Source organism: Podarcis erhardii, assembly GCF_964252035.2.
Source record: "Podarcis erhardii genome assembly, chromosome: 8".
In the NCBI taxonomy this organism is placed as follows: domain Eukaryota; kingdom Metazoa; phylum Chordata; class Lepidosauria; order Squamata; family Lacertidae; genus Podarcis; species Podarcis erhardii.
Genome location: NC_138499.1, coordinates 29,061,406 through 29,133,494, shown reverse-complemented (window position 1 = coordinate 29,133,494; position 72,089 = coordinate 29,061,406). Strand labels below are relative to the sequence as shown.

The window sequence follows — 72,089 nt, the reverse complement described above, 5'->3', positions numbered from 1 at the left end:
ATCAGTGGATCTTGTTGGGCTTAATTGGCAAATGCAAAAGCCGTGCTCCAGGAAGCTGGGTTTAGCTGCCATTTTATTTTTTCACCATGCCCACAATGTAGCGTTGCTTCAGGGCTTTGCAGGAAATTTAAATGGTGGCTAGCCCCTGGTCGATCCCCTGTCATCCAGTGCTGATTGAAGTGTTGGCGATAGGCCATGCCAGCATGGCTCCAGGGTGCCAGGTGATAGAAGATGAGATGCCCTCTCTGACTTCAGCCATATTTGCAAGAGGTGCTCATCAACCCTAAAAGAAAAGGCCCATGCAGTACATGGTTGTCCATTTTTGTTCCAGCCCAGAAAAGCCTTCTTTTAATCGAGACCTATTTGTTGCAGTGCTCAGGGGAGGGCCACTTCAGGGTACTTACCGGCTGCGTCAGCTTCTCATCCACTGGGGTTCAACAGATGACAAAGGCTCAGAGCATGTGATTGACGCAACGAGGCATGCAGGAGAGGTGAGTCTTTGTGCACTAGAGAATGCACCATGGAGGATAAAGCTACCAATGGCTGCTAACCATGTCGACTATACTCTTCCTCCATGGTCATAGGCCTTATTCTTCTGAATGCCAGTTTCTGGAAACCTCAGGTGGGGAGAGAGCTCTCTGCTCGTGGGTCTCTCACAGCCACCTGGTTGGCCCCCCGTGAAAACAGGATGCTGTGAAAGTTGGGTGTGCAAAAAAAAAAAAAAGGAAGAGAATAGGAGGCACACTTATGGGGTTGAAAAGGAGGGGTGTGAAAGTATCTGAAGAATAGGAGGGGATTGTGACTTCATAGCTGGGAAGAAGGTGAAAAGGGTGCTTAGTAGTTGCAATGTGTGGTAGCAGGAAGATGCAGGAACTTACAATCGGGGTGTTCTGTGTGCAATGGGGCAGCTGCACCCCCATCATCCAGCCCAGACACTGAGGTCCAGCTCCAAGGGCCTTCTGGCGATTCCCTCTCTGCGTGAAGTGAAGTTACAGGGAACCAGGCAGAGGGCCTTCTCGGTAGTGGTACCCGCCCTATAGAACACCCTCCCATAAACAACTATCTGACTTTTAGAATAGGGTTACCAGATGTCCCCAGTTCCCGGGACAGTCCCCGGATTTGCAAATCTGTCCCTGGACAAATTCCGTCCTCGGAATGTCCCCAGATATGCAAATCTGTCCCCGGGAAATGTGGCAGCCTCAGCAGCCTGGAGCCAGCCTGGTAGCGCAGTTGGTTCTGGCTGGCTTCAGGAGCTGCTCGCTGCCGTGGCGCTCACCATTTTTCCTCACTGGAAGTCCCCATATGATGTGCGCATTTGACTGCCGCTGCCGACGCCACTGCCAAAGGGGAACTGGGGATGTCTGGCAGTGCAGGTCTCCTGCCCCGTTCCCCCTTTTGTTTTGACTGCTCGGGGGAGGCTTGGGAGTTGTGGGTGGGCGGCCATTGCCCAGTTTTTTTAAAAAACTCTGCATTTATGTTTCACAGGGTGTGAAAGAAGGGCTTTGCACCTTTATACAATATGCATGTGTGCTTGGGCCCAGGGTCTTTTGCCTCACCATCCCCACTACTGACTCCCTGTTGCTACTCAGCTTAAAAAAAAAAAGGAACCCTGTATCGGGAAATGTCTAATGTTTTACAGTTTTTTAATGTGCTATAAGATACCCAAGGTGGCTGGGGAAACAGCCATATGGGTGGGGTATAAATAATAAAATTATTATTATTATTATTATTATTATTATTATTACTACTACTACTACTACTACTACACCAAAGATGGAGGGTGAAAGTGCAACCAGGTTCAGTGCAGGACTGCAGAATAGAAGAGAGAAGTGGCTTCAGGATGACTCACACCCCAGCCATCACCTCTTTAATATTCTACCCTTGGGCAGGAGATATAAAAGTATAATCAGCCGTACCAACAGGCTAAAAAATAGCTTCTATCCGTGGGCTGTTAGGCTGTTGAACGGAAAATAACATAGCGAAATTGAGTTGTAAGGTGGTGTGTTGTTTGATAAGAGATTGAATGTTTGGGTGGGTGGGGGGAGGGAGGCTTGTTTAATTTCATTGTACACAGGTTGTACAATGACAATAAAGGTATTATTATTATTATTATTCAGTAATGGGGTTCGGAAGGTGAAAGTTTAGTATTTTCGTGGGGGTGGGAATGGGAGGCTCTAGGGGGTTAATGTGGGGGGTGAGCAAGCATGGGCAGAGTCCCTAGTATAATCAATTTTCCTTGTTTCCAGATTCATTTGGTGCACTGGTATCCTAAGTATAGCAATTATGCAGATTCTCTGAGAAAAACTGATGGTGTGGCTATCTTGGCTATTCTTCTGAAAGTAAGCTCTATCTTTCCTTGCACATATTATCTTGCTGTCTAAGTAGCTCAGTCGGTAGAGCGTGAGACTCTTAATTTCAGGGTCATGGGTTTGAGTGCCACATTGGGCAAAAGATTCCTGCATTGCAGGGGGTTGGACTAGGTGATCCTTGTGGTCCCTGCCAACTCTACAATTCTATGTCTATCTGAAACAATGTCCTTTTATATCACTCACACTACCGCAGTATTGCATGAATGTGCAAGTGTGATTCTGCTATGTCTGGACTGCCTTGTTACCAGTGAGGTCTCAGCAAAGAAGTGCAGGAGTTCATCATGACAGTCCCCCAGCCACACCCTTAAGGAGAGTCCAAAAATTCAGACAGCTAAACTGATCCTTTGTGTGTGTGTTTGCACGAGGGAGCAGCAGTCCATAGCATAATTAGAATTTTATGTACAATTTCCTGGCAGGATTGCTAGTGGGGCTTACATATGACAGTATAGGTTCTGCTTGTAATACACACTGAGCTTCAGCCAGATGAAATGCAAAGATTTTGCAAATAAATGTTGCCGTTGAAACTGTTTGCTCCATAACAGAAAAGAGAAGTAAATTATTTTTCTCATTCTCTGACTGCCACCATGTGACTCGGTCACAAATATACTTGAAAGCCCCATTATCTCCGCATTTGTTTGCCTGAGAATCTGTTTAATTACCCTGGCACTGTGGCAGATGACATTGGTGATCCTGCTCTGAAAAAAAGTCCTGGAGCTATCTTCGCCTGAGCTCCTCTTCCACCACAGCACAGTTTATTATGCCAACAGAACACAATTAATACACATGTCAAACAGACAATATGTCAAGCAAATCATTTAAATCATCCCCACTGTGCTCTTCTTCTTATCACATAAGAATTAGAAAACCACAGCTTTTTTCTGTTATGAAGGAACCTCTGCGCATGCTTCCTTGGAAGTAAATTCACCTGAATTCAACAAGACCTTTTAGGAAATGAGTTTAGGGTTACAGTCCTAGATGATTAATGGAGCTGATCAACTGATGAAAACTCTTTTGAAGGACTAGGAGTGCTCTAAATAATCAGGCTACATATTTTCAAAACAAACAAAAACCCAACAGTGACCCCAGACGGATTATTTTCAATGCAGGAACTTGCAAAAACCATGAGTGGCAGGTGCCACTCTTACTAGAGATGAACCTACTATTTTTGCATTTTGCTATCACAGCAAGAAATAACAGTGGATATAGTTATGTAAATAACAGCTGGTTTATAAGTGGCTTAACAACAGAAAGGGTACTACGCCCTTCCTTCGAATTTCCAAGGAAAATCTGTACAGATAATCCTTAACTTGCCTCAGAGGGTAGAAAGTTGGATGAGCAAGAGATTGCTGCATTCATGTTACCATAATTCAGTGACAGCAAACCAAGTAAAATGAACAATCAAGCAAACACATTGTTCCAAATGTTGTTCTCTGTTGTTTTTAAACCCAAAAGGCATGGTTTTTGCTGTTTTTCTGTGCAAGATGTTCTCAGAAATAAACAGACAGATGGGGTGGTTAAAGATCAATTCTGCATGTTGTTGTGATTTATAAGCTTCCATGCTATTCATCTTGTACTTTCTCTGTCACAGGTAGGGAAAGATCCCAAGCCAGAGATGAAGAGAATTCTTGAAGAAATGGAAGCCATCAAGACCAAGGTAACTTGAGGGTACAATTGAATCACACTTGCAAAACAGCAACCATCTATAATCTGTCAAGGAAACAAGGAGGGGGCCTGTCAAACCAGTAACAGGGACCACACACAGGAGAGGCAGGTGGAAGTTAAAATATAAATAAGAGAAGGGTTTACTGAAGAAGTGGATCTGTAGAAGGGGCATAAGGGAAGCAAGATAAATCTTTTGGCTCTTGAAGATTAGAAGCAGGGTGGCTTTTCCAAGAAGTGGGTTCAGCCGCTATCAGATGAGTGTACACACAGTTAAAGGAATGGGTGCATTCTTCCTACATTTAGAAACTGGAGTGGAGTATCACTTTTTATCTTTCCCACCCCATTTGTGTGTGTGTGTGAGAGAGAGAGAGAGAGAGAGAGAGAAAAAAAAAATCGTCACAAAAAGTGTGTGTGTTAGTTGTTGTTTTTTAAAATAAATTTTACTGGCTTTACAAAACAAATTTAACATTTACCACATTTAAATTTCAAAATCAATCTTCCAAATCTTAGGACTTTTCTCCTCCCCTTTGTAGGTTCTTTATATATATATATATATATATATATATATCAACCAACTGCATAGTATAATTCTTCCATATTATGGTCCTCCAAAATATCCAAAGTCTTTGCTTGCCAAAGAACTGAAATGATTACAGTGTTCTTTTAAATACATCTACATTTGTCCCATTCCTTACTGAAGCTTTCTTCCTCCTGCTTTCTGATTTTCCCTGTCAATCTTGCCATTTCTGCATACTCTAATAATTTTGTCTGCCAGTCCACTTTTGTCGGCATTTTCTCCTCTTTCCACCGCTGGGCAAGCAGCAGTCTTGCAGCTGCAGTTGCATACATGAATAGTCTTTTCAAATCTTTCGGTATACCTGCACCTATAATTCCTAGGAAAAAGGCTTCTGGTCTTTTAACAAATGTTATTTTAAACATTTTTTAAAGTTCATTACATATCATTTCCCAGAATTCCTTTATCTTTTTACAATTCCACCACATATGATAAAAGGTGCCCTTTTTTCCCTTACTTTTCCAACATACATTTGAGTTAGTCCTATACATTTTTGCTAACTTACTGGGTGTTAAGTACCAACAAGAACATCATCTTCATATAATTTTCCTTCAGTGTATAACATGCTGTAAATGTTATCTTTCCATAATTTCCCCCATGCTGCCAACTGTATATTATATCCAAAATCTCTTGCCCTTGTATGTGTGTGTGTATGTATTAGTTATGCCTATCCCTAACCTCAACTAGACGTTCAACTGGATTTAATAGTATTGCTTCTCTTTTTATTTATTTAAGGGGAAAGAGGTTCCTTTTCAAAACTTTGATCCATCCATCCTTTTCCCTCAAAATCGGAGCTACTTCACCTACCAAGGCTCCTTCACTACACCTCCTTGTGACGAGTGCGTTACCTGGATTATTCTGAAAGAGCCGATCACTGTCAGTGTGGACCAGGTAAGCTTTCCTTATGCAAGTACTTCATGTGACTACATCCACATACAGTTTGCTGAAAGCCTTGCTCTGTTAATCAGGAATAACATGCATGAATTCAGTGCTGACAACAGCCATGAGAAATGCTGGGACATTTCTAAAGCTGAGGAATCAGAACTATGAGAAAAGGCTGAAAATCATCTTGGGTTTCAGTTCAGTTTTTGCATTTGCTCACCCAACCACAGAACCAAACAAGCCAATATTCTTTATAATGCACCTCAAAGAACTTCTGACAATGTAACAGGGGAATTAACCCCAAACTAAGACCTGATTTACACAACACAATAAGACAAACTACAGCTTACTGGGACATTGTGAATATGCTGACTCCTAGAGAGGAGCTTGCAACCATTTTGGTCCTCTCTAGTCCTTTATATTCCTGTATGTACCATGCGGAGCTCAGCCAAAGTTTGGCTTGTGGTTAGGTTCTCTTCTCACAATCTGCTGTAGTCATGAACAAACCTGTCTATCTCAATTTTATTGACAAAAGAAAACATTCAGGGAGGGGAGAGACTCACCAAAGAGCATCTGATTCATATTTCCATCCCCATTTTTCCTAGCTTCTTCTCAGCAGCATCCCACACAGGGCGCCAAGCCAAGAGGGCACAAAATCGAGAAGATCCATAATTGAGAAGATCCATTTGGGTGTGCCAAATTTTGGGCTCACTCAGGGTGCCATATTGCCAAAGATTACCAAAATCCACCCCCGCTCTCGGTTAAATATTGCATTGGTGCACAAAACGCAAATGAACTTTGGCGGGGTTGGTGGGTTTGACAACGTAAATCATACTTGAAGCCCCTCCCTCAGCCTTAATTATGTCATTTACATGGAAGCAGGTTCTGCTGGCTTTACCCCTTCATGTTTGGTTGCAAGTACATCCCAAACGGTCTCTGGTAGTTTTCTGAAGAAACTGTGTTTGCTCAGTGCTTAACACATCTCATTTTTAGCCAGGCTCCAGGTTGGTCCTCACATCTCTTTACTTCTCTGTAGATGGAAAAGCTTCGTAGCCTGTCTAGCAATGCTGCAGGTGACCCCTATTGTGCTTTGGTGGACAACTGGCGGCCGCTTCAGCCTCTGAATAACAGGATGGTAAGATCTCCATGCCAATAGAATCTTTGCTGAAGCCCATGATCTTCGGTTGTGAAGACCCAGGATTCCACACTCATGTTGTGTTCAACCTGCTGTTCTCCCTCGAGATCTGTACTGTTGAGCTAGAAATTCTGAGCGATGAAACAGGACAATTTAGATAAAATTAATCAACATTATAGAGGGGGGAAATCACTGGGGAAATATTTACTATATTAGAATGGGGGATCTCTCTCGATAATCTTTGTGAACACTACCATTTTTATGGAAAATTCTGTGGGTGGGTGGGAAAGTCTTCAAGGATTTCTTTCTTTCTTTCTTTCTTTCTTTCTTTCTTTCTTTCTTTCTTTCTTTCTCTCTCTCTCTCTCTCTCTCTCTCTCTCTCTCTCTCTCTCTCTCACACACACACACACACACACCTGTAAATGGAAAATGCTAGAGGAGCACAGCAGGAGTTGAATGCATTTCTGTATCATATCTATGTATAAAGTGTCATTAAAAATCAAAATTGTGAAGAAAATCAGCCTGGAAGTCTAACCCTGCATCCTTCTCATTGTCGACGGTGAAATTAAAGACATCCATTCAAACAGAATATAGTATGGGATGAAGCATTCTTATTTAATTGCACAAATTCATTTCCTTTTGATTTGTTTGAAATGATAATCTTTTGAACAGCCAGGATTTTGTTTAATATATAGGTAATCTTGGTGACTCTAAATTAGGGTGGGTTTTTTGGGGGGGTGGTTTCCAGAAAACATTATGAGTTATTTAATTTTTAGGGTTTCTTGTATCATTTCTCTGATGTGTCAAAAAGGTCACTTTCTGAACTTCTGATTTTATTATTTTGCAGTTAATTTTTATGCCATTGAAGTTAGCGTAATGAAATATTGGTCAAAAACCCATTTCACTTGTGAAATGCTCAGATGAATTTTGCAATGGGAAATATCTCAAAGTTTCAAACTACTAAAGAAATTTGTATGTACTGTTTCAATACACTGCAATCAGTAGTTTACGGATGTCAGAATACTAACTTTGAATCTGACTTATTGAAATAAATGGACTTATTTGTCATTAACTTGCATACATTGATTCCAGTGGAACTACTCTGTGTATGACTAGTTGGCTCCTATCCTGTTAAGAAAGGGGCTGCTTTTTTCTCCTCAAATCTCCAAAACAATAAAAATATAAGAACTTGAATCTATTGAGTGTTTAAGTTGTAGCACTTACATTTGTAAACATAGGGGGGTACCTAGTTAAATCATTCTCAGAACAGACCATTGAAATCAACATAGTATGATTGGGTGCCACCCATAATTTGTTGCTTCAAATCTGCAAAACATTTTCAAAAAAATTAATGAAAATAACAGCCAGGGCGTTGTTGTTTTTTAACCTCTTCAAGTTGTTAAGAAGGTATTTTCTGGGGTTTTTTTTCTTCTTGCTTTGAGCTGGTGCTTTCTAGAAAAAGCAATTCAGATAGTATTGCATGATAGGTGATTTTGTATATAAAACAACAACAACAACAATAAATCTGTTTATCTCAGAAACAAAGTTTTCAGTACTTCTTAGGTGATTGTAATATGATCCCATGAGAGGGCTTTGTGCACTTGAATCATTTTGATAGGGATTATTGTTGTTTTTTTAATTCCTGAGGGATATTCATGTTACTCAACTGTATAAGAAGCCAAAACTGGCAGAGCAGTCTTAACCCAACCTAAGGAATATTGGAGGGGTAGAGCCAACAACACACCTGGAGCTCTGTCAGCTGATGCTAGCTGCTGAACTGGCTTCCTCTCTTTGAAACATGCTGGATTTAGATCCAGTGGTTCCATTGTTGGCCCAGCATTGTCCAGGGAGCACCCTATTCTGCAGCCCTACATAGGGTACCACTAGTGGAAGGAGCGCTGCTCACTACATCCTGCTGCCCTCTCAGGCAGAAGGTGGGCTTCTGCTGCAGGACTGCAATACCTCAAGGACCGCCTCTTCCCGTATGAACTTACCTGGACCCTGAGATCATCTTCTGATGCCCTCCTTCATGTGCCTCCTCAAGAGGTCAGGAGGGTGGCAACATGAGAACGGACCTTCTCTCCAGTGGCTCCCCATCTGTGGAATGCTCTCCCCAGGGAAGTTCGCCTTGCACCTTCATTATACACCTTTAGGTGCCAGGCGAAAACATTCCATTTTAACCAGGCCTTTGGTTGATTTGATTTACATCCTATGCCCTTTTAAAATGTTTTTTTTGGGGGGGGGGCTATTGGGTTGCTGTTTTTATTTTTATAAGGTATTTTGTGGTTTTATATCTTGATTTTATTCTGTGAACCACTCTGAGACCCCTGGGTATAGGGCGGTATACAAATTCAATCAATTGATCAATCACCATCATCATCACCCCCCCAACCCCACCCCCCAAGTCAGCCGTACTACTCGGTGATGAGCAAGAGATCTGTGCTTGATCCTCCTAACCTCTATCCTCAGCCATCAAGATATTGGGCAGGTTAGGATTATATACTTGCAGATATATTAGCATGCAAGCCTTTGTGGTACAGAGCAAAATTTGTCAGATGTGTGGCATCCCAAATAGGTAAGCACATGGGTGCACATGTTGAGAGGTGGACGGTGCTTACTAAGGAAAGCCAAGAGATAGCAGAGTATTTGTTGGTCTTTACATATGGTGCTGTGGTCTAAACCACTGAGCCTAGGGCTTGCCGATCAGAAGGTCAGCGGTTCGAATCCCTACGAAGGGGTGAGTTCCCGTTGCTCGGTCCCAGCTCCTGCTAACCTAGCAGTTCGAAAGCACCTCAAAGTGCATGTAGATTAATAGGTACCGCTCCGGCGGGAAGGTAAATGGCGTTTCCGTGCGCTGCTCTGGTTTCTCCAGAAGCGGCTTAGTCATGCTGGCCACATGACCCGGAAAAACTGTCTGCGGACAAACGCCGGCTCCCTCGGCCAGTAAAGCGAGATGAGCGCCGCAACCCCAGAGTCATTCACGACTGGACTTAACTGTCAGGGGTCCTTTACCTTTACCTTACATAAACATAACGGAAGACCTTACTGGTTCAGACCGAAGGCCCAGCATGCTGTTCTCATGATGGGAGTCTGCAAGCAGAACCGTGATCTCAACAGTCTTTTCCCCACCTCCAGTTCCATAGCCACCGTTACTAGTAGCAATTTTAAATAACCATCACTGTTTGTGGTTTGCCTGCAAGGTAAAAAATTATGAGACACGTCAGAAACTTCCTTCCAGCTAGAAAACTGAACAATGCCTAATGACGAAAGCATTTATTTCTTTTCAATTGTTCCTTGGCTGGGAATAAGATGATTAACAAACACAAGCATATTCTTGACAAAATGCCAACGGATTGGTTCTCTGAAAACCACTAGGAGGCAGATGTCTTTGCTTCCACATTTCTATCTCATTCAAATAGACAATTGAACATATGTTTTACTACAAACCCCCAGTGCATTTTTCTTTGGAAATTAAGCACTGAGAATATGCCAATAAATAAAATTCTTTGCCTATATAACCTTTAGTAATTTGACTTCTCTGACTCATTTCTAAATCATTATAGAATTCAACTTGCAAATTTGGGCCCATTTTTACATTTCCTCTTGTCGGCTGCGATTTCTTCTTTTTTTACATTAAAGATGTCGTGATAAACCAGGTTACAGAGATTCCTGATTATCTGAAGCAAAATCAGCTTCATCAATACTAATTATGTAATCAATTATGCAATCCATTGGTTGCAATTTGGGAGGAAGAATAAGGCACAAAAATGCTGATTCTCACCCTTTTTTACTTCACAGTCATACTGTTTTTATTTGGACTTACATTCAAGTAATTATGGTTAGAATTGCACCCATTACCCTGGAGGGCTTAGTGCCATTAATGCATAATCTTGACACTCCGAGAAGGGAGAAATAATTGATCAGCTCAGAATGTTACATTTTCATGCTGTTGGTCTGTAAACAATTCTTGAGTGCATTGCATGCCAAGCGCAAGCTTTCATCAATGTTTGGGAGCAAGCCAACATGCATATGTTTACAGTGCTTTAGTATTTATGTAGTAATGCAAATCTGTCATCTTGTTGGCCTCTGATCATCTTAGTCATAAGTCCCCAGCGTACAACATTAATTACACAAATGTCAATATTATTACAGTACTGTCCTGCAAAGAGAATAGCGCAGCACATTCACTGTGACCTTTCCATATTATAATTCTTTGAGATTAGTCCATCTGCAACAACAGAATGCCTTTTGGATTTGGCAGATGAGATCAGTAAATCTGACTGAACAGTGCAAAGCACAACTGCATTTGTTGAATGCCCTAAAGGACAACTGAAATGCTGGGATAATCGTGTCTGGTAGAAACAAGCGTGCTTTTTATAAAAAACATCCAAGATGAAGCAAGATGAGAGATGTACAGTGGATTCACATCCAGAATTCAGGTCACGGAGTTCAGATAACAGGGCTTTCGACTATCACATGCTATTTCATGCTGTCTCAGAACGAAAAGAAAGTGAGAGATCTTGTTCTCAGATATTATAGGCGGCTCCTTCAAGATGAGATTACAAAATGTTTAGCTGTATCCTCTCTGAATCCAAATTGCTTTTAGAAATTGATCTTCAAAAGAATCATTTTGGGGTGTGACATCTGTGTACTTGGCTTATTCTAGTATGCACAGGAACTTTATCTCCTGCAAGCATGCTAAGGATCTGAGAGTGCAATTCTAGGCATGCTTACCTGGTTGTAAGTTCTTTTAATATAGTGGAATCTACGTCTGAGTAAAGACGCTTTGTTGTTGTTGTTTAGTCATTGTTTAGTCAGGTCCGACTCTTCGTGACCCCATGGACCAGAGCACGCCAGGCACTTCTGTCTTCCACTGCCTCCCGCAGTTTGGTCAAACTCATGCTGGTAGCTTCAAGAACACTGTCTAACCATCTTGTCCTCTGTCATCCCCTTCTCCTTGTGCCCTCCATTTTTCCAAACATCAGGGTCTTTTCCAGGGAGTCTTACACTGGGCTTAAAAAAATTTCTCAGAACGAGCAAACATTTTTACAGCTGCTGCAATCCATTATATACAAAGGATTTTAAATTTGTACAGCTAGGTAAAGGGGGAGTGTGTGTGTAAATTCATGGGAATCCATGTGTATATTCAAGTCTTCAACACACTAAAATAGCAGATATCTGAGAATATACTGGAATGCCCTGTCAATTTTCATCCACCTCGGATTAGGGAGGAAGGTGTTTTGCTTCAGCCATGTTACTTATCAGATGGGCTGGGTGGTTCTTGCCAAAAAGAAGCAAATGAAGTGTGGTATCTGTGGTGGTCAGTGACACCCTACTTCAGCATCAACCCAATAGGCTAGGCTCACTGCCAATGAGTGACCCCTCTCTCTCTCTCTCTCTCTCTCTCTCTCTCTCTCTCTCTCTCTCTCCTTGCCAGTTACAAGTCACCTAGGGCATGGGGGTGCCTTGCAGTGGTCTACTCAGGAGCTAGCTAAATTCTAAGAATGCATACACACTAAACCAGGGGTCCCCAATCTGTGGCCCATGGGCCAGAAGTGGCCCAGGAAGGCCATTTAACTGGCCCCCAAGCCGCCCCTGAACTCAACCGCCCGCTCGGTGAGTCCCCGCGTGCTGCGCTAAACCGGCACAGAATGGCACTGGGACTCTCTTCTGCAGCTCTGGAAATTGCTTCTGGGCATGCCCAGATGCTGAAAATCATTTCTGCGCAGGTGCAATTTTCGGCATCTGGGCATGCGCAGAAGCGATTTCTGGTGCCACAGACATGCGCAGATGCGATTTCTGGTGTCGTGCTGCACCAGCCCAGCCCACAGAGGATCTTGCTGACCCCTGCAATGGAAAATGTGTGAGATCACGATATTGTATTTATTTGTATTACTTAGAGCTTTAGCCACTGATGAAGCCCAGGACGGCGAAACAAGGCCAGTATTCCGGAAATCCTTGTCTTAGACTCTGTGAAAGGATTCTGTGGAACTGTAACAACCTTTCCTGTGGATTGTTTGGACCTTATGAACAGACAGGTGAAATAGACACTATTACATGGATGGACCTTATGCGTGAACTGATTAGAGAATGATCTGATCCACTGGGTCTTCTGCTTTGTTCGTTTGTTGAACTTTATGAGTTACTTCCGTTGAAATTTATGATTTGATACATGAATAGTGCACCTTATTTATCTAAGAACACAGCCGGTTACGTCTCGTATTTATTGACCCCTGCACTAAACCATTTATACCACAGATGTAGTTTTTCCTCAATCTGGAATCGTTCATGCTCATCCTCAACATGCTGCTTTCAATCTAGATTGATTCTAGATCCTGCTGTCCACAAAGATGGCTGTGGTTCCATATACGTGTTCAAAAACCCTCCCCTTGATTGGGATAGCCATACCTTTTTCTCTCTGCACACCCCCATCCCAGGGAAATGAAGGAAGTGGCTATTGTGATCTTGGTAGACCCCAACCCACAATGTCATTGGATAAACCTCTCATCATTACTGGGATGGCCCACATCAGTTTTCAAAGGGACACATTGTGGGGCAATACAAAATCCATCTGCGGTGAGCTTTTATTTTTGGAATGAAAACAGTTTATCAAGAAGTGCCCTCTTCTTGCTGCTGTACTCTAACCCCCCCCCCCCAGCCAGCATGTGCAACAGTCAGGGGTGATGGGAGCTGGAATTCGGTCACATGTAGAAGGTTCCCCATCCCTGCCCTAAACTCAGATATGGATAGCTGAGTTGGTAGAGCCATGAGACTCTTGATCTCAGGGTTGTGGGTTTGAGCCACACATCAGGTGAAGGATTCCTACATTACAGGGGGGTTGGACTAGATGAACCTTGTTGCCCCTTCCAACTTGACAGTTCTGTGATTCTTTGTAGGGACACATTAAGCACTTTACAGACGGCAGTCCAGCTTTAAAAAATGAACACAGGTTATGAGAGCAGTGTCAGGTTCCAGTCCTGACTTGGGCACATTTGTTTCCCTGTGTGAAATAATCCTACACATGTATGGACGATAGTTTTACTTGATGAAAGGCAGGTTGCAGCTAGAGGCTGCTTCACAACACACACACACACACACACACACACACACACCCTCAAAAAAGCATACATTGTTGGTTTGTGTGATTGTTTGCAAAGGGCTACTCTGCTTAGGAGTAAAGGAAAAGTTTTCTGCACATAGAGTTTCCGCCCTTCTCATGATCTGTGCCATTCTCCCTAGTGGGCCTCTGAATGTATGGCCTTCCCGTCTCTGACAGTTCCACTTCTCCGGAATATGCCGACCTGAATGGAACACCAGAAACCGGCGACAGCTTTCCAGATGATCATTTCTTATTCATCATGGGCGCACTCATCAACAGTTCTGATCATCAATATGTTTCTCTTCCTTAATTTATAACTAGTATCTTGTAAACTTTGGCTTGACCTTGCGTTTGGCACTGCCTAGCAAAGTGCTCAGCCCAGCCCAGCTTCATGCAGCCTCACAGTTTAGGGGAGTTAGAACAATAAAACAATGAGATAAAACAATAAATTAAAGCAACAAAATGAAGAACTAAAAGGAGTTAAGAAATAAAATGGAAGAGAGGATAAAAACAAATGTTGAGGGTTGGTTATAGAGCAGAAACTTGCCTTAGAGTTGGCCTTAGAGCTCAAAACCCTCCTTCAAGCATTCGGCAGCCATTCCCTGGTCAATAAACATGACTAAAAAAAGATAGCATTCTAACATTGAGTGGTTACTTGTGTAAGATCTCTTTTTGCACTGAAACAAGTTAAATGTGATGGCACCAGGGAATGCTAATTCCTTTACCTGCACATTCTCCCCAACTGTGTTACTCCTACTGAGGGTTGGTACAGCTTTGAAGATTGCAGCCACTATAAAAAATAGCTCCATGAATACATTACATAGTTGCTAATATTTAATTTAAGGCAGGGCTGCCTTCAGATACTTCGCTGTTTGACATGAAAGACAAGGCAGTTCTTCCCTAGCCCACTCTGTGTTTCACATACAGAAGCCAACTAGGCTGGCAGTTGTGTTTTACATTAACACTGGTGCCAGGACAGCGCCCTCTACTGCAGCTTAGGGGATGCATCTCCTTGCTGCCACTCTCCACCTCCAAGCATCAGTGGTCTGAGGCATCTGCTTCACTCTGCCTAATGGTAGAGCTGGTTCTGAAGTTAGGGTATTTATATATTTTCCTTCATGGTCTTAATTACGACTTAGGAGCTGTATTTTTGTTTGGTGCCTTGAGTAATATTTCTTTTTAGAAAGGAGGGACAGGAGGCCAGGCAGGAATATTGGGTTTCTATTCTAGGGTGATTGCATTTTCTTATTACTCAGAAATAAGACAGCAGAACCAAAGCCCTCTCATTCCCCTGACATGTTTTGCTCCAGGAAAAATCAAGTCTGGGAATGCTGGTACTTGTTTTCCTTCCCATTGACATAAAACAGTTTCTTTGCCAATTTGCAGAGTGTCCACTTTCCTAGACTTCTGAAAAGGAAGTGGTAGTTGCTGGTGAGTCCTTTAGCATTTCAGGATGGTATTAAGAACTGGAGCTGGTCTATAGACATCATCCAGCAGAGAAACTGGCAAAATGTGCATTAGATGGCTCCTGTGTGTTTCCTTCCATGGCCCGTAGATGGCAGCAACATGACAGGTACCTGAACTCTAACCACCAGTTTAACTTAAAAGCAAAGGCTCCCTCTGACGTCAGTGATAAGACAATTATTGCAACACTCTGCATACGAGATAAAGTCCGGCACTGTACAAGCTCTGAATTATGCATGCTTTTTGCTGCCATAGTGATTTATGCAGAACTCCCATTGTATTTATCTTCACAAAATAAACGAATGACATTTCATTACTAAGGATATGTGGGATTTTCCCATAGGCAAGATGAGGAGGAGGCACTCCTAGGAAGAAATTAGTTGATGGATGGCCGGGGAAAGAATTTTGCAGCAGGGAACAGGAGCAGAAGGGACAAGGGTAGTGCAAAGAGTCCCGACGTGGAAAAGTTGCCAAAGAGAGGTAATGTATTGAGAGGACAGGGAGTGGAAGATCTTGGCATGGTCCTTTCTAGAGACAGAAGTTTATATGAATAGCTCTGGGATGGTTGGAGGAAAGGACAGAAGACCAGGAAGATGTCATATACCAACATGTTTTACACTAGCCCAGGGGTCAGCAAACTTCTTCAGCAGGGGGCCGGTCCACTGTCCCTCAGACCTTGTGGGGGGCCGGACTATATTTTGGGGGGAAGATAATGAACGAATTCCTATGCCCCACAAATAACCAAGAGATGCATTTTAAATAAAAGCACACATTCTACTCATGTAAAAACATGCTGATTCCCGGACCATCCACGGGCCGGATTTAGAAGGTGATTGGGCTGAATCCGGCCCCCAGGCCTTAGTTTGCCTACCCATGCACTAGCCCAACACTGATTTCAAAAGCTGTAACTTGGGAGTGCTGCTAAAGAAAGCTATTTATTTTATGAAAAAGCGGTTCAATCCCATCCATCTGTTTCCAAAGTTGAGAAGTGATGGCTGGTGTTCATTGGGACTTCTAGGGCAGAATGCAGGAAAACCACCAGTAGATGGAGTGAGAACCCCAAGGCATGTGGGGCTAATAATTCTAGCTTTGTCCATTTCTTCCTTCCTGTTGAGCTCTACAAGGGCAACACAGATGAAAGAAAAGGGAGCTGACAAGCAGTTCCACTCCCTGGAGTGGTTATAAGTAAGGCAGGCAGTGTGTTGCAGCTATAAAAAGAAAAAGAAAAAAAGCAAATTCCATGCTAGGGATCATTAGGAAACGAACCAAAAGTAAAACCGCATAATACAGCTATACAAAATGCATAATACAGCTATACAAATCTATGGTGCAGCAGCGTTTAGAATCCTGTGTATAGTTCTGGTTGCCTCACCTCAAAATGGATATGGTAGAGTTGGGCAAGTTTTATAAAAGAGCAACCAAAATGATCAGGAGAATTGAGTCATTTTCCTGTTAGCAAAAGTTGCAGCATTCAGGACTTTTTAGTTTAGAAGAAAGGTGAGGAAGGTGGCATGATGGAATTTTGTACTGAAATTGGAATACTATGTATAGTTCTGGTTGCCTCTTCTGGAATTACCGGTAGCTCTGCGAGACTTGAAAGACACACTTAGACAAATCCACAGAGGACAGGTCTATCTACCAGTAGTGGCAAAACCAGAATATTTGCATTCAGAACAAAAGCAACAGACCTTGGAGCACCAGTATTGGGGCAATCAACAAAAGGAAGGAGCATCACTTTAATTCCCTGCTATGAGATGAAATAGGCATTGGTAAAGTTCCACGAGTACAGGATGGTAGGAAGCTGCCTTGAACCAAATCAGACCTCTTGGGTCCATCTAATACACCTGGAGATGCCAGGAATTGAACTTGGGACCTTCAAGGCCGATGCTCCACTGCTGAGCTACAACCAAGCAGGGAAGAGTAGGTAGATGCACAAGCAGAAAGTGCTAGTCTTGAAAACAGCACTACTCTTAAAAATAAAAAGTAGTATAAACACCGACAACTGGGAAACACTGGCCTGAGAGTGCTACAATTGGAGAACAGCCTTTACCAAAGGTGTCATGGGCTTTGGAGATGCTCGAACTCAGGACGAAAGGATGCACTAAGAGGAAGGCGCGCTTTGCAAACCCTCAGTGTGATCAACTCCTGCCCGGAAACCTATGTCCCCAGTGTGGAAGGATGTGTGCATCCACAACTGGCCTCCACAGTCACCTATGGACTCACTCTTAAACCATGTTTATGGAATACAATCTTACTCGGCTACGAGTGATAGAAGAAGAAGAAGAAGAAGAAGAAGAAGAAGAAGAAGTTGTTTCTCTAGATGCAAATGGAGTTCCCTTGGGGCCTTTTACCCAGCTGCAAACATTCTTTAACTTCTGTCTCCTAAATGGGATACATTCCAGCTGCCTATTGTTCATCTCCAGGCTCCAGGTGTGAGGTAACTAGAAGGCACTGTACATCTGAAGGGGGCAAAACAATTTCCTTGCCTTCTACTTTGAAAAATGCAGGGCATGAAACTGTAAATTCTGAAGAGCATACAGCTCTTACTTTTGGAAAAGTGAATTACTGCAAAGCTGTTAAACGAACTGGGTGAAGTTAGCTAGAGCGATGGAAGGAAGGAAGGAAGGAAGGAAGGAAGGAAGGAAGGAAGGAAGGAAGGAGAGTGCAAGATAAAATATCAGTTGCACTAACATTCCTTCTGTAAAATAGCTGCAATGGATCCATCTGGGACCAGAACATCACAAACAACTTATTGCATGCATGTGGTGAAATGTTGACAGTGATCCATCATACAATATCAAAACGCATTCTCAGGATGATCAAACAAAATGTTTTGTTTGTTCTTGAGCTTAATCCTTCTTACGCTTTATTTATGGAAGGATTAAGAATGAATGGTCATTTGCCTTCCGGTATTTGTCTCTGGATTTGCTGCTACTTATCCATGTTAATTGGAATATGGAAATGGGAGGTTGCCTGAAAAAAGCAAATAGTGTCATTTCTTGCCAGCAGCGTAGTCGTAATAGTCTGCCACAGCGAAGACAACAACAGAAAGCATGGTGGCACTTTAAAGACTAACAGATTTATTGTGGCGGCTGCTCTTGTGGACTGGAGCCCACTTCATTGTGATCTCCTTTCTTGGCAGTTACATGAGCAGAGACAGACAAAAACACGGGACCAAAATGGCAATGAAATGCTGAAAGTAAAGTCTCTCACAATCCTATGAAAAGTGATATGCTTTACATGCAATTGTCACAGATTCTGCTTTTTGCATATCATTGCCATTTGTCCCTATTTCTTCCCTCTCTACAGTTTCATGGATAAACATATACCTGCTAGCTGAGGAGTGACACTTCATGCATCTGATGAACTGGGCTCAAGTTCGCAAAAGCTTACACCACAATCAATCTGTTTGTCTTTAAGGCACATAAGACTCTTTAGCTGTTGACCTTTATTTGCGTAATGCTTAACTGTACTTGTGTGGCTCTGATGAGGCCGGCAAAGTGCAGCAGGAAGAACTGATAGAATAAATAGAACATTTCCTCCAAATGCCTTCTTTCAGCCCCAACAATTGTAATATTGTGGTGGCATTCAGTGGTGGAGGAAGGGTGGGTGCGGGGTGTGTGATCTGCCTGAGGGGGGTGACAAAAATATGAGTTTTTTTGTTTTTTTTAAAATGAGCTCACGAAACTTTTTAGTTCAGTCAAGAAATGTAACAAAACGCAGCTGGCACTGGGCACCACACCACAGGGACCGGCACTTACGATGGGGCCTGCAGTGTCCCTGAGCCACACGTCTCTCCTAGACACCTGAGCCACACCGGGCACCCGAGCAGCTAGCCACACTGCTTGTGGCTTTATCGCTATTGAAAGCAGGTGCTGATGCTCTCCCCTCGAGTATGATTTGTAGAGGGCAGTAACGCCAGACAGAAATGTTTCTACAAGAGCTCACTGTGGTCCAAGGGGCTGAAGAGAGAAGAACAAGTAGTCAGGACAAGCTGAGCACCCCAGTATCATCACACAGAAGCTGCTATTTCTCTCAGCGTGCTCCTGTTCTTCACTTTTCCTTTTTAACAGGTCATGGGGGCTACCACATCAGGGCCAGGAGCAAGTTTCCACTGCGCCTCATTCCCAAAGGAAACACGAACACTGGGGAAGGCCTGGAACCCTTGGAAATTCACACTGCTCGGAGATTAGGGTGGTGTGCAACAGTACTTAAGTCTGGGGTGGAAGTGTGGCCACCCGCTGGTCCTACAATCCAGCTCAGAGCTTAAGCCCAGGGAGGGGCACCAGCTACCTAGCCTCCAGAAATGTGTGCACGCATGCTAAATGCACTTCAAGAGCTACTGTAAGGTTGTGCTTTGTCAATACAGAATCAACCTAGCGGCTGCTTGTCCTTCTTGGGTTATGCTCAGGACAACAGTGTAATGTGGGGAATAGGTCTCACATTTTTGTCCACCTACACATTGGTGCCCGGTTTGCGCAGTGAGTTCCGAACAATTGAGAAGCTGTGTTCATAAGCATCTCCTCGATAAGAGAAAGTTCAGCCTGTGCCAAGCAGACACAGATGAATCTCTGGATCAGGACTCTTTTTATAGTCAGTGGAAACAACAGTGGCAGGAATCAACAGCATCTTGCTTTTTCGCTTTCATTCTTGTAGCTTTTTCAACTCCCAATACTATGAGTTGCTGTGCTAGGAAATGGTAAAGAGAAACGGGCATTAGATTCATTTTGCTAGTGTCATGTTGCATTGATGCAACAGTAGGGGGTGCTGCTAGACTGAGAGCGCCCATTGCTGCCAGATTTGTGGGGCAAGCCTATGCATCTTTACTTAGAAGTAAATCCCACTATATTCAATAGACCCTACTCATAGGTGTGTTTGGGGCTGCAGCCTTAAGTCATGCAAGAGGCCTCTCCCAGAGCTATCGGGATATGCCAGGGATTGAACGTGGAACTTTCTTCATGCAAACTTATACTATAACTACATGGTGCTAATATATTGGAATAGAAATGCATGAGATCATACCAGAACAGGACAGGCTGCCCTATTGCACCATGCACAAGATGCTGTGATAGTTTTTCAGCTAAAGCGGTGAAGAGCAGTTGAACTGAGATTCCAGGGACAAAGTAGAGAACATCATAGTCCTGCTGAACGAGGAGACCCAGCACTCTGTTGTCTCAGCCAGATGATCATGGGAAGCCTGCAATTGGAACCTGAACACCACAGCACAGCACAGCACAGCACACTGCCTCTGAAAATGCTGCAGTTATGCATGTGGGCTTTGTGAACATTTAGGGCTTGAGAACTCTTACATCAGTAAATCGCTCGATGCAATACTGCCTCCATATGAATAATTGCAGTAATTTATTATCAAGGAATGAAAGAAAATCTGTTACATGGGGTGAGAGATTGATCAAGATAAATGAGTCCCTAAAGAACAAGCACAGCAGTATTTATCACTATATGGCCCTGTTTATATGGCTATTCCTATGATGCAAAGCTACTGAATTATTTGTTGGATATGAAAAAGCTGTCAAGGGGCCAAAGGAAATATGGAAATAACGAGGGCCAATATTTGTGCTGGGTGTAGGGAGGTAAACAGTCAGCTCAGTAAGGATTCCAAAAAGGCGACTGCACCTTTGTAAGGGAATGAAGTAACTTGAAAGGAGCCTATAGTGGCCAAGCAATGTAATGAGCATATAATGCACTTGTAACCCAAGTCATATGTAGGGTACTAGGGGGCTATGCCCCTGTTCACACCACTCACCAAACCCTTGCCATCCCGTGTCCCCTACACAAGCTTTCCCTTCCCACCCCATGCTTGTTTCTCACCTCTCTCACCCCATTTCAGAAGCCACTTCTCTCATCTGTTCTGCACCCCTGCTTTGCACAATCCTTCACCTTCATCCCCATCTTCACGCCTCCCCCTCCATCTTTGGGGCAAGCCCCCTGCACACAAGCCACTCCCATGGTAACTTACTGCATCCTCCTCCTCCTCCCATACATTGCACCTGCTAAGCACTCTTTTCACCTTCTGCGCAGTTATGAAACCACCAGCTGCTATGTGGTGCTGGTAACATCAAGGTTGCAGGTTCGATCCTGTATGGGACATCTGTATATTGGACTAGATGATCCTCAGGGTCCCTTCCAACTCTACACTTCTATGATATAGGACCCTTTCACAATCCTGCTTTCATATTGAACTCCATTCCCATGCCTCCTACTCCCTTCTTTTTTGCAACCCCCCCCCATTGTCACCTTCTCTTCCTTTCCCCCTCCATTCTCCTCCCCTTTCCTCAACTTTCCCTGGCACACAGATCACCCCCATTTCTATGCCTTGTCACCTCTTCTGTTATGCAGCCCCCTTTTGCTGATGCTTCTATATCTATATGATCAGACTCAAAACTACTGTTAATGTGTTTTCTACCTTTCAGTGTCTCTTCCTTCTTGCTGCGCTTTCCCCTCTTCCATTCCTTAGCTGTCTTGTGCAAGAGACATAGATGAAAAGCCCTCAAATATCATTTTTTAATCAAACCTTTGCATTTTTAAAAAATCTGCCACTTTCTTCTCAGTTCCCTCAATCCTTCCTCAACCTGGTGGTTATTTTACACCACTTTCTCCCTCTCAGTCTCTCTCCCTTCTCACTCCCATTCCATGACCACTGGGATTATGTGACCTGCTTTCTCTTTTGCTCCCTCCCCTGGCTTTGTGCAAATCCAGGATTGTGATGTGCCCCCACAAATCCTTCAGTGGGGGCTGGGTGATGACAGCTGTACATTTTTACGTGCAGTATACAGCGCACATACACTGTGAACAGACTCCTGTCCATAATGCTCATTCATTTATTCCCATTTTAACTGGAACAAAGTCTAGTTCACAGCACTTTGCTTTTACCAACCCCTGCACAATGCATGATGGACCCTCTGGCTGTATTTGTGTTCATGAATATTTACTATGGTAACTCAAAGATGCTATCAAGCCCAAGAATGTTCATGGGCAAAGGCAAAGCCCTTAGATCTCATCTGCACAAAGGTACTAGGAAAGACAAGCACAGAGTAAACCCTTGTGGCTATTTATACTCCTAGAACTCTGTTTGAATGAAAACTATCACCCACCCCCAGGGCAACTACTTCCTGTCCTCAGGTACATTTTCTGAAGGCTGTGCACACATTATTCAGGATATAATGTATCTTCAAGTTGTTCATCTACTCCATTGTAGGGACAGGGTGAAATCAACCAACCTTATCTGCTGAATGAATGCTGTTCCATTCATTTATGTGAAATTTGCTTGTGGGAAGGGTCACAGCTTAGTGTTAGAGCAAATAGAGCAAAAGCATCTCAGGTTCAATCGCCTGCATCTCCAATGTCCCCTCTCTGAAACCCTGGAGAGTAACAGCCAGTCAGTGGATGGTCAGTAAACTAGAAGGACTGACTTGGTACAAGACAGCATTCTGTGTTCCTATGATTCATTCCTGCAAACTGCATTTTAATAAACAGATTGTGCTAAAGCAGTACCTGGTGGTGATTTGCCCTTGAGACAATAGATGGGTTTACCTCTCTCAGTTTGTGAATTATAGTTAGTTCCTGCCAAGAACAACGAGTCTGTATGAATGGGTAATTCATCCCAGCAAAGTTTACATTCATACTTCATTAAAAAGTCAGCATAGCATAAAACAAAAAAAGGTGAATTCTATTTATTACAACAATATGTAACTGTGGAACATAAAGGTGGCAAATGAAAAATAAAATACTAAATCCAGGAGACAGCATGCGAGACACAAACATTAATATAGCTTGTTCAAATCATGCTTCTAATCCACGCCTAAACACACCTCGGTGGAGGTAAATACCACTGAAATTATGAATGAATTGCTGAAACTGAGATAGACCTTGTGCTGATCAGTCTATCAGCTACTTCTGCTAGCAAAAGTATCACATATGGGAATTAGTGGATAATGGATAATGGATAATCAATTGTATATTGATTGATTGATGGAGTGATTGAAGATTTATATCGCAACTACTATCTCTATTGCAGATTACAAAAAAATGCAAATTTAATAGATTTATACGATCTGAAGGGAAACCAGAGTATGAATTTATTAGATTAAATGTAACATACAAATGCAAAAGCAATTCAGAAAAGCAGCAGCATCACAACAGAAAACCATCCATTCTTAAAACATGGCAGTGGCTTCAGTGAGCAGAAGTTTTCGCCTGGCACCTAAAAGATATTATAGGATCTGGCTGAACCTATTTCAGGAGGGCATTGCACAGTCAGGACATCACAATCGCAAAGAGCCTGTCTGAACCACACCAAAGCCCTACTTAGTCTATGATCCTGCTTCCCACAGTGGCCAACCAGAGGCCTATGGGCAGCTCAGGCAGAAGACATGAGACCACACTCTTCCAATTCAGAGGCAAGCTGCTTCTAATGCTGGCGGTAGCAGACGTGCATCATTATGAGTGTATAGCAGTTACTTGATCTCTCAAATATGGCGGAACCTGGAACGCAGTCTCCAAAGATTTTCACATATGGGTATTTAATTTTTGTTAACTTGTTGTGTGCATATTTGTGCTGCAGTTGTGACTTTCCAATTGTGCACTAAGGTCGCTGCTGCATTCTGAATGGAAGCATGGAAGTGTGAGAGAACGCAAGGACTTGGTTAATTAGTAATAATCTTTGAAGCATTTTCTGATAATCCTCAAAGAGCCCTAAGAAGTGCCTCTCTTTCTTCCAAGCAAGTCTCACTTGGCTCGTTTTTTGCTATTAGGAGGGATAAATAAATTATATAATCACACTTTCCTTTCCAGAGACAACGGCCTAATGGCCCTTTATTTCAGTCTGCAGTGCAGATATAAACCATGAGGTTATGCCAACGTTCGGTTTTATTATGTAAGTCTGTCAGGCCCTTTACCAACAAGGACTATTAACTGCATGTCCTTTTCCACATTACTTACATGGAAAAGGATACTGCTAGATTCTTCCAAAGCCCATAAGACTATTCTAAAATTGCTGACATATCAACTGAGTCATGAAAATACACAAGCCCATGACTTACTTAATTTGAAGTAGTCACTAGCTTGGCAACAATTTATACTACTCTCACAGAGTAAATTTCCTCCTGTGAAGAGTTTGCAGAGCCTGTTGTTCACTTATCTTTATTATTTGCGGCAATGAGGTACAAAGGTAAAGGCAAGGTGCTACTCATACACTCATATTCTTTTGTCCTACCATAGTTTTATTTGAATCTTTTCATCTAAACTTTACAGTACTGGAACACTATATGGTTTATTCATTTGGGATGAGGTAGTGGCTCTGTTAAGGGACAAACTACATGATACCTGCAAAGGCGTACTAGGAGGCCTGACAGCCTTTAACTTGAAAAAAGCAGATTCTGGAAGTTGGAGTTTATACAAATGTGTGCTGCATTTCATATGTTGCACTTTTAAAGCTGTTTTTTTAAAAACAAAAACAAAAACAGGGCTTTCTTACACAGTCCTATATATAGTTTGCCTCTAAGTTCACAATCAAATTTAATTGGGATGTGTTTGTTTGTTTTTTAACCCTTTTGTTATAAATTCTAACTTAAGTCCATTAAAAATTCAGATGTGCATGCGAAACTGCACATAAAAGTAAAAAAGATAGTAATGCACACAATGAAAATAGTAAGATTTCTGTGCTAATGGAAAACGTGGCTGGGAAGGGATGAAGCAGCTTTTTGCAACTTCCCGACCTCCAGATGTTTTGGACTACAACTCCCATCAACCCCTGCCAGGACTCAGTAACTTTGTCTACTAGCGGTGGAAGTTCCTGGAGATTTATTCTACTGGCCAACTCTCTACCCACTTTCAAGGAGGCAAACTGCCGTCACCAGGGGGGTGTCAGTGAATAACGCTGGAAGTTTTGTTTCTTTCTTACTTTGTATTGGCATCTCTCTCATGCTCCAGCTAAGAAGTAGGGCATCCTCAGGAGGGCTAGCAATGACACTTGGGAGGACGGGAAGAGGGCAAGCTGCCACCGATTCCCCCCTTCTAACAAGACTCTTTAAAAAAAATTAGTTTAATAATTAAAAAAAAAAGAGTCTCGCTCTTTCAATAAATTTTTGAAAACCCGATTTTTAAAAACGAACGCGAGGCGAAATCGGTGCATCAGGTGGGCCGCCTCTTGCCAGAGGCTTCAGCCACCGACTCCCACTTCTGTACTTCTAAACGTGCAGGCTCCCCTTTTGATCTGCAAGCAGACCGTCGGAAGGCGACGAAGGGGCGGGGGGGGGGGAGCGGGCGGAATCACTGGTTCCTGATCGCGAGTTCCGACAAACAGGGTCGTTGAAGGGCACAAGCGAAGGAAGCGATGCCCCAAAGCGTCCCTGTCTCACCCCGCCCTCCAAGGCAACTTCAGGGCGCCGACTCTCCGCGGGGTCCCTCCGGGGCAGCCCGGCGACCCTGCGCCCCCTCGCCCCGGTCTCGGGACTCGACGCCTCTCCTCACATCTCACAGACCAGGCCGCCTCCTCGCGTCCCCCCCCCTTCCTTCCTTCCTTTCCCGTCCGCCTGGTTCCCTGCAGCGCGCGCGCGAACGCGTCCCAAGGTCAGCCCCGCGAGGGCTCTTGTTTTCCCGCCTCCGGGAGTAATGGAGCTCCAGCGCGTGTGGGACGCGGAGTTGCGTGGCAGGGAGTCGCCGCGGCGGCGGCCCAGAGCCAGGCGGAAGGCCGCGGTCCGAAGGACGCGCGCGAGACCCCGCCACACACACACACACACACATACACCCCGGCACCCTCAAGCCACACACAGCCTTCCTCTTGCCCCGCGAGCGCCCACCCGCTGCTCCTCCACGGCGGGCCTGAGGCGACCCTCGTTTGCGCAGCGCCGGCAGCTCCCGCCTGTGCCAGGCTCCGGCTTGGTGTGACGCGGCGCGGTGGCGGCGCCTGCCGCTACAGTGACGGAACAGGAGCCCCGGCGACCAGAGCGGCAGAGGCGGCGGCGGCGGCGGCTCCTCCCGGGACCGTGTGAGGAGGCAACCGCGCGCGGCGCTTGCCTGGCAGCCGGCCACCTTCTCTCCCCACCTCCCGGCGGCTCTCGGAGTGCGCGCTCCGCTGGGAACCTCCTCCTCCTCCTGCTGCTGCTGCTGCCGCTCGTGCTCCTCCCTCGCTCACCTCAGCGATGTCCGCGAGGGGCATGGAGTTGGCCGGAGCCTATAAAAGCCCCTGACAAGAACCCCAGCGCCACCGCCAGCACCGGCAAGCGAGAGCAAGGCGGCACACAGCGCGCCAGCGGCAGCAGAAGCAGCACGAGCCACAGCAGACGACGACGCGGAGGAGGAACCCGGGCGCCGCTGAGCCACCACCATCACCATGTCTTGGGGTTACGGCAAGGACAACGGTGAGTCCCTCGCCACCAAGGAGGGTCGCCTTCGCCCACCTGACGCGGCGACCCCGCGGCTGCTCCTGCTCGTTCCCCTGCCATTCGGGGCGAGTCCGGCGCGGCACCTGCTGCTGCTCCCGAAGGGGAGCGCACTCCGCAGCCGCTCGGCGCTACCTGAGGCGGCTCTGCGGGGCTGCGGTTCCAGCCCGGGAAGGGGCTTTCAGGACAGAGCCTGTGTTTTGTTTTTTTTCAGGTTTCCCAGGCGAAAAGGAGAGACTCCTTAGTCCGGCTCAGAAAGGGGCGCAACTCAGCGGCTGCGATCCATTAATGGATCCGCAGTTAGAGGTGCGATCTTTGCTCCCATCAAAGGACGGCGCGTCCAAGCAGAGTTGCCAGCAGCAGGACATCTCTGGCTGAGGAAATGGGGAAGGCGAGGACCTCTAGGGGTCCCACCACAGGTGTTTGAGATGGAAGTGATGGGGAGCTCTCGGCAGACTCTTCTGACCTGCACTTCCACAGCCACCTGGCTCTCCCTAGGACTGTCAACCCCGTGTAGTGCGCTTAAGAGAGTGGACACTCTCCCATCTTCCGCGCAGGGAGCCTGCCTGAAACTTCCTGCACACATATGCTTTTTGCAACATGCAAGAGGAACAGGAACCCTTTCCTTTTCCTTCCAATCCCCATCTGATTATTGGGGGCAATTTCACAAGTGTGACATAGGAATTTGGCTCCCCATGAATTAGGAAAGGTGGTAATCTGCATCTTAAGTGTGAGTGGTTGGCATAGGTCTCCCATCTCCCACCTTCCATTCTTCCCCACAATTGGGAAATTGGATTCTCTGAGATGGGACCCTGCCGCAACTGTGTGGTGGGGATTTTGCCAGTCCAGTTCATTGCTTTGCAAATCTGCTGAGGTGCTGCTTGTCATGCCCACGGAGCAGTGTGATTGCCAGGTGCTATAGCCACAAACTCATTTTCTTCAACCTGGAAATACAAAGAGGTTGCTGCATTCCTTTCAGATCCCTCTCTGCCAGTTATTCCCTCCCTCCCACACACCAATTCCTAGATCCAGGCAAGCTTAGATCCAGGCTTACAAAACCTCCCTCATCCCACCAATTGCTCCGCAGCATGATCTGTCTCTGCCTGGTAGCTAAGGCTTCCAATTCCAGCTGGCCAAGAGATCATTTCATTCCTGCATTCAATATTGATGAGGCAAATGTTAAAGCCTCCCAGCTGCACTTAAGGCATTAAAGCCTCCATTGAGTTTTGCTCCTTTAAAAAAAAAAAAAAAATAGCCATGGCTCTGTAGTCTGTGGGTGTTTTACTCTTGTGCTTTCTTGCCTTTCTCTCTCTCTTTCTAGGACCTGCTCACTGGCATGAGAACTTCCCCATTGCCAATGGAGAGCGGCAGTCCCCAATCAACATCCAGCCGAAGTCTGCCAAGTATGATGCCTCCTTGAAGTCCCTGAATATCAGTTATGACCCATCTGCAGCCAAAAACATAGTGAACAATGGGCATTCCTTCAACGTGGAGTTTGATGACTCTGGTGACAAATGCGGTTAGTACTTGGTCACTTTGGGGGGCTTTGTAGACTTGAGGCTTTGCTGGAGAGGCAAGAAATCAAAGGAATGGAAGGGACTCATGTTATCAAAGTTAGTTGATGTTAACTTTGCATAAGGGGGTGTTTTGCTACCTTTGTGATGCAAGTTAGTTTCCCAAATGAGTCTTAACAGTGCAATCCTATACATGTGTATTCAAAAGAAAGTGTAGCTGTGTTCAGCGAGGCTTTACTCCCTAGCAAGCCTGTGTGGAATTGTAGCCTAAAACATCAGAACAAAACCTTACATCATTCAGCAAGAGGAATATCTCTTCTCCCTTTTAGCAGCTATGGAGTATTTAGCATGCATCTGCTTCCTTTTTATCAGTCCCGTTTTTCTTCCTTGCAAGGCAAATAGGAGTTAATTGACAGACACAATTTCAGGGCAGGCGTGTGTGTTCTGATAACAATTTAGATTGGTGTATGCTCACCTCTGTTTCAAACAACATTAATACATAAAGGACCTTTGCAATGCAGCAGCACCCGTCCTGTGGAGTGCTGATGTGCAAAATATTTTCTAGGTACAAATCTTTTGAATTGGAACAATGGGCAGTTCTTTAAGACAAGGGGTATCTGATATTCGGGGCTGGGTGGTGGTATGCCAGAGTTGTCCTAGGGGAGCTGACTGCGAATTACCTCCTAAAAGGGTTTCCCTCTCATTTTAGCATTTTTTTCAATAGAAGCTGCAGTACATTCTTCCCACATCCCCACACAGTTCACTGGGGGCTAGTTAGTCATCCTTTTCAGCACCATCCTCTGTGCAGAGTCACGCCAAATTAAAAAAACACACAGAAAAATCTCATTTTGTAAGTCCCTATTCTAAAGATAATTCCGTGATCATATGGACAATGCTGATGTTCCAAGCTTATGAGTAAGAGTGTGCATGCTTGGTTTTTAGTAATTTCTCCATCAGCTGCCTGTGCAGCAATTTTCACCTGCCCACAGTGACTGTGAATGAGCTTTTAAATGTAGGAAATGGTACTGCTGTAAAGACAGAAGCTGCTTGTTTCACTAGGCACTGGCTCCTTTAACTTGCTTGAGCAAGTGTCCTATTTTTTCCCACGTTGGCAGTGTCATTGAGGGGACAAATTCAAAGAGCCCAGAGCAGCTTTGACTTGTGAGCTTTCCAAACAGTATTGCAAGCAACCATGTCACAGGCTGCAATCCAAGGCCTACTTCCTTTGATTTTTAATAGGACAACTCTGGGGGTAAAATGGCTGGTGGACTAGAGCCAGCACATGTACTTAAATCTGCAATACTCCATTTTACTATCAGTATTTACTAGAGGGGGAAGAAAGAGCCGAAGTAAATGTCAAACGAAATGCAGAATATCTTTCCAATAGCTTTTTAGTTCTGTCACACACCACTTCCTTGGTATCTAGTTTCCCGCAACAGACAGCAGTTGTAGCCAAAAGAAGTTAAAGGCACCCAGCACCTTACACTCGGTGAAGTCCACTGTAAAAGTAAATGACAAACATTTAAAAATAGAGACCTACTAAGTATTTAATTTAATTTTTCCATGGCTCATGCTTTCAATCTTTTTAGACTCATCCAGTTATCTGTCTGTGCACACTAGTTTTGCACACAGAAAGAGGAGTCTTCTTCAAAATCCTATAAGCCAAATTCTGCAATTGTGCAAATTCCATATATTGCTCTGGCTGAAAATCTGGGGTTCTCTAGAATGTTACATCTTTGGTTTCAATTATTTTGCGCGCGCGCACACACACACACACACACAGAGAGAGAGAGAGAGAGAGAGAGAGAGAGAAGGGTACAATGGGCATATGGAGCTGGGTGATCAAATAATGAGGGCAAGGAATTGAGATCTGTGCTCCATACAGTTGCAATATTCAAAACGGCTTTGGTTTCTAAACTTTAACTGTTAAAGTTTAATGGAAAGAGACACCTTTTCCCCACCTAACAGTAGGGTGCATATTAAATTTGTTCCTTAAAGAAAAGAGATACTAAGATTTTCAAAATTCTCACCAGATCTCTTTGCTAGTGGGCATAGTTGGCAACTCATTGCGACAGTGGTGATGCCATTGCCCATCTCCCCCCGTAGTTCCACATTTCAGAATCCTTTGCTAGGAGTTTGTATTATTCATTGCTTAGGAGTTTGTATTATTCATTGGGGTTTAGAGTCCCTTTCAAGCTGGAGCAAGGCAGTGGGGGGGGTGTGAGGACTCACAACACCTCCAAAATCCAATCTTCATACATCTAGCACGATGAAAGGCTTTTTTGTAGCATGTGTTTTGAAGCTGCAAATTGAAGGGATGTGTAGATGTTTTCAGATCCACTGGAAGAGTGGCTTAGCCAGAAAATACGGCACAGACATTGATCATTTTGATTCTGCAGCAGCCAGCAAGCCAGTCTCAGGCAGCTACAGCTTGCAGAGAGTGGGAGGGAGAAGTGGGAGGAGGACAGGGCTAGAGGTGAAATGCTCAAAGCAGCTCATCTGTGGACTGCAAGTACGCGGGTGGCAGGTGGGGGGGGGGGAGCCGCCACAGCTATGTAGATTTAGCAGCAGGTGTCTCAGGTTTTCCTCAGGTTTTCAAAAGGCACAGTGCATAACCAAATGAACCTGCATGCACACATAATTGTATTGATTATCTAAATTGAGTCTAAAGCTCAGAAGGGAATCCTTGCATATTGCATGGTCTCAAACCCAATCCCTGCCATATCCAGTTCAAAGTCAGGTGGCAGGACTGGGAAAGACCTCTGCCTGTAACCTCGCAAGAGCCTCTGCCAGTCAGAGAAGATGAAACTGGGTTAAAGACTTGACTCAGTATAAAGCAGTTTAACAAGTTAATAACCTGTTGTGAAATTAATTAGCCGTCCTGTTTATGTGACACACAAAAATACAACCATCCAGACTGGATTTCCCAAGCTACCTGTTTACAGATTTCCGGCACTGCAAATTTCACTGACTTCCCGTTAAAAGCTTAGAGTTGTAGCCAACTAAGTCCTACTCCAAATAGGGCCATTAATTTCAAGCAGTCTAAGTCATGGCTATTGATTTCAGTGGGTCTTCTCTGGGTAGCGCTGACATTTGATATAACCATCAGTAGAAAAAATAAAGTAAAATTGAAGTCCAGTCATGTCTATGTTCTTGTCAATGCATGCTATTCTGTTATGCCCATGTACATTTTTATAGAATAGAGCAGTGTTTCCCAAACTTGGGTCTCCAGCTGTTTTTGGACTACAACTCCCATTATCTGTAGCTTGCAGGACCAGCATTCAGGGATGATGGGGATTGTAGTTCCAAAACAGCTGGAGACCCAATTTTGGGAAACACTGGTATAGAGGAAGTCTTAAGGCATAAGCTATTTTGTAACTACACACACTAACCTGTTTACACACACACAACCACTTTACAAACTGCTAAAACACATGCTGTTGAATTACAACTCACATCCTCCTTGACAATTGGCCATGCTGGCTTGGACAGATGAAAGTTGGAGTACATCAACATCTGGAAGGCCATAGGTTTCCCCCTACTGCTGCAAGGTGCACACACCCTGCATATTGAATGGCCTGCTGTATTTTTATTTTGGCCACCAAGCTTAAAATCTGCTGTTTAAAAATTCAGTCACTTCCTTATTGAAACACTTCATGTGCTGCACCTCTTTGGTGGAAGGGAAATTCTGTCTATATGATATTTTGACATTTTATAAAATGTGTTCTCTGGTGGCACATCCTCTTCGATGTTTATCTATTACAGAATCCTCCAAATTCTGTCAGTTATAGAGTGACTATTCTGTACATGATAGCCACTATTGATCCTAATAGAAAATGGAAGTGTAGGACTGCTTTAGGAACCAGACTCTCTGTTGGTGCAATAAGGGAATTCCAGAAAATTAGTTATCACTGCAGTTCTTATTGCATACACACATCTGCTCAGTTCTGTTACATTTGATGGGCAGGATTTGGCAGTTGGCCATTTATAGCACACCCATAACATTTAATGATCTCTAGTACAGCTTTGGAAATGCAATAAGTCCTCGGACAGCAGAAAATCAATTCAGCACATACGTTTGTTGAAAGACTTTGACAAAAGGGTCCAATTTCCCCCTTGGGATTACATCTGGGATTTTGATTTGTATGCTGCTTTTGTAAAACATGTTTTCTGCAAACCTAAGCTCCCTTTGTAATCATTTTTTGCAGTTTTCTCTGTCCCCACTCCCATGGCTGCAGTTCGTTTGCCTGTATCTGGTGGCTGCACCTTTGCCAAACTAGTAAATGCTCCGAAAGTGCATAAACAATCCCTTGCAAAATGTTCAGACTTCAGACTGTTTTTATGGGCCAGCTATAGGATTCACATCTAAATGTGAGCTCTACAGCCCAATCACAGCCTGATTGCAATGAAGTACTGGGATTTTAGAATTATGCTGGGACCAGCTTTAACGCAAGTATATATATATGGACCTGCCCCATATGGACATCAGTAGTAACCACTACATGCAGCAGAAAAGGTTTGCAGAATTAACCTCTTGACATTAGAATGCATAAGCTTTCCTCTTGGCTCAGCACATTTGGTACTGAAGCAGATTTTGCTGAAACAAATACTAGCTAATCACACAGTTCTGTCAAAAGGCCCCTATGTGTACAGAAGCAGGAGACACCTGGCTGGGAAAATACCCTGCCTCTTTTGTATTTAAATTTGTATTTGGCCCTTCATCCAAAAAAATCACACCGTGGTTCACAACAGCCAGCAGTCTGGGTGGCTTGCTTAGTCCTACCCTCAGTTCAGAGACGCCTGAGGGTTGCTGCAGCAGCCTATTTGCCCACTGTTGAATTCACAGATTCTTGACTTCTCTGTTGGGAGGGATTTCAAGTGCAGGAAAGTGCTCCCCCCCCCTCTCTCTCTCTCTCTCTCTCTCTCTCTCTCTCTCCCCCCCCCCCCCGCCTCTGGCTGCTGATCATCTGTTCAGTGGCAGAAATGAGTGGCTTGCTTGCTCATAGATCTCTGAAACCAATTCTGAATCCGTTCTTCCTCTGCAGTCGTGTCAAAAAATGTTCATTTACCCCACAGGCCTATGCACACTGACATGGCAGTAAATCTAAGTGGGTCTTATTCTGAGTAAACATGCACAGGATTGTCCTGTACATCTGTTGGATCATGCCAGAGCCATTCCAACAAGTAGATCACCCCAAAATTTGTTTACCAGAACATTACAGTTGGCATTAGTCTCTGAATTAAGAAATAAAGGCGTTTCATCAGCAATTTAAAGTTTTGAGAGCTTTAAAGCCTGTTGTGATAAAATATCCAGATCACCACTATTACAAAGACACAGCCAAGTGTCATGACCACCTGAATAATGCAGTTATAGAAAAGGAAGAGGATGTTAGAAAGGAATAATGTAAAGAGAGCATTTATAACCAGTTTGGAACCTTTTGATTAATAAGCTGTGAAATCCATAGTAAATTAATTAATTTCTGACTGAGCATGCTTCTGGAAACAAAGATTCCATCACTAGTGAATTTGTTTTAATGTAGCGGCATAAACCGAGCTAAAGTTGATGACAGTTAATAAAGAACTTATATATGGTTTTTAATAATAAACAAAATAGAAAATAATCTTTCCCTCCTGACATGCCTTCTTGTAGAATGTTCTTTGTAGAAAGTCAGTGCTCTTAAAAGCAGGCGAAATACTGAAAGCTATGATTGCATAGCTTCATAGATATAAATTATCTTTCATGGAGGATGAGTAATAAAACATGAAAAGCTGAAAACTCTTTGAAATTGACATGTCTATAATGTAATGCAGTACTGCGATCACAGAATCATAATTCATTTTAAGAGCAAATGGGTGAACTGGCAAACTTGCTTGTTGTTTAGCCAAGGATTAGCACAATATAAAATGTTACATGCCACCCCCAATCTCTGAGCGGTGTGAGATTCCAGAGGTTCCAGTTGTGCTTAACCAGGATTGGTTATCATTGTCTCGCCCACAGCTCAGTCAATCTCATACTTATATGGATTAATTTATTTAACATGTATGTATGTATTGAAGCAGGTTAATTCCTCCCTGTATAATGAATACTGTATTTCAGAACATCTTAAGGGTTTTTTGCTCACCCTGATACAGTTTTATTTGCCCAGTTTTAGTAATTATTTACCATGCTATATTATTTAATCATTATGCTTAATATTCATAAACAAAGCATATAAGGATTCAGGGGGAAAAGTATGCTATCACTGAAAGACACCTAGCTCTAAAGTAGGCAGCTGGAAGCCTTGATATGGCAGAAGTTTTGTTTTGGAGTGATAACTCAAAAAATTATGAAACAACTCCCAAAATATCCAATGTATGCACACATTCACAATTTGCCAGCAGTTGAGCCTCACCCTGGCTGAACTTTTTGATACAGACTGTGGGTGTCAACCAGAGGGAGACCACCTTTCTATAAGGACACTTTTCCACCCTGTTTTTCAAATGTCTCTTCATGCCATAAATAGTGGCTTCTATTATAGACCACTGCCTCACTGGGGTTGGGATGGGTGGTTGAGAATCGAGGATCATCAAGAGAAATGGCCCTCTTAAAAAGCAAGAGTTCCCCCAGACTTTCCCCCTCAGTTTCTTAGTCTCAGTATTCCTTAGAATAAATAGACAGCTTTTGCGTATGTTTTCATTTTTAATGGTATTGAGCAAAATAATAACAATAATAATTCATGCTTTTATATTTTTTATTATTTAAATTTTCTAAGTGTTTTGATAATTCTCTGCTTTTCCATCTGGAAAAAACATTTAAATACAAATAAATTTCATACTAAGGCAACATTGAATAATACAGCATTTCCAACACAGAATGTAATTTTAGGCATATTTATTTGGAAGAAGTCCCACTCAAATCAATAGGATTTGCTTCAGAGTTGACCAAACTGTGGGAGGCAGTGGAAGTCAGGAGTGCCTGGCGTGCTCTGGTCCATGGAGTCACAAAGAGTCGGACACGACTAAATGACTGAACAACAACAACAAATATAATCTGGAGGAGAAGATTAATTCCCCCCCCCCTTTTTGTCCTCCTTCCTTTCCCCCTTACCTACCATGTCTAGGAACAACACATACAAGTAGAAATAAAATAGATGTCCATGAATGTATGTACCTATTTGCCCAGTAATAATACTCAAAGATTGCCTCTCCCCATATAAACCAATCCAGACTCTGCATTTATCCTATGAGGCCCATCCTTGTGTGCCTCCTCTACCAGAGGCCCAGATGGTGGCAACATGAGAACAGACCTTTTCTGTAATGGCTCCCCATTTGTGGAATGCTCTCCCCAGGGAGGTTTGCCTGGTGCCTTCATGATACATCTGTAGGCGCTAGGTGAAAATGAAAATGTTCCTCTTCAGCCAGCTCTTTGGCTGATTAATATCACACAGCCGTTCAAATATGTTTGTGGGAAGGGAGGTTATTGTTTTGTGAACCACCCTGAGATCTTCAGATGAAGGGAGTTATCTAAATAAAATAAGTAAAATAATAATATATGTGTAAAATCTTAACAGCTTAATAGGATTATTTCACAAACTCCAGAATTAGCACTTATGTGTCGGCAAAAGACATGTGGGTCATAGGTGGGACACATCTGCCAAGTCCTGTGACTACTACAGTTTGTGCAGTTTGACAAAGTCACACAGTTTGTTGTGTTTGATGAAGCAAATGTACCATTTTTGCTACTTTTATTTCTTTTTTAAAGTTGGGAAGTCATAAACTTGTTTATATATTCAACACAAAAAGGTTCCTTTTGCTCCATCAACATACATGCAGGTTTGGGGTGAGTGTGTTTGTGTGTGAAGTTAACCAGAAGTGATACCAGTGCAGAACACTGATGCATATGAAGTAACCCTAAATCCCTTGTGTCATATGAGGACTTGGGATACCTAGGAATAGCAATGGGTCTTTAAATAGGAGTAGACTTTCTTCAGGGTTTCAAGGTTTCCTGACAAGTTCATTTAGGGCAAGTCCTAATCGCTGACAAACAATCAACACCAAGTATGTGCAAATAAGGGCCATTTCAGGAAAGTTGGGTGTGTTGCACTTTTCTGAAAGTTATCTCCTTTTGCTAAACCTTCTGGTGCTATCAAAAACCCCAGCTGACTTCACCCTGGGACACCCTACAGCTATTTATCAGTGTTTAAAAGTTTAAAAGCGAAAAAGTTTTTTAGGGTGAAAGAAGGTACTCTCATGACTCCCTAAATGTGTTCTATATATGTGTTCTGAACCAGGACATTTGTGTAGCCATTCAGAATGTGCCACTCAGTTTGTACAGAACCAAGTCAAAAATATATCTAAATATAGAAAGCATGGTTATGAGAGATAATGTTTTAAAAATATGCAGCCTCCCAAAATACGGCATTCTGCTGCTAGATAGTGATTAGAACTTTGCCCCAATTGAACTCGTCAATAATGGCTTGTGGGTTAGTCGGGGACAACATGGCCTAATCCTTTAAAATCCTTATTAGTTTGTCTCATGTCAGCAGTAGTACAGTACATTCAGGCATGGGATTATTTGTCTGGTGGGGGAGGCGGTTCAACCCATACATAATGAACTGTGCATGCATTTTATACTATAGCCCTGTATAGGAACTTAAAAAGGTGCCTTCCTGTAAGTCAGAAAATTGACCCATCTAGCTTAGTTTAATTTTACCAAACAGAAAAAGGCAAAATATGGCTGATAACCTCTGCAGAGTTAAAACTATGTGTGCTCATGCTGGGAAAGCTTCATTTTTTATTATTGAAAAAAGCACATTTAAGGCACCTCTCTCTGTCTCTATCCAGAATTTGTATGAGCTCAGTGCAAGCAGGGAGGGAGGCCTTCTGTTTCCACTGATTCTTCTTACCAGTGGCAGGTCCAGAGCATCACTGAGCAGGAGGACCCACCCCCAAAAGCAGCAGAACTGACTTCCCATCTAAAAGCAGGGGTGGGGAAACCTGTAATCCTCCAGATCTTGTTGGATTCCAGTTTCTATATTCCCTAGCTGCTGGCCATGCTGGCTGGGGCTGATGGATATCGGAGTCCGATAACATTGGGATGGCCAAAGTTTCCCCAGCGCTGATCTAAAATGATGGGGAAGGGGAGAGACCCTAGAGATCTCTCAGTCCATAGTCTATAATGGCTTAACTGCACTACTTGCAGGAAGCTCAGTGAATCCACACATACATTATCTGCCTTCTATCCAATCTTCATGTTTGCCTTTCCAAGTCTAATGTTTTGTTATTGTGCCTTTAATATTTCTCATGTAACCCACCCCCCTTTTATATTGAATTCTACCTTCCTTGGCTTGACTGCTTTCTTTTTAATTGTGGAAATCAAGTTTTATATTATGAGCTGGGTGCATTTTTTATCCTTATTATTCACCTCAGGGGTGATCTGTAGAAGTCATATTGTGTTTTTATACATATTTTTTTTAAATGATGTTGTAGTTTTTATTTCTGTTATGTAAGCTACCTTGAAATAGCAGCTTAAGTATTTTTAAGTCAATAAATTAATAAAATGTTGTAAATATAGCTATTTCTTTCTTTTCACTTGCAGTGCTGAAAGGTGGTCCAGTTGAGGGAACTTACAAGCTGCTTCAGTTCCACATTCATTGGGGTTCCTGTGAAGGCCAAGGCTCTGAACACACTGTGGACGGGGTGAAATATGATGCTGAGGTAAGGCCCTGTTCTTCATCTTCTCAGGGCTTCCTTGGGTCATTCCATATCAAGTGAAATTTCAAACCCTCATAACTCATAAATGGGATGAGATTTTTTAAAAAATGAAATTTTATATTTACACTTAGTTTCAATCATTCAACAGGTGTACAAAATATTAATAAAACTGGATGACATGAGGTACAAAAGTTGGATCACTTGATATGGAATGATCCCCCCTTTCTGGGTATCTTTATGTCAGGTATTCGAAAAGATCCTGAAACTGTTGATAAAAGCAGGTCTCAAGGATAGACATAGTGGCAACTTCTGATCAAAGAAAAGCTTCTAAAATTTGATGGCAGGTGGGATTATTTAAACATCAAATTTATTGAGTATGTCAACTCCCAACCATTTTGAAATGAAGCATATGAAGGTCACCTGGGGCAAGGAGCAAGTTCTTTACATGGTGGCTCCAGTCCTTTCATGAGATGTTTTTAATCCAGGCCTTCCTCCAAGAAGCTAAAGGCAGAAGACATATTCCCTGACTCCACCATTTTATCCTCACAAAAACCTGGTAAGGCAGACAGTGACAGGCCCAAGACCTCTCCTTTGAGCTTCATGGCCAAATGGGAATTTGAATCCACGTCTCCCCGGTTTTATTCCAGCAATCTAAACCCTACACCACACTGGTTGTCAGTAGTGGTATTATGGCACTCCACCTGTAGAGAAGCTTACCATTGCTTGCCTTTCCTCACTTCTTGGACTCAAGCTACTGAATTACCTACTGACTTAAAATAAATATATAATAGATCTCAATCAAGCAGAGCTCCTGCTAAAGGCCACAAGGATTTTTCAGAATATATGCTTCAGGATATGGCAGAATGTTTGCATTTAGGAAATTGTTTGAGTGGGTGTAAAATGCCAGCATGAGAGCACAGCTCTGATATCTATGTTTGCCTTTCCCAATGAATGAAAAGCGCAAATCAATGGCTGAACAAGTTTTCAGTAGCTTTTTGTCTCGGCCATAAAAGGATGTGTTAATGTTTAGTATAGGAATTATCTTGGTTCTTCAGTTTGAGAGAAGGCCTTTCTGATAGGTCGCTTCATTTCTGCATTTTTCTTTGGCTCCAGCTTCATTTGGTTCATTGGAACACAAAGTATGGCAGTTCTGGTGAAGCGGTGAAACATCCTGATGGTCTGGCTGTTGTGGGAGTGTTTTTGAAGGTTAGTACCATTATGTCCTCTTTTGCTATCATTGTTGGCTTTGCAAGAGAACATTTTGTACAATGTGATTTACGCTTCCAGCAGAAGCTGAATTTTCTGTTCACAGGCATTCAAGGTGGCTTTGTGTTACTGTGTTCCCTTTATTTTAGTCCTGTGAGAACTGATCGAGTGTTTTTTAAATAATAATAATAATAATAATAATAATAATAAATCACAGCATCTTAGTGGAAGGGTCCAAAAAGCCACGTAAAACCAACCTCCTTCTATGACACAGAACCATTATCTGCTAGCAAACATTACAAATCAGTGAACCCAACCCACCCATAGCAAGCCCCAAGATAAGTTATAGTGCAGAAAGTTGCTTGCAGAGCAAATACGTCCAGGTGACTCATGCAAGTGAGCCAAACCACATGCTGCGTAAATGTCAAGCAGCTTCAGTTTGTACTGATAAGCCTTAAAAAGCTAAAATGATTGGAGCCCAAATATTAAGCATACAGAGCAGTTTCCTACACAGGCTCAGCTTTAACGTTAGGCAGAGTGAAGTGCTGGGGTGCACTGCTCCGCTCATGTGACAAGCCACAGCCGCTTCACTGCGGTGTTTGTTTGAGTGGGCAAGAAGTGGGTGCCAAGTGGACCAGTGAGCAAGTGGCTGTCAGGTGTTGGAAGGCAGAGCTATTTGTGACAGGCAATCATCCCTCACCCTCTAAACTAGTCTGCTGTCCTCTGGTGTAGCAGAGGATGCAAGTGTTGAACTTTCACTCTAGTTGACCGAATGCTTGGTGCTATTTTGCCTTTGCTTCAGGGAACAAAATGTCTTGACCTGGCTCTGTTCTTACACATTTTGTAGCCAGGTATACACACATACCTGGTTATAAAATGCACACACGTACTCACACTGAATCAGTTCTATAGGGCGTACATGTGCTTGGTGTTTACTCTTTCCTTCTGGTGGTTCCCTCACTGCGAGAAGTGAGGTTACAGGAACCAGACAGAGGGCCTTCTTGGTGGTGGCACCCACCTTGTGGAATGCCCTCCCATCAGATGTCAAGGAAATAAACAACTATCTGACTTTTTAGAAGTTATGTGAAGGCAGCCCTGTTTAGGGAAGTTTTTAATGTTTGATGTTTTATTCTGTTTCAGTATTCTGTTGGGAGCCGCCCAGAGTGGCTGGAGAAACCCAGCCAGATGGGTGGGGTATAAATAAATAAATAAATTTATTATTAAAGTGATAGCCAGGATAGTTTTCATCTATTTGAAAGGCAAAGCAGCAAATAATGCTTTACCCTTCACAGGTTGTGGCAGTGTACTTTCATTCTTTATGGTGAACACATTAGGTGTCTGTATGTGAAACAGTGAACCAAGGCGCTCTGGCTTGGAGCAAAAATCCAGAGAAATAAATTAGATTTTCCTTCATGTGGATATATACTTAAGGCATTAGGTTGTAAAATACTCAGCTTTTAAAACAATGCTAACTGATTAGTTCCCTTACCAAATGAAGATAGTGAAAGACAGTTAAATTTTTACTGTGAAAGATGACAGGATAATCGGGATTAACTCTCTCATTAATATGTAACTTTTGAATGCAAGATGACCTTGTTTGGAGCACTGTGTTTGTTTAAAATTCAATCAGTAAATGTAAGAGAGCCTTCTCTGTGGTGGATCCTCGCTCCTGGAATTCCCTCCCCAGGGAGACAACCTTATTATCTTTTAGGTTTCCTTCAAAAATATATATTTCTGTTTCCCCAGGCTTCTAAGAAATGGGAATGTAAGCATTTTTAATTTAGAGCAATTCGATTTTACTGTTTAGATGAATTGTTGCTGTTTTAACTTGTTATGTTGGTTTGTATCCTTTATTTTATAATATTATTAAAATGCACTTTTTTGTTTCTTACTGCTCTCTTAGTAACATAAATTTATGCTGGGAATATAAATGTATGCTGAGCTGTGAGGTGTAAATGATATAAATACATATGCATTCGTGCACATAACCTTTTCTTTACGCCTTTTTATATCACAGGTAGGAAGTGCCTGTCCTGGAATACAGAAAGTTGTTGATGCGCTGGACACCATTAAACACAAGGTAAAGCTTCTGCCTTTCTGGCAGCTAAGAATGACTGCACTGCAGTTTCCTGCATTCTTCTTTCAAAGAACAAAATTGCAAGGGAATTCCAAAGGGATTGCTTTTAGCTTCTCATTCCATCTATTCTACCTGGGCAATTATTCTTCAATAATCTTTTGTCAGTAAGAGACCTGCCTTTAAACAGCAAAAAAATATATATTTAAAAAATGCTGCTTTCAAATGCACTTTGGTTTCTCCAGCGTTTTGAAAGATTCTGCTCATTTGGTGCAGTGGGGGGGGGGGCAGGGGGCTGAAAAGGAAAAGGCATCCTCCTCCCCTTGCTCAGTTGCTTTGCATAGTCCCATATTATCACCAATTGCTCTAAGGAGAGTAGGTTTACCCTCACTTAGATTGCACCACTTTTTAGCGTGCAGCTTTTGAATGCAACACCACCTTGTTTGAAGCACTGCCAGACCTCCCTGCATCTCCTCCCCACCCCCCTCCCCCCACCCCACCCTGCTCCATCATAGTTATACACTTGTGGAAAGAAATACACGGCTCTCCTTGGCATGCTACGGAATTATAGGCAAAGTGTGTGTACACATCATCTACTCACTACTGCATCGGACTGTTTTATCAAAGAGCTTTATCTGTTCTAGGGCAAACAGGCAGCCTTCACAAACTTTGATCCAACCGGTCTGCTTCCTGCCTCCCGTGATTTCTGGACCTACCCAGGATCACTGACCACTCCTCCTCTGCTTGAATGTGTGATCTGGATTGTTCTGAAGGAGCCCGTGACTGTCAGCAAGGAACAGGTGAATAAATTCCCCTACCCCCCCTTTTTTTTTGCTGCAAAAAGCATATTAATCTCTCATATGGCATGGCCATTCTCGCATTTGCATAAACAATTTCCATTCACTTCTGTCTGTTCATAGACATAACACCCTCAATCAGTTAAATGAAATGAGGGATATTTCCAACCAGCACAACTCTCACTGATTTATAAGTACATTCGCCACATCACACATGAAAGAGCTTCACATATGGATGAGTGCTGCATAATGAAATCCACTCATTGTCCTGGAATTTGGAATTAGATCTGAAGAAGTGAATAAATCACACACAGGGGATCTGAAAGGTCTCCCTCCAATTTCTGTGTTACAACTGAATACATCCCGTACACATAGAGGTTTAGCAAAGAAGGCCTCTTTTGAAAAGCATAGTTCTGGGTGAAGTTGGGTATATGGGGAAGTATTGTAATGCATGGTTTAAGACACAGAACTATTGTGGCAGAGCTATGTTTTGCCTATTCATTCCACTTATAGCCCACCTTTCCTCCAAGACACTCATGGTTTCTCTTCCTTTTCCATTTAATCATCACAACAACCCTGTGAGGTAGGTTAAGCTGAGAGTGTAAAGATCATCCCAAATTCTGAGAGTTCCAATAGGGTGCTCTGAAAGCCTGTGTGGACTAGGATGTGGGAGACCAGAGTTGAATGACCATGAAGCTCACTGGGTAACCTTGGGTCAGTCACTGCCTGTCAGCTTAACCTACCTCACAGGGATTAAAATATGGAGGGAGAGAACCACGTACTCCACCTTGAGCTCCTTGGAGAAAAAGGTGGGATATAAACGTGTCAGATAAATAAATAAAAATTAATTGGAAGCGCATGAATACTGAAGACACCTGCTTCTTCCTTTTCTCTTCTCCAGATGGACAAGCTCCGCTGCCTTTGCTTCAGTTGCGAGGGCGAGTCCCACTGTGCCATGGTGGACAACTGGCGCCCTTGCCAGCCCTTGAAGACCAGGGAAGTTAGAGCCTCATTCCAATAAGCTGTGCCCATTAAACATTGCTGTGTCCTTGAGGGTTGAGTTATTTTCCGCTAAGCACAAATCAAACTACTGCCATATACATGCACTGGCAACATCTCTCTTCTCCCCCAAACCCCAGTGCTTTCTGCCTATCATCTTCTGACGTTTCTAATAATGAAGGCCATAAAGTGTGGTTGTGTTTGCGGCATGTTTGCAGTGTGTATGCCAGGCTAAAGAGGGCAGGGATGGGGAATCATGGTGTGATGCTTGATGAGAATTGCTGTGATTTTTTATTTTTTGGTGCTGAGGCTGTAATAGGAAATCTTCATTTGGCAGCTTGCCAAAGTATAGGATGATAAGCAACAGGAAAAAAAATAAGCCATTTTTTTAAAAATTAAAAAATATATAACCTCATGGAACATATGAGGTTAAACGTACTCAGTAACTTGAATCTTTCATGGAAGCACAGGAATGCAATCTAATATGAACATTTTACATCTGATTTAGGAGAATACGTTGTAGCAACATAGGCACTGTAATGCAAAATTAGGACTGAGTTCTTAGCTTTTTAAAAAAGTTTGAAGTGTAAATATTTTAATTGTTTTACATTTTTAGCCATAAATCTGAATCATGTCCTAATGTTAGTGTTACTTTATTTTTTTAATTACAAAAATGTCAACTGAGCTAAATTAAGTACTATTATGTGTAAAAATTGTTGATACCATAGCTATAATACAGAGTATTGTTCCACTGAAAAATAATAATGTCATAATTTAACAAAAGAAATTAATATTGTATTTTAGATACCTTCGCTAATAAATAAAGAAATATATATATATACTTATGTTTCTGTTCTCAGTCATTAATTACAATGGGAGAAAAAGGGATTCAACATAAATACTCTTGAAATTTCAATCTAGGAATAAATTACAAGATTTTGGCTTTGAAAAACAACAAGAGTCTTGCAGCACTTTATATCGAACTTAAGCCGCAATACATTTGCAGATAGCATTACAAAACTCTTTGCTGGTTTTGTTGCAACGGAAAGTCTATGTCTATTACTTTTGGTACATTCTATTGAACTAAAATGAGTAGTATTTACAAGTACTTAATAGCATATAATTGCAGAGAGTAGCCTTGGTCAAGAGGGCCTTGTTCACAGAAACAAACTGTCAGTAAGTATTTCTGCTGCTGAATAGATATTGGTACCAATCACCTCCCTCTACCCTCCTCTAACATTCATCTCATCAAATCTTTCCCTGTACCCTCTTGAACCCATGCCCTTCCAGTTCCTGGTTACCATATCTCCCCATCGTTATCCCTCCTCTGCCACATAATTGATCTTTCTCCTCAGTTTCCCCCTGCATTCAGTGATTTCACAAACCCATCCCTTGACCCATCTTCCTTTACAACTATCTCCTCAGCTCTCTTGACCCCCAGAATTCTGAAGCATGCTGCCTACTCCGTCAACTCTCCAGACCATCAGCAGCCCCCTCCAACTTTCAACACCCTACAATCTGTTTTGCATCACTTACATGCCAGTAAAACTGCCCTCACAAAAATAACTGATTGCCTCCTCACTGCAAAATCTGAAGGCTTTGCACTTATTGACCTTCCAGCTGCCTTTGATTCAACTAACTTTCTCCTATGTGCTTAGTTATTTATAAATTTTAAAGCTTTATGTGCTGCACAAGAAATGAGCTTATTTAGGTGTTGACATCTAGACAGCGATACACAATAACTGATGGATTGAATTATACATCAGAAAAAGCCTGTGTACACAGAAAGGTCTTCAGCAAGCCTTTGAAACAAACACTGATGGTTCTCATTTAACATTAATGGGCAATGAGTTCCAAACCTAGAATCATAGAGTTGGAAGAGACCACAAGGGCCATCGAGTCCAACCCCCTGCCAAGCAGGAAACACCATCAGAGCACTCCTGACATATGGTTGTCAAGCCTCTGCTTAAAGACCTCCAAAGAAGGAGACTCCACCACACTCCTTGGCAGCAAATTCCACTGTCGAACAGCTCTTACCTGGGTGCAGACACTCTATTCTGCTTGCCGCCTTTAACAAACTGACACCTTTCCCCCTTGATCATGCCACAGCCAGCTGAAATCCTAAAGCAACTGGTTTCCATTTGTCTGTGTTCACTATCTCTGAGCTCAGAGAGGGGCTTCTTCCATTTGCTGGCTGGCACAGAGTCTTTGCTTTGCTGGCTGTGGTGGCTGAGGCTACTGAGAGTTGTGGTCCAAAATATCAGGAAGGCACCACCAGGCCAGGGAAGGCTGGCATGCAGTACAAAGTTCGTTGCAATTATGTGAAAGCATTACTTTCCTAAATACAGTGGACCCTCTAGATACGTACTGCTCTTCGGTTTACGAACGTGACAAACTTGGAAGTGTATACTTCCGGTTTCGCCATGTGCACATGCTCAGAAGTGCTCAATTGCACAGTGTGTGCACGCAGAAGCGGCACCTCTGCCTATGGACTTTTTGGGTTGCATACGGACCCCCCGGAATGAACTGAATAAATATCTGAAGGGTCCACTGTAAACAGTTAATAATACTGGGCATAATAAGTTTATGCCACCAGTCCAAAGATGGCATAAACTATTATGCCCCTTATTATTATTGGCTGCTTCCACCAAACACATGGCTGACACTATGAGCTTCATCCATCCTGTTGAGAGGGGAAGCAGCTAAAGATAGTTCCCCATCCCTCATCCCCAGATGATTGGTACTCTCAAATCTGGTGAGCAGCAAACATCAAGGTGGGCCAGAAATATGCACCCACAGGTGGACACGAGGCCCCCCCCCCCCACCTCTGATGCATATGGGACTACAATCAGAAGAATGAGCAGTGATTCCTGCGTGTAGATCACCTTTGCCCTTGTTGACTCTTCAGTTCTGTTGATTTTGGCAGAATGAGAGATAAATTGTTGATATTTTCAGGAGCTAAGCATCTAGATAATTGGCCCTCCAGATGTTTCTGAACTGCATCAATCCTGACCACTGTTCATGCTGACTGGGGCTGATGGAGCTGCAGTTCAACGATTTATCAATGATCCCCACAATGATCTAGATTTGGTAGCAACAAGCTGACAACCCCCCCCCCCAATTTATTGTAGGAAAGGTTGGACGATGCCAATACCATGCTGCCTTTTTAATAAAGTTTAATAATTGCATGGGGTGTAAGTAATTAAGCACTAGGATAACCACTATGATGAAAAATGGGGGAAGTGACTAGTCCATAGTAGGAAACCATTGATTATGTGGAATGGAATGCACAACTAGGTCAGAGCAGGCAGGGCTGAATTTGCATCAGTACACTTACCCAGTCAATGGATGTTGCAAAGCTTGTTTCTACTGCTGTAAAAGCCCACGCTTATTAAAAGCGGATTACAGGCAGAGGCATTGCCTAGGAATGAATATTAAAAAATTATTAGGATTACTGGAGTGCATGCAATTCTTACACTGCCTTGGATAGAATTCAAATCAGCATCCCTGGAAACCAGGCCTCTGCTAGCATTTTACTCGCCATTCTCAGTATGTAGGGAAAAATGGAAGTTGTCAAACCCAGCATAACAGACAGACTCATTTATTCCTTTCCCTTCCATTAGCATGCTTGGCTGTGATAATGGGCAAGAAAATATTAGCAGGAAAATTATCTGGTCTGTCCCAGAGCACATTACCTCTGATCCTACTTGTTTACAACCTTGACTCGCTGATTTTTCTAAAAGACACTTCGGAGCTTGTTGCTTCCTACAAACTTGACTAGGCAACACACAAACCCTGTGCCATCAGGAAACAAACTGAATTCTAATTATTCTCACCATATTAGCTGGTCATTCTTCCCTGCCAGTTTTGTCCTAAAGAGACATGTTCAAAACTGCTGTGTTCTCCTTCCTGAACTATTTTCTCCTTCCTTGTTTGTTTATACTGAGAGGCCATAATTGTGCTTCTTTATTTCATAGCAAAGTGTTGGAACAACAGTTCCATTAAGCATCACAGCATGGCAGCTTCTGAATGGGTTGAATACTTTGAAGTGTACCATGGAGAGGAATAAATTCTCTGCTCTTATGTAGTAAAACACATTCCAGACTCCTTTGATGTTGTGCAGTGGTTATAGAGTGTTGACTAGGACCTGGGAGACAAGGTTCAAACAGTGAAACTCATTGGGCAATGTTGGGCCAGCCTCTGGCTGTCAGCTACACCTACCTCACAGGGTTGTTGTGAGGATAAAATAGGGAGGGGGGAGCTGCTAGGAGGAAAGGCGGGATATAAGTAAACAAAATAACACAGCATCTAGCTCCTGTTAAGTGGTGCAGAAAGCGTGGAAAGTTAAAGAGACAGGAGTTGTTTGAGTTGGGTTGGCTAACCAATATTGTTAAACTGTAGTTCCCACAATCCCTGACCATTGGTTGTCTGGGATTACTCGAATCCCCCACCAGTTCTCCACTCCTGGGTCAGAGTCTTGGACTAAGGAGTGTGGAAACCCAGATTTAACTCCCCACTCTGCCATGATCTTCACTTGATGATGTTGGACCATTAAGTCTCTCTCAGGCTAACCTGCCTCAAAGGGTTGTGGTGAGAACCTGGTACACTGCCTTGAGCTCACTGGAAAAAAGACAGGATAGAAATGCAATGAATGAAATGAAGGGTGGGAGATAGATATGTTCTAAGATAGTTGTTACTTTTTCTATTTCATCACAAGGGAGCTTCTGCACACTGCTTTGCTCCTGCAGTGTCTTATTCAAGTGGAAGGAGCAGTCACTTCTCTGGTGCCTGAAGACAGATTAAGATGCTGTCTGGTGTACTGCCCTGAGAGAGAATACCAAAAGCAGGGACTACCACTGCAAAGATCCATTTCCATGTTGCTACCCTCAGAACCTCCTGAGGAAGGGTACCCAAAGAAGGCCTCAGATGATAACCACAGAGTCCAGGTTGGTTCATATGAGGAGATGTGGTCCTTGAGGAACTGGGGTCAAAACCAGGACTTTGAATTGAGCCAAGAAACCAACATGCCAGGATAGGTGTTATAAGTTCAGACTGAGCTATCCCCATCAACAATCTAGCTATTGCTGTGAATACTTTGCAGAAGCTCACGTGGGTAAAAATAAAAATTGGCTGCGTCCCAACACAATCCTCACTAAGGAAGGAGTTCAGAGAAGACGGCATATGAGGCTGCTGACTTCTCTGAACCTCTTCCTTAGCGCGGATTGTGCTGGGCCGCAGCCAAATTCTTTTTACCCACGTGAGCGGCTGCAGGCCGGCAATGCTGCGTCTGGCTCAAACTTTATCTTGGAGCATTTTTCTTGCTCTTTACCACACCGACGACGGCTCTGCACTTCAACATAAAATGTCTGAGTCAGGGCCTCAAGGTTTATGGAAGCTTAACATATCAGCCTCTTTAGCCTCAGAGCACGGGGGAACTGAAACTCAACGCAGCAACCAGTGCCAAAGGGAACCGTGCAGCTACAGAGCAGAATTACAGTAGCGAGTCTTGAGCTGCGTTTATAAACCCTTCATTCTGAGACTTTGCAACCGCCTGCAACAGATTTCCTTCCTTCTGAGAACCTGCAAACTGGGGCCATTTTATGTATAAAAAAGAAACAAAATAATAATAAAGCTGATGACGTGCAGATCCAAAATAAGTGAAACATTTCTAAAGTATTTGTAACCTTTAGCCCTATGTTAAAACATTATCAAAGAGAATCAAGTGGAAGCACAGTTTGAAGGGCTCCTCAGGGCACAAATACTTTCATGTGAAAATAATACACTTATATTATGGGTCCACCAAGCTGAGAAGTGTCAGCACCAAAGATAACAGAACCATCCCATTTCCACTAGTGCTGTGAGATCACTCCATTATTTAATTATTTATTAGTCACTCTCCCCCCCAAAGCAATAATAGAATTGCAGAGTTGTAAGGGACCCTGAGGATCATCTAGTCCATGGGTAGGCAAACTAAGGCCCGGGGGCCGGATCCAGCCCAATCACCTTCTCAATCCGGCCCGCGGACGGTCCGGGAACCAGCTATCTATCTATCTATCTACCTACCTACCTACCTACCTACCTACCTACCTACCTACCTACCAGGAATGTGTCCTTTCATTTTAAATGCACCTCTGGGTTATATGTGGGGCCTGCCTGGTGTTTTTACATGAGTAGAATGTGTGCTTTTATTTAAAATGCATCTCTAGGTTATCTGTGGGGCATAGGAATTCGTTCATTTGGGTTTTTTTTCAAAATATAGTCCAGCCCCCCACAAGGTCTGAGGGACAGTGAACTGGCCCCCTGCTGAAAAGGTTTGCTGACCCCTAATCTATTCCAACCCCCTGCAATGTAGGAATCCTGCCCACAGTCATCCCTGGATGGGATCAAACTACTAATCTTCTGGTTAAACCCACACACCCACGCCCCTAGCTAGGGATGTTTTTCAGCTACAACTAACTGGAACTCAGTTCTAGCACCTCTCAGGTGAACACCATTGCCATTATAAGAGAACAAGGAAGGTGTTTATGGTTAGTTCTGACATCTCTTTTTCTAGAAAAATAGCAGTGTATCTATCTAACAACTAACTAACTAACTAACTAACTAATTTCTTTTTCTAGAAAAATAGCAGTGTATCTATCTATCAACTAACTAACTAACTAACTAACTAACTAACTAACTAACTACCGTATATCACCTATCTATCATCTATCTATCTATCTATCTATCTATCTATCTATCTATCTATCAATCATCTATCTATCATCTATCTATATCTATCTATCATCTATCTATCTATCTATCTATCTATCTATCTATCTATCATCTATCTATCTAACATCATCTATCTTTGAGAGCTAGTGTGGTATAGCAGCTAGGGTGTCGGACTATGAGCTGGGAAACTGGGGTTCAATTTCTTTTTCTAGAAAAATAGCAGTGTATCTATCTATCAACTAACTAACTAACTAACTAACTAACTAACTAACTACCGTATATCACCTATCTATCATCTATCTATCTATCTATCTATCTATCTATCTATCTATCTATCTATCTGTCTGTCTATCTATCTATCTATCTATCTATCTATCTATCAATCATCTATCTATCATCTATCTATATCTATCTATCATCTATCTATCTATCTATCTATCTATCTATCTATCATCTATCTATCTAACATCATCTATCTTTGAGAGCTAGTGTGGTATAGCAGCTAGGGTGTCGGACTATGAGCTGGGAAACTGGGGTTCAAATCCACCCTCAGCCATGAGGCTTGCAGGAATGGTTCTTTATTTAGGATTTCTAAATAAGGAACTGTTCCTTGAAAGAAGGAACCAGCAGGGAGCCCTACTAATAGACCTAAAGAGACAGCCAAAAGGACAAGAGACCAGATTGCCCAAGCACTCTCCACTCGTTTGCAATAAAACATTTTGCCTTTAGATTAATTTTGGCTGAGCATTAAATAAAAGGGGTGGCCCCATCTGAAATGAAGTAGCAAAGCGCCTGTGGGATTAGTTTACAGTTGCTAATGGGGACAAGGTGGCATTCACCAGAGGATTTGAAAGGAAATCAAGAACAAAAGTTCTTATCAGTTCGGAAGTGCTCCCTGTCTTCCTCAGCTGAAAGTGCCTCTTGCAAAACAGACGGTCAAATGGTCAGCATAATGCGCTGAGTGCTAACAAAATATACAATTTGTTATTTTAAGCACCCACTATTCCAAATTATGGAGGGCTGCCAACATGATGTGTCACAACCTATTTTTATTTTATTCAGGCCTATAGAGGACTGGTAACAGACCTGTGAGGGCAGTGAATGAAATCTCTGGCCGCTTGACGAATTACTCCTATCTCAGAAGAGACATAAAATCTCACAAGCTGATCTGCAAACCCTTTAGCAAGATATTGACAAGCTGGAATGTGTGCAGAGGAGGAAGCCCTATTAGGAATGGCTGAAGGAGCTGGGTATGTTTAGCCTGAAAAAGATGAGTCTAAGATGAGATATGGTAAGGTAAAGGTAAAGGGACCCCTGACCATTAGGTCCAGTCGTGACCGACTCTGGGGTTGTGGCGCTCATCTTGTTCTATAGGTTGAGGGAGCCGGCGTTTGTCCACAGACAGCTTCCGGGTCATGTGGCCAGCATGACTAAGCCGCTTCTGGCGAACCAGAGCAGTGAACGGAAATGCCGTTTACCTTCCCGCCAGAGCGGTACCTATTTATCTACTTGCACTTTGACATGCTTTCGAACTGCTAGGTTGGCAGGAGTAGGGACCGAGCAACGGGAGCTTACCCAGTCGCGGGGATTAATCCTAGGCTCTGCGGTTTAACCCACAGCGCCACCCGCGTCCCTGAGATATGGTAGCCATCTTCAAATATCTGAAGGGTTGTCACATGGAAGAGGGAACAAGTTTGTTTTCTCCTGCTCCTGAGGCTAGGACTGAAGCAATGGCCTCACGTTACAAGAAAGGAGATTCCGACTAAACATCAGGAAGGACTTTCAGACAGAAATTGGTGGACTCTCCTATTCTATGATTCTAACTTGATGGGACACTTCCGGAGGCGGCGCAAAATGGCAATGGCGGTCCTCTTTACCCTGTGAAGAGGGGCTCCGCGAAAAAGGGTCGTCCGCTGCGGCAAAGCGGAGACCCGTTAAGAAAAACCACAGGCAGAGCGAGCCTGTGGCCGTGGGACTCGGCGGGCGCCAAAAGCCCCCCCAGAAACGAAGAAGGAACCTCGTAAGGGGCTCCGGAACGTGAAAGGGGGAGCGGCACTGTGAGTTCATCGCTCTTTTCGTGGATGCAAAGCCGCGCTGCTGCTGCCGATGAGCGCTGACCTTTCTTCTTGAAAACATCGAATTTGACAGCTACATACCCGTGAGTAAGGGGTACTAAATTTTGGACTAATTTTATGGATTTTGACTGAAAACGGGAGGCGAGTAACAGGAAGTCCGTCTTCCGATCCTGCTAACTAGATCAAAGCAAGGGCTGAAGTGCGCTGTAGCGCCCAAAAAGGATCGTAAAAACAGAACAAAGGTGCATTGATAGACTTTGTTTCTAGAAGTTAAAAGGGAAACTTTTGTGAAGCTTGTGGACTTAATTTTTGGAACTTTCTTCCTATTTTTGAGCTATACGGAGTTAAAAGGGACAACCTAGTCGTCGGGCTGCCAGAGTGTAATAGAGAACTGTCAAACTGCCGATACTGTTGCTGAAGTTCAAACTGTTACATAGACTGAGATATTAACGTTTAAACATTGTTTCTGGGACCATTCTTGACACCTTGTGGCTTTTAATCAAGAAATAGAAAGCTTTGGGAACCTTCCTTTTGTACTCAGGAATTACAAAGACTTAATACGGGATCATAGGAACTTCAATGGCGGAAAAGAGTTCTTTCCTTTCTTGAAACTTTGAAATACTCCCCCTAGAGGATTGTGGAGACATAAAGGCCTGGGAACTGTACTTTATTGAGACTTCTTGTGGCTTAATTGTTTATATTTTGAACTTGTCTCTCTCATGGAATAAAAGACAATTTGACCTTGAACTGAGGCAGGTGTGGAATGAGCGGCCCAGGGAAAACAAGAGCAGCCAAAGCTAAAGAAAAAGAAAAAGAAAAGAAATCTGTGCAACTTGTTCAAACAACTTTAACTCATCAACGCAGATCATCTGTCCCAACTGTGTTAACAGCACAGGAGGTGGAAATCGAGCAGCCTGCCACAGAAGATATGGCAACTGGAGGATCTGAATCAGTCCTGAAACAAATTTTGGAGCAACTGGCAATTTTAAACCAAAAGGTGGACAATCAATCAACAAAAATTGACCAAGCTACATCCTCTATTGGTAAATTAACTGAGCAGGTTTCCCAGTATACTCAGGCAATTGACAATTTGCAAGGAGCTACGGCTGAAAATTATAAATTAGCTGTGGAAGCCAATCAAAAAGCAGAGCAGGCAAATCGAAAAGTTGATGAGATTAAGGGGGAAGTAAGGCCTCTGAAAAGACAGGTAGGGGAACAACAAGCCTACCTGTCACTGGTTGAATTGAAAAGTAAGGAAAATAATCTCAGGTTAAGGGCCATCCCAGAATTGGAGGCAGGCAACCTAGAGGGATTTCTGACACTTCTATTTTCCAAATTCTGGGGAATTGAGGAAGATAAAGATTTCAAAATCGTGACGGCCTTTAGACTGGGAAGATCGGTAAAGAAAGATAAGGCTAGAGACTGTTTGGTTATTTTGAGATCAAGAGAGGAAAGAGATAAGATATTAGGCCTACATTTTAAAAAATCCTTGGAGATAGAAGGTAAAAAGGCTGAAATCTACAGAGATATACCCAAACATCTATTGGATCTTAGGACCACTTACACAGACCTGACCAAATTGTTAAGACATAACGCAATTCCTTATAGGTGGGAGTTTCCACAAGGACTATCATTTACTTATAAAGAAAGGAAAGTAAGAATCAAAACACCTGAGGATCAGCAGAAGTTCCTACACGACCACGAGGAGGACCTCCAAAAAGGACCTGCAGCTTCTTGGCCACCACCACCACCGGGACCACCACCAAAACCTACACCGTCTGGATCTGGACCAGCACCACCACCTCCGGGACCGGAGGAAAACCTAGACACCCCATTGTAAGACCCACCAATTAAACCAGGATGTCTCTGCAGCTTCTTAGCTGGAATATAAATGGCGGAAACTCTCCGGAAAAAAGAAGAAAAGTATTTCATATTTTGAAAAAAGAACAATTGGACATTATTTGCCTGCAAGAAACACATGTGACAAGGCTCCACAGAAAAGTGTTAATCAATAAAAGATTAGGCCAAGAATTTATTTCTTCGGACAAAGTCAAGAAAAGAGGAGTGGTGATTTATGCAAAGGAGAGCCTGTCACCGAAATTTCTATTTAAAGATGAACATGGCAGAATTTTGGCGATTGAAATTCAGACGCAAGGAGAAAATTTTTTGATATTAGGAATATATGCTCCAAATGAAGGAAAATCGGAATTCTTTAGGAAGCTGCATGAGATTATGCTGGACTACTTAGACTATAACAACATCATTATGTTGGGCGATATGAATGGGGTTGTATCTGTAAACATGGATAAGTCGCAAAGTGCTAACATAACGAAAGATGGCAGACTACCTAAAACTTTCTTTGAAATGACTGACAATATGGACTTAATTGACATATGGAGGGTTAAGAACCCCTTAGGAAAAGAAGGAACTTTCTTTTCTGAAGCTCATCTGACATGGACACGAATAGACCAAATATGGACAACTAGAGGACTGGCACCTAAGACTAGAAAAGTGGAAATCTGCCCAAAAACCTGCTCCGACCATAATGCATTGAAAGTGGAATTGAGACTAAACATAACCGGATCCTTTAGATGGAAAATGAATGACACCTTATTAAGGGATCAGGAGATTGTTAAGAAGGCCCAAAAAACTTTAAAGGACTATTTTGAAATAAACTTAAACACCACTGTGGAAAAAAGAACAATCTGGGACGCAAGTAAAGCAGTTATGAGAGGGTTTCTAATACAACAAAATACGATTAAGAAAAAGCTCTGGAATGAAAAGAAGGAGAAGATATTGGAGAAAATAAGAGAAGGAGAGAAAAAATTAAGATCTAGGCCTAAGTCGGTGGAAGTGCTCAGAGAAGTGAAATTTTTCCAGGCACAATATTTGAAATTGATAAACCAGGAGGTGGAATGGAAAATTAAACAGATGAAACAAAGATCCTTTGAATCAGCAAACAAGTGTGGGAAACTGCTAGCATGGCAGTTGAAAAAGAGACAAAAACTTAACACAGTTACAAATCTAGAGATTGAAGGGAGAATGGTTCAGAAACCCGAGGAAATTAGAAAGTGTTTCCAGAGATATTTTAAAGAACTCTATTCACAAGGGCCACAGAAAGACTTTGAGATGGATCAATTCCTTAAAACTAATGGATTACAAAAAATAACTCAAGAAATGAGAACTATCCTGAATAGTAATATCACCCAGCAAGAAATTGAAAGTGCCATCCAGAATCTTCAATTAGGCAAATCTCCAGGCCCTGATGGACTTACCTCCAAATACTATAAGGTTTTGAAGGATTATTTGATACAACCTTTGATGGAGGTCTGTAATCAGATTATGGAGGGGAGGAAGGCACCGGAGACGTGGAAAGAAGCCTTCATCACATTGATACCTAAACAAGAAACTGAAAAGACCCAGCTTAAGAACTACCGCCCCATCTCACTCCTAAACGTGGATTACAAAATTTTTGCGGATATTTTGGCAAGTAGGTTTAAAAAGGTGCTTAATGAAGTGATCCATAAGGACCAAGCCGGCTTTCTCCCCGGTAGGCATTTGTTTGATAATACAAGAAATATTATTGACATTTTGGAACTCCTACAAACAAATCTTAATACTAGAGCGGTTTTAATTTTCATTGATGCGGAGAAAGCCTTCGACAACATTTCTTGGATGTTCATGAAGAAAAATTTGGAAGGGATGGGAGTGGGGCGGAGGTTTGAAAATGGAATAGAAGCAATTTATTCAGAGCAAAAAGCTAAATTGATTGTTAACAATGTGGTGACAGAGGAGTTCAAAATAGAAAAAGGGACATGACAGGGGTGCCCCCTATCCCCCCTATTGTTTATTTCAGTCCTGGAGGTGCTACTGAACATGATTAGAAAGGACCGGTCTGTACAAGGAATTGAGGTCGGAGTGAAACAATATAAACTGAAAGCTTTTGCAGACGACTTGGTATTAACATTACAGGAGCCAGTCTCTAGTACTAAAAGAGTGTTAGAATTAATTTCTGATTTTGGTCGGGTGGCGGGATTTAAGTTGAACAAGCAAAAAACTAAGGTTCTAGTAAAAAATTTGACAACTACAGAAACAGATGAGTTCCTGAAAGAAACGGAATTAAATGTGGTTAAAAAAGTAAAATACCTAGGGGTGTATCTGACCTCCAAAAATTTGAATTTGTTTAAAGATAATTATGAGAAATGCTGGTCAGAAATTAAAAGAGATTTGGAAATATGGTCAAGATTGAAACTTTCCTTGTTGGGCCGAATAGCAGCTATAAAGATGAATGTATTGCCGAAAATGTTATTTCTGTTCCAGGCCCTGCAGATCGTGGACAAAGTGGAATGTTTTGGAAAATGGCAGAAGGATATTTCCAAGTTTGTTTGGCAGGGCAAAAAGCCCCGAATAAAGTTTAAAATACTAACTGATGCGAAAGAAAGAGGGGGATTTGCCCTGCCAGACTTGAGGTTATATTATGAATCTGCAGCCTTCTGCTGGTTGAAAGACTGGATTCTATTGGAAAACACTGATGTCCTAGATCTGGAGGGGTTTGATAATGCTTTTGGGTGGCATGCATATTTGTGGTATGACAAGGTTAAAGTTCATAAATTGTTTAAAAACCATATTGTCAGAAGAGCAATTTTGATGGTCTGGACAAAATATAAGGACTTATTGGAGAGTAAGACTCCGAGGTGGCTCTCACCGGTGGAGGCCAAGGCACGTAAGAGACTTAACATGGAAGCCTACTGGCCTAAATATTGGGAAATAATTGAAAAAATTGGAGACAATTGGAGGTTGCTGAGCTTGAAAAAATTGAAAAACAAGGTGCGAGATTGGTTGCACTATGCTCAAATCCAGGAGGTTTTTAAAGTGGATAAAAAGGTTGGATTCCAGGTGGAAAAATCGAAATTAGAGACAGAATTGTTAGAGCCAAAAAATAAACTACTTTCGAGAATGTATAACTTGCTGCTTAAATGGAATACACAGGACGAGACAGTCCAATCCGCCATGATAAAATGGGCACAGGACTTGGGGCACAACATTATGTTTGAAGACTGGGAAAGGTTATGGAACACCGGAATGAAATTTACGGCATGTAGTGCCTTGAAGGAAAATATTATGAAAATGATATACCGGTGGTACATGACCCCAGTCAAGCTTGCTAAGATATATCACCTGTCTGACAATAAATGTTGGAAATGTAAAGAGGCGGAAGGGACATTCTTCCATCTCTGGTGGACTTGCCCGAAAGTGAAGGCCTTTTGGGAGATGATTCATAATGAACTAAAAAAGGTACTTAGATTTACCTTACCTAAGAAACCGGAGGCCTTTCTTCTGGGCATTGTAGACCAGAGAGTACTTAAGAAAGATAGAATTTTTTTTATGTATGCTACCACAGCAGCAAGGGTCCTGATTGCTAAGCATTGGAAGACACAAGATTTACCCACGCTGGAGGAATGGCAGACGCAGTTGATGGACTATATGGAACTGGCCGAAATGACTGGCAGAATCCGAGACTTGGGAGAAGAAACAATCGGGGAGGACTGGGAAAAATTTAAAGACTATTTGAAAAAACATTACAAGTTGTATGAATGTTAAAAAATGCACTTTTTAGAAATTCTAGCTTCAGCATCGGTAAATTAATGAAATGGAAATTAAGGTACAAGAAGTCAGAGGTGGAATAATGAAATAACTTTATTATGTTTAAGCTAAAACATATAAGATTTGGGTTACAACAGTTTTGAAATTAGGCAACATGATAAAATGAAAGATACAATAAGCTTTGAAATAAGTTAACAAATTGCTGATGTTTTGTATTACAGAGAATGCAGGGTTTGGAGGATGTGGGGAAGTCCAATAGATGTGCTGGAAAAAAGGATTATGGAAATTTGTAATTTCTCTACTGTATTTTCTATTTCTGTCTTTATCTCTTTTTTCTGTATTTCATAAACTTAATAAAAATATTATATATAAAAAAAATATGATTCTAACTTGATGCATGACTGTGTCTGAACAAGTAAATGTTTGCCAGTCGGAGGAATGAGAAAGAATTCTCTCACGTAAAAATACATTGAAGCAGCTTTTGTTATTTCCTAGAGAAGTCTAGCACTTACAATAGCATACAGTAGATACTTATGTGCCAAATGCTGACACATTAAAATACATTTCTGTTCCCTATTATTTGAACCTGTCTCTCACAAACTGCCAATGCAATTCACAGGAGAGTCGCTACATAATACTATGCTTTTTGTGTCCCCATTCTGCCTGTGTTGCCTTAATATATAATTAGAGGCACTAAGGAAACCAGTACCTATTCTATAGTCCTGGAAAACGAAGAAATGTGGAGCAAAACACTACAGCTTACAAGCTGATGCAGGGAGAGGTCGGCAAAGTGACAAAATGCACAATTCACGTTTGCTTGTTTTGTGTGTATATTGGCTTGTATTCAATGAAGTGCTGCTTGCATAATAGGACTTTCTTGCTCTGTGCATGCCATGCACCCCCCAAATCTGCTCTGGAGGGTTGGGGACCCCCCCCCAAACAAATTTAGGAGTCCCAAATAGGGAAGTCCCATTGTGCTTGCATAATTCCATGCATTTGGCTTTGAGATCTCTGTGTTGAATTTCCTAGGAATTGTATAAGCAAGCAAGCAAGCAAGCAAACAAACAAACCTATTGATATAAAAATGGAAGCCTGTAATGTTTTCAGGTATGTGGGGGGAGGGGGGAATAAGGAAACCCCTCCTCTGGAGAGCCAAGGCTGAGTGGCTCGCTTCAAAGGAGTTTTCCCTACCTGCTGACTTTCTGTTGCTTTGGACTACATCTCCCATCATCCTTGATCATTGGTTGTGCTGATTTGGGTTGATGAGGTTTAGAATCCATCCGGAGGGCACCAGGTTGGGGAAGTCTGCTGTAGAGAGATTCGCCCTTAATTGCATAACCTCCCCTTTTCTGTGATTGCTGTGGCCAGCATTCCTCATATTTAGCCTCCATCACTGGAAGAAACCAACATGGGAAAAGGGGTGTCCATCTATGCACCTTCAGGATGATGGTAGTACCAAGCAGCTGTTTTTGTAGGACACTGGCTCTCCATTTGGTTTTTAAATACAGTATCCCATCTCCAAACCATAAATAGCAAAGGGTAGCTATTTAAAGCTTTTTCTTTTTTAGTGAAGAGTTTTTTCACTAAAAGGTTTTTGTAGTGAGGACTATGGGACAATTGTAAGCCGTCTACATGGTTGTTCACATATTATCTCATTCATATATATTCTCATTCATACAGAGAAACTTGGAAACAGCTTCCGAAGGTTCTGCCTCAGAAAGTAAGCATTCTGGGGAGTAAAGCTCTTTCCTCCCCAACTTAAATTACATTATGAATTGAAAATGCAAATTGACTTAAATGAGAAAATGGATATTGTGTTACATCAAACTGAGCCTGTGGATAAGGAGAGCATTAGAATTCTAGACAGGAATGCCATTTACGCGATGAGCTGGCTGTTTCTGTAATGCCTTATATATAAAGGAGACCCATAAGCATCTTCCTCATTTCTGTAAGTAAGTAGAATACTGAGTTACAACTTCCTTTAGATCTCTTTTATTGTGCCACCCATAGAGAAGAGCGGAATGTACATCTTAATGACAGATTGACCTTGAATACTTAACGGAGATGTGCAATCATGGCAGTGCAGAGAAGGGAGAACAACTTGTAAGTCAGAGCTATTCCAAGACAATGTGTCTTTTCATTCGGGAAATGTGACTCTGAGCTGGAAAGTAAACACTATGAATGAAAAGGGTGCTGATAAAAGGCCAGTGGCCCTCAGTAAGCAGCTGCTAATGGAAAAATTAGTATTTGATAGTCCAGATTCCTTTAGAATTCCTGGGATAGTAAGGCTAGATGTAAGTTCTGGAATGCAGCTTCAGCTGGGCAATCTGCTCACATGTTACTGAATTCTTGTTAAAGCTCAGGGGACAGCAAAAATAGATGGATTGGGGAGGAATCCTTGATGCTTTGTATGTTCTGTGATTATTTATATCATTGGGACAGGCAATGGGAAGCTGAATGTTGGAAGATTCAGGACAGACAAAAGAAAGTATAGGCAATGACCGATTTGCACTGGGTTTACGTTCCTGATGCCCTGCCCACCCTTGCCCCATCACTGCGATGCATAAAACAGTCATCGCCTGTACATATTCACATAGTGCATAGTTAAAAGCCTTCATTGGCTCACTGTAAGAGGAAGTAGGCTCAGAAAAGTTGCTTTACTCCCTACAATATTTGCAGATTGTGAAAGGCATAACCATTTTCCTCTTTGCTCATTTGCGTACAAAGGCAAACCAGTTTGAAATCTGGTTGTGCAGAAAGAGAGGCAAGGAAGCAGCAATCTGCTTCCCACGCGAAACCATGATTTTTCCAACCTGGTTTCCAACCTGGCTTTGACTTGACCTTTGGCCTAACAATACTATATGATCCTAGCTTTTTAAGGTAACTCTTCATCATCACCCCTTGGAAATGAATATGTGGCAACCCTAGGCATGGTGGATACACAGTTTAAAAGCTCTTTGTTTTAAGCTCTGTGCTTTGCTCAGAATAAAAATCTAGAGACACAGAAAGTCCCAAGAGTGAAATCTAGAAGTCCAGTTACAGTACATTAAAGCAGGACTCTAGGCCTTAATAAACGAAGCAGTTGACAAATGGGAACGAGCTAGCAGTATCTGACTCATCGCAATGCAAGTAGAAGAAGTTAAGTGTCCTTTAAAACACACTCTGCTAGATGAGGGGAGTGTGGTTTTTCTGGAGAGCTGATAATCATCCTGAGAGATCTGTTTGCTGACAGCATTATGATGTTTTGGTGTGTTTATGTTGAGGCTTTCGCTGTGCTGTTCAGCAACACGTTCTAAATCCAGCAACACAGGCCTGGTTCAAAGACACAGTAGCTGATGATTGGAGTTTACTGGGGTACTGGTGCATGATTAGCCAGGATTTAGGGAGGTCAAGTGTCCTACTTTACAGAGGGCAGCCCTCTTTTTGAAGGCCTGGCAGAGAACAGGACTCTTTCTGAAGGAGCCCTCTGTTTGAAGGGCTGACCATGTCCAATATATAGAGAAAGTTTAAAGACAAAGAACGCCTAGGAGGGTGAGGATTAGGTGCCCTGAAGCTGTCCATAGGCCACAGCCTTCCTCAGGATAATGAGAGGCAATTAAATAGTAGTAAATATTTCTAAATTTACATCTATGCTTATCAACAGTAGCAGCCAGTGAGGCACATGTGGGTGCAGCTCCATAGCTCTCCTGGTTTCCCCACAGAGCAGGTCACTGCTGCTTAGTGAGAGGGTGAGCAGCAAGGCACGGGCCTCCTTTGATGTGTGAAGCAAATTACCATATTGGCCGTCATAAAAGCTGCACCTGCATAGAAGCCGCACCCTTAAAATTTGAGGCTTATATGCGGGTGCGGCCACCAAGCCGGTGCTGACGCTCGCTCCCCGCTCCCCAAGACGGTGACGGCCACCCCCATTCAGGGCGGTAGTGCCAAGAGGGGCTTGGAGTCCCAGCACAGACTTGGAGCTGGCTGCCCACCTCCCAGCTGGTTGGCGGTGGGGGGAGCGTGCACATGCCAACCAGCTGGGAGGCGGGCATGCCGCTCCCCCCCCCAAGCTGCTAGGAAAGTGGCTGGGGAGTGCGCACGCTCCCTAGCCACTTTCAGCAGCATCTGGTAAAAAGTCACAAATATTAGCTGCACTTTAACTTTTCAGGGTCCGAAATTGGAAAAAAAAAGAGGTGCGACTTATATTCGGGCCAATACGGTATTCCACTCTCATACCGGCCCCAGCCACTCTGGGCGGCTTCCAACATATATGAAAACATGAAGAAACAATAAACATTTAAAAACTTCCCTATACAGGGCTGCCTTGAGATGTCTTCTAAAGGTTGTATAGGTACTTATCTCCTTGGCTCGGGGGTAGGATAACTCCATACCCTCCAATATTTCTCCAGTGGATATAGGGACATCCTAAGGAAAAGCAGGACATTCCGGGATCAAATCAGAAACCTGGACAGCTTCTGTAAATCCAGGAGTATCCCTGGAATATAGGGAGAACTGGAGGGTCTTCACTCTTATGTGTAGATACAGCCCCATCGGTTCATGCGTCAGTGAGGGTTTGTTCTGAATTTACAGTCATACCTCGGGTTACAGATGCTTCAAGTTGCGCGTTTTCGGGTTGTGCACTGCGCCAAATCCAGAAGTACTGGAACGGGTTACTTCTGGGTTTCGGCGCTTGTGCATGCGCAAAAGCACTAAATCACACTTTGCGCATGCACAGAAGTGCCGAATTGTGACCCGCACATGCGCAGATGCGACACTGCGGGTTGTGAATGCTGCGGGTTGTGAACATGCCTCCCAGATGGATCGTGTTCGCAACCCCAGCGTCCACTGTAAAAGTGTCTACTTAGGGAAATGTGGTTTGGGTAATGCGCTTAAATTTTGCTCAGATACCAATTTCATTCTTCTTTGTGGCTTTGAAAAATACACAGGTTAGAGAAATTATATATCCTCTGAAAATATATGTTATCTGGGCTTGGCAACTGGAGTTACTGTTCCGATTAGCCAACTGGCAACCAAAACCATCCACATAGAATGATAGAGTTGGATGGGACCTATCAATGCACCTGCCCCTTTCTACCTAGGGATATAAATTTAATATATAAATGGAGCAGAAATTATTCTTGATAAGGTTCAACTACAGAGCAACACCAAGCATGTTCACTGTACTTGGAGCAAGTCATCTAAGTTGAGTGGGACTTACTCCTAAACAATAATGCTTAGATGGAATGCAACCTTAGTGCCACAATCTGGCTCTTGTGCAATAATGGACATCCACACATGGTTACATATATGGGACAATACTATTGTCATCAGCTTTGAATGTGCCTGAAATCGCCCACAGCATTTGCCAGTACTGTATTCCAATTCGCTGGCTTAAAACCTTCCAGTAAAAGAGCAGAAAGCGATGCTCTTGATAAGCATCTGAACATTACACTATCTGCTGCAAAAGATGCTGACACACACACAAAAATGCTTTTATTTAAAAATAAAGCAAAACCTGCCAGCAACTTGCAAACAGACATTTACAAATTCTAAGTTAAGTTGGGATTTACAAACATGACTGTACCTGCAACGATCAGACTTACAGATATAGATTGTATTATCTTGAATTTGCAAAATCTTTGTTGCCACTACTGTAGGAGGGTGTTTGAAATCAGGATTCTCCCGCAATCCAGTAACTGAAAAGTTATTTCTGATAGTCTGACATATTTGTACAATTAAATTACCACTTCTAAATATCAAGTACTGTTTAAATAGCTCTGCAGCAATTAGAGATCTTCTCCCCCTGCCTTGCAATCTGCAAACTTTCGCTTCATCTTCTGCTTGGGCAGCTGTTCTATCTTTGTAGCATGCTTTCCTATGCTATTAAAACCTTTTCTGCCATGGTCTGCCCTCCCCACTGTATGAATTGGTGGTGTTTTCCTGTTGCGAGGGGATGCATTGGGGATGAGAAGCAGAACGTACTCCCTGGCAGGTCAAGGTCCCTGCTGAATTGAAAGAATTAAGTCAACTGGGAGCAACAGAAAAAGCCTGGAGAGGTTTTTCCCTGTGAATTTTTGTTTATTTTTGGACACAGGAATTCTTTGCGCCAGGAGCAGAGGGATATTACCCTAACATTTTGTTTTCCCATCTAGTCTATTCCCCCCCCCCCATTCGTGGCCCCTTAGGATATAAATTGCTGCCCTGAAACAGTGCCCCCTGTGATCTGGAATAAGGATCCTGCTACCAGTGTGAAGGCACAATTTCCCCACTTGCACAAGAAAGATCTCCATACAGGCTCAGTACAGGTGTAGGTGCTGCCCCTCCTGATTGATGGGTTGATGCTGTTCCCCAACATCTTTGACATTTTAGAACAAGGATGCAGAAACTGCATCCTCTTGGTATTGTTGGGCCATAGCTGCCATCATCCTTGGCTTTTGGTGATGCTGGCTGGGGCAGATGGGAGTTGGAATCCAACAAAATTTTTGGGGGGTACAGGTTGCCCACCACTGTTTTATCAGGCTGAATGAGTTGCTAGGTCAAAACAGCGGGTGAAACTTGGCAACTGAATTTTCTGGCTTTGATATTTAAGGCTTGTCAATATCATGTGTCAGAGAACTGCATGGCTTTAGCTGCAGTAGTGCAAATTAGGGTTTCTTTATTGGGATTTACAGTCACTGCTTTTCTGCCTTCAACAGCATTCTGGTGCATCAACATTTAAAGCACCAAACATTTGAAGTACAGTGGTACCTCAGGTTACAGACACTTCAGGTTAAAGACTCCGCAAACCGAGAAATAGTACCTCGGGTTAAGAACTTTGCTTCAGGATGGAAACAGAAATTGTGGTGTGGTGGCAACAGGAGGCCCCATTAGCTAAAGTGGTACCTCAAGTTAAGAGCAGTTTCAGGTTAAGAACAGACCTCCAGAACGAATTAAGTTCTTAAACCAAGGTACCACTGTACAGTGGTTGTTGTTGTTGTTTAGTCGTTTAGTCGTGTCTGACTCTTCGTGACCCCATGGACCAGAGCACGCCAGGCACTTCTATCTTCCACTGCCTCCCGCAGCTTGGTCAAACTCATGCTGGTAGCTTCGAAAACACTGTCCAACCATCTTGTCCTCTGTCGTCCCCTTCTCCTTGTGCCCTCCATCTTTCCCAACATCAGGGTCTTTTCCAGGGAGTCTTCTCTTCTCATGAGGTGGCCAAAATATTGGAGCCTCAGCTTCAGGATCTGTCCTTCCAGTGAACACTCAGGGCTGATTTCCTTTAGAATGGATAGGTTTGATCTTCTTGCAGTCCATGGGACTCTCAAGAGTCTCCTCCAGCACCATAATTCAAAAGCGTCAATTTTTTGGCGATCAGCCTTCTTTATGGTCCAGCTCTCACTTCCATACATCACAACTGGGAAAACCATAGCTTACACTATACTGGCCTGTACTAGTGACTTGGAAACTGATCCCTTGGAGGCAGTACAGTGGTACCTTGGGTTAAGTACTTAATTCGTTCTGGAGATCCGTTCTTAACCTGAAACTGTTCTTAACCTGAAGCACCACTTTAGCTAATGGGGTCTCCTACTGCCGCCGCGCTGCCGGAGCACTATTTCTGTTCTCATCCTGAAGCAAAGTTCTTAACCCTAGGTACTATTTCTGGGTTAGCGGAGTCTGTAACCTGAAGCATCTGTAACCTATGTAACCCGAGTTACCACTGTGATTAAGTTATTTTAATAACCTTGGGTTCCCCTCAAAGAAACCTGGGAGAGCTGTAGTTTACCTCTCAGAAATCTACAATTTCCAGCCATGGGTGTAGCCAGGATTTATTTTAGGGAAGGCAGAACTAAGTTATCTGTGATGCAATTGGTCACTTAGTTAAGTATTTCTATTTATTAACTTGATTGGGGGGGCAGCTGCCCCCCTTGCCCCCCTGACAATGCCCATTTAGCAAATGACTGTTGCCAGGATTGTTTCAGGGAAGCTATGACTGGTGTAAGAGTGCTTTAAATGTATGGTGTTGATATGAACTTATCCAATGGAACTTTTCTTGGCCTGGTGATACGCAATCGCAAAAAGGTTGCTCTGTTAAATTTCTGAGCACCACATTTTCATTAAATTAACATCCAGTAAAGGGTGTGTGAGAGAAAGAATACAAGAGCAAAGAGTGATAGTGGAATAGTCCTAGTAAAGAGTAGAGATGAAATGAAAAAAAATTCTGACTATAAAAAGAAATACAGAATAGAATGCAGCAGCATTTACCATATCAGCTGTCATATTCAGTAGCTGGCAGTCAGACATATAAGAATTTTCAGCAGGTACAAAGCTGGCATGAAGCCATCCTGGTTGCCCCTAAATCAGCCACATGAATCCCCTGTGCTAGGATATTTTGAGATAAGGTCTAGTTTGCCACGTGTGTTGATAAAACGTCCCATAGTTAGAAGGGAACTGACTTGGAATGTAAACATGCTGTATGAGGAATAGGACAAAAGAAGAACTTACAATAACACCCATCACACAGTCATGTAAACAAAGAAATGAAATTACAGTTTATGGAAAGGGAAGAGCTGTTGTGCAAGAAAAGAATATAAGAATCTCTGGAGGGACAGGAAAAAGAAGCTACGGGACTCAGGCATCCCGATCCAGAAAAAATCTCATTGACATGAAGAAGTAATAAGTTCATTTTAGCTAGCCTTTTCCAATGATTTCTGTGGGACTTTCTCTTAACTGGAGTCAAAGTGTCTGCTGAAAAGGTGACTCATGCAGCTAGGCAAGTTGAGAAACCACCAAACATGTACTGTACTCCAAAACAGGTAGGATGACTGGAAGTAATGCTTAGGAGGAGTAGAATGAAATGGGATAAAAGAGAACTATGATACTGGAATAGAAACACAAAGCCATGAAAGTCTCTTATAGAATCTCCCCTACTGTCCGTGCATTATAGCTAATACCACTGGAATTGTTTTATAGCAGCTATCTTCCATGTTCTGCCTTCTTAGACTGAAAAGAGAATGTCAAAGTACTAATACAGTCGTACCTCTGTTTATGTAAACTTTGGGATGCGCCTGCGGCAAACCCAAAAGTATTTTACCAGGTTTCGCCATGCGTGCATGCACAGAAGCAGTCTGCGCATGTGCAGAAGTGGTCCTCAGGTTGCAGAAACCTCAGGATCCGACCGGACCTCCAGAACGGATCCCGTCCTCAACCGGAGGTACCACTGTAAATGAGAGGTGTGGAACCTGTGACCTTCCAGATGTTTCTGGACTGTTATCAGTTCTAGCCAACAGGCTTTGAGGTTCCTCCCCCTTTTAATAGACTAAATATTTATCAATTGCCCCAATCTCTGAGTGGTGCAAGATTCCAGGGGTTCCCAGTGCTCACCCAGCATTTGGTTTCCTTGGAATGATGGACAGAGGAGACTGTGATGCCTTTATGATATATGGTTTATTTACACATATACACAACCTGAGCTGAAGATGGAGCATCATAGCATTAACACCCCAAAATGAGGGCTTTTTTTCAGCTGGAGCTCACCGAAACTCAGTTCTGGCACTTCTCAGGTGGGCGCCATTGCCATTATAAGAGAACAAGGGAGGCATTAGTAGTTGTCAGGGGCTCAGGAGCAGAGGCACAGGGAAGATGGGAGATGGAGAGCGAGGGGGAGGGGGAGGAATCCGAGGGCAGTGTAGGAGGAGACAGTGGTCCGAGGGATTCCATGAGCCTCTCCAGCGAATCGGAAGATTCACAGAAGGGAGCGCCAGTGGCCAGGGGTAGGGGGGTCCCAAGGGGAACGCCCCAGGAGCAAGGGGGGAGCAGGGACTCCCAGAGTAGTAGTTGGAAATCAGGACCAGCTTCCCCACCAGAGCAGAGTGGGGGGGAAGGGTCCCAGGCATCGGGACCAGTACTTCCCCCACCAGGGAGAGAAGACGAGGAAGAGCTGACCACGCCTCCCTCGGAGAGTCGTACAACGGAGGGGAGGTCAGATCCGGCCAGTGTCACGGAAGAGGGAAGCAGTGATAGAAGTAGTGTAACGGTTAGGAGAAAGGTCACTGGGTTGGCGCGAGAAGCAAGTTCAAATGTACAGGAGCGCGGGACAGCAGAGAGTGAGGATTGGGAACCGGGTCCTAAAGCACGCCGGAGGCAAGGGGAGGAACTAAGCGACTCAGCGTCGGAAGAGTCCAGGAAGGGCAATGCCCCAGAGGGCAGGAGGACCCAGAGGAGGAGAGAGCAGCGCAGAAGGTGGAGCACGGCTAGGATCTTAAACTGGTGCGGAAGGGGAAGTGATTCAGATAGGACTTCGCCGATCTAGAGTCTAGACGTAGGGTTGCACGCTCTGGCTTTAAAATGGAAATTATACTTCAATAAAGACTTTTGTACATAATATCAGCCTTGCGTTGGTCCTCTGTGAGCTGGGACCTAGAGGCAGCCCTGACAGTAGTGAATTAGTAGTAGTGAATTATGGCACCTCTTTTTTCTAGAAAGATAGCACTGCCCAAAATATGCAGTCACAGTGTTGGAATGAAAAAGAAATCAAGCATGTCTCTCCCCCAGCTCCTGCCAGCTTCTAGTTGCTCTCAGCAATCACACACTGGCATCAAAGAGATTGACCCCCCCAAAAAAAACTCATAACACTAGGTGCACATCACATTGCAGTGATTTCTAGCCACTCAGCTCTAACTATGTACTTTAAGAAAAGGAAAAGGAACATATTAAAACAATTTGCAAAGTCTCACTTATGCAATCACATTCCACACTGCGGATACCATTGCAACAGAAGCCCTAGGAGAGGAAATCAAATGCATTTTTCTAGATTATGATGCAATCCGAGTGCCGGGAAAAGGTTGCACCCTTGCAACAGAAGAACTTCCTAGAGGAAAAATAAGATAGTAAGTGGTTTTTTTTAATGTGAGTGTGAGGGTGAGATAAGCATCTCTGCACATTCACTGCACTAAACAAACAGTAATCCAGGAGGCCCTTAATTTAGGCACAACAGGAAAACAGATGAACAGGTTGCAAATTAGGTTTAAATCAAGGTGCCCAGGATCATGGTGACAGATTTGCAACATAAATCTTGCGGAGAAGACCTGTATGCACAGCACTGTTGTCCTAAAGAACTCAGTAATTGAGGTGGCAGAAGCGCATCACAAGAAGAGCAACTTCCTCCTTCGAGTTTCCAGAAGGAATTACAACAATTAGAGCTGAGTGATTCCTGAGGGAACTTAATCCAGTTTAGTCTTAGGGGGATTCCTTTATGTTTGGTCAGTCCCTTAAGAACTAAAGTTGGCCTTTGAGTTATTAGAATAATTGCAAAGAGGCAGAGCCAGTATTACTGGATGATGATACCATTAAGAAGTGTGATGGAAAATGGGTTTGTTTTGGGGGGGGGGGTTGGTAATAAATAATTTAACATGTTCACTTTATTTTTATTTTTATTTTTTTACAATAGTTTCCACTACAAAGCCCCCCTTTATTTTTCAGCCACCACTGTTTCTCTGCCTCCTCTGTCCATTACAATTTATTTAATCTTCTTCCCTTCAAACATAACCAAGTATGATTTTTGTAAAGGTATGTTCTAGTATGAAAAAAAGAGTTAAATTAGAATAGAATAATCCATGCAGTCAAAATCAGTTTAAGTAATTACTGATAGGGACAGCTAAACAATGGGAAAAAGTAGAATAGATGTATCTGTTTGATGTATCTCCCACAATTTTGGACACTCAGTACTACTCTGAAAACAATTCTGAGATTCCATTCTACATTCTGCAGATTTTTTCTTCCTTTCTTACCATCTTCTCCCCAAAGCAAGGCTACTGCTTTTCATGAGCCATGAAAATCACATAATGTTCTCTATGAAGACATGAAGGAAAAACTGAAGGGAACATGAAGGGAACATCATGATCAAAAAATGCATCATTTGGATAAGCTCTTATTCTCTGCACCACCTACATCACATCCTTAAACCTTTTGCTATATTTATCAGCGTTTTTTAAAGGGAGGACAACAGAATAAATTACGAGTTGCAGATATGACGTTCCTTAGTTAAACTAAGACTTCCGACAGAGCTACGGATATTGGTTGCTTTTGAATGTAGTCTCAAGAGAGCAGCTTTCTTTCTGACTGCCAAACTGAGCTGTACGTAACGCAAGTGATTCATCGCACTGAAGCTGAATAACTCACTTACTCCGAGGGGGAAATTAAGTAAATGTCATTTTGGAATAAATGATATCACCTCTTTCTATACAGAGTTTACTCCATAGTTAGCTGTTATTTGAATCTATAGTGTATCATCATATGCAATTACCATAGCTACACGAGAGATGAGTAAATACACTATACAGTGGTGATCAATAACCAAGCAGGGATGAATACTATTATTGTGGTTTAAAACAAACCCACTTATTGGTGGAGAGCCTAATGGATAAGATTTATCAGGAGCACAGCCATAAGTAGACTGAATAAGTGCTTATTCTTTAAACACTGACTAATACATTTTATTAATTTAACATGAGCTTCTCAACTCATTATTTTCTTGAATTATCTAAGCCTGCTCTAATACAGTTGAGACCCTCAACAATTTTGTTTAGGGGAACTACCAAAGTCGAGAGGGATATATAGACCCAGTAGTAAGCCCCCCCCCCCGATGTGATCCTAGACTATTCATGCAAACATCGTATTGACCCCATGGGGATTAATTGTAATGACTTGGAGGAAGTTAGCTGCTTATTGAGGATTTGTCTCAGAAGATGGAGCAGTGGGAAAATTCCCTGCACAGGAAGCCAGTTCAAAGAGCCTCTCCATACCCATGTAATTGTAAACAAGACATTTATACAACAAGGAATAAATATACACACAAAGACGTGTTACCGATGAAAACTCAGCTGGCTATGAATCCACTTGCACATAGATTACTGGAGCGAACCCTGCATTTATTCATCTCCATAAGCAGCCTAGAAGACTTACACCCTATCACATAGAAAACCAAAATGGTCATTGCTGATATTGTATAACAAGCCTACAAAGTTTGTCAAACAATATATATAGCACTGAACCAAAAACACAGGGCATTATGGGATGGAAACAGAAGCCGGGATTGGCTTCTGCGATCTGGGATGTGTCACTTAAAATGGGACAGTTGGCCGTTCTGCACTTAGCCTTGGGCATTATGAAAATCTAAATCAGCCCAGAATCCAATTGTGTTCAGTTGGATTTCAGAGGAAAATTAAAAGACGGAAAACAGAAAACAGTGAGTTTTCACTATCAAAGAAAATGAAAACAGTTGACTAACTTAACTGACACTCGACAGTCTAACAGAGATGTATCGCTTACCGTACATACTGGGTTTTTTGGTCACCCTGAGAAACATGAGGCCTGCTTGGATATTAGACGTGGGACGAAGCACAGGGGAGAATGTGATATTTTTAACTGTGTGTTTTCATGGGAAGGCACTGCGCTCCTTCCAGCTGGAATGGCTGCTGATACCAGGGCCCCTTTGCAAGCAGGCATAGGTCTTGTCACCTTCTGGTAACCTGGAGAATGGGCTGGAAAGGTAAAGAAGATTGCTGAGGTATCTCTGACAGACTTGACAGAACAAAAGGGCTCTCTGATCATATATGGGAAGTACATGATCCCGAGGACATTATGAGAAGGCTTCTAAATTATGGCTATCAAATATACCCAATTTTTAAAGCAACAGCGGCCTGTGTGCAGCTCTGCGTGACACCATCATTTATTAAAGGCACTGACAGCCTTCAATTGCTTGGATCTAGTTTTCATAAGTTCTGAGAAACAACAGCAGTTCCTACACAGATAGACATCTTTAAGAGATCGCTTTACGCAACAGTTTTCGTTAAGAATTCATGGCGGCGCCTGCTCTGTTCAAAGGAAGCACAAACTAAAAACCAACAACCACACCACAAGGCAATAACCAAACAAGGCACAGTAGTAAACATCAGTTAACACACATAATGATTTTATTTTTTTTAATGATGAACAACATGAAAGAGGGAAGAGGAGACATAAAAAAACGGATAGCATTTTACAAGGGTTCTCCCATTTCCTGCAAGATTTGATTTAGAGGAAAGTTGTTTTCTTCATTGTGGGAAAGTTTGCTGGGCCCATTATTGTATAAAATACTCGGGGAATTTTTTCTGAAACTGAAAGACTGCACCTGCTTTAAAAAAAAAATAAAAAAATTCCTTCCAGTAGCACCTTAAAGACCAACTAAGTTAGTTCTAGGTATGAGCTTTCGTGTGCATGCACACTTCTTCAGATACACTGAAATAGAAGTCACCAGACCCTTCTATATAGTGAGAAGGTGGGGAGGGGTATTACTTAGAAGGGTGGTGGGAATGGGTGATTGGCAGATAGCTGTGATGAGCCTGTTGACGACTCTTAACGACTGCAATAGGTCTTACAGGAAAAAGCAAGGGGTGAAAAGGTGAAAAATGGCTTTGTCATGTATAATGAGATAAGAATCCAATGTCTTTGTTCAGACCAGGTCTCTCCATGGTTTTAAGTTTGGTAATAAGTTGCAATTCAGCAGCTTCTCTTTCCAGTCTATTTCTGAAATTCCTTTGTAATAGAACAGCTACTTTGAGATCTTGTATAGAATGTCCTGGGAGATTGAAGTGTTCTCCTACTGGTTTCTCTGTCTTGTGATTCCTGATATCCGATTTATGTCCGTTTATTCTTTGGCGTAAGGTTTGGCCTGTTTGTCCAATATAGAGAGCTGAAGGACACTGTTGGCATTTGATGGCATACACAATGTTAGACGATGAGCAATTAAATAGTCCCGAGATGGTATGTGTGATGTTGTTGGGGCCAGTAATGGTGTTGTCCGGGTGTATGTGGCAGCAAAGTTGGCATCTGGGT

The 72,089-nt window shown here is 42.8% G+C and overlaps 2 protein-coding genes and 1 long non-coding RNA gene across 3 annotated transcripts in view; 2 read left to right on the top strand and 1 right to left on the bottom strand.

Moving 5' to 3' along the window:
• The window catches only part of LOC309348933 (carbonic anhydrase 3-like), an 18,723-nt gene extending 10,907 nt beyond the window's left edge, over window positions 1–7,816 (top strand). Inside the window, exons 3-7 of the mRNA XM_081874753.1 lie at window positions 373–491; window positions 2,247–2,339; window positions 3,958–4,023; window positions 5,341–5,496; window positions 6,524–7,816. Coding sequence (XP_081730879.1) covers window positions 373–491; window positions 2,247–2,339; window positions 3,958–4,023; window positions 5,341–5,496; window positions 6,524–6,643 — 554 coding nt within the window. The 3' untranslated portion in view covers window positions 6,644–7,816. The remainder of the gene's footprint in view (window positions 1–372; window positions 492–2,246; window positions 2,340–3,957; window positions 4,024–5,340; window positions 5,497–6,523) is intronic.
• Window positions 7,817–26,174: 18,358 nt separating this feature from the next.
• CA2 (carbonic anhydrase 2) lies at window positions 26,175–42,921 on the top strand. Its single transcript, XM_081874761.1, has 7 exons — window positions 26,175–26,563; window positions 27,906–28,103; window positions 37,676–37,794; window positions 38,905–38,997; window positions 41,015–41,077; window positions 41,716–41,871; window positions 42,770–42,921. The coding sequence occupies exons 1-7, from the start codon at window positions 26,536–26,538 to the stop codon at window positions 42,887–42,889; spliced, it is 777 nt and encodes a 258-aa protein (XP_081730887.1). The 5' UTR covers window positions 26,175–26,535; the 3' UTR covers window positions 42,890–42,921.
• Window positions 42,922–43,494: 573 nt separating this feature from the next.
• Window positions 43,495–47,394, bottom strand: LOC309349190. The gene is made up of 2 exons (XR_014159812.1): window positions 44,905–47,394; window positions 43,495–44,726 (listed from the first exon to the last, which is right to left on the bottom strand). It is a non-coding gene; the product is annotated as an uncharacterized lncRNA (long non-coding RNA).
• Between the last annotated feature and the right edge of the window lie 24,695 nt (window positions 47,395–72,089).

Bases quoted from the DNA above. Each gene is read 5' to 3' on its own strand.
- CA2 (XM_081874761.1), top strand. From the start codon at position 26,536: ATGTCTTGGGGTTACGGCAAGGACAACG. The intron at 37,795-38,904 runs GTAAGGCCCTGT...CTTTGGCTCCAG, and splicing joins GGGTGAAATATGATGCTGAG to CTTCATTTGGTTCATTGGAA. The intron at 41,078-41,715 runs GTAAAGCTTCTG...TATCTGTTCTAG, and splicing joins TGGACACCATTAAACACAAG to GGCAAACAGGCAGCCTTCAC.